This window comes from Melitaea cinxia, chromosome 15 (genome assembly GCF_905220565.1).
Source record: "Melitaea cinxia chromosome 15, ilMelCinx1.1, whole genome shotgun sequence".
Lineage (NCBI taxonomy): Eukaryota > Metazoa > Arthropoda > Insecta > Lepidoptera > Nymphalidae > Melitaea > Melitaea cinxia.
In genome coordinates this window covers 7,076,895-7,148,983 of record NC_059408.1, presented here as the reverse complement: position 1 = coordinate 7,148,983, position 72,089 = coordinate 7,076,895, and the positions used below count along the sequence as shown (strand labels likewise).

The 72,089-nt window shown below is 32.4% G+C and overlaps 1 protein-coding gene across 2 annotated transcripts; it reads right to left on the bottom strand.

Moving 5' to 3' along the window:
- Positions 1 to 38,488: 38,488 nt before the first annotated feature.
- Positions 38,489 to 66,303, bottom strand: LOC123660604 (long-chain-fatty-acid--CoA ligase 5). 2 transcript variants are annotated; one of them, XM_045595659.1, is made up of 14 exons: positions 66,096 to 66,303; positions 62,092 to 62,246; positions 49,780 to 49,903; positions 48,343 to 48,486; positions 47,725 to 47,850; positions 47,438 to 47,637; positions 47,025 to 47,225; positions 45,874 to 46,091; positions 44,737 to 44,887; positions 43,074 to 43,184; positions 42,343 to 42,510; positions 41,655 to 41,798; positions 40,982 to 41,155; positions 38,489 to 40,592 (listed from the first exon to the last, which is right to left on the bottom strand). In XM_045595659.1, exons 1-14 carry the CDS (start codon positions 66,301 to 66,303, stop codon positions 40,455 to 40,457), a joined length of 2,262 nt encoding a protein of 753 aa, XP_045451615.1. In that variant the 3' UTR covers positions 38,489 to 40,454. The 2 variants fall into 2 exon arrangements, with proteins under 2 accessions (XP_045451615.1, XP_045451614.1); XM_045595658.1 differs by lacking the exons at positions 62,092 to 62,246; positions 66,096 to 66,303 and adding an exon at positions 60,704 to 61,143.
- Between the last annotated feature and the right edge of the window lie 5,786 nt (positions 66,304 to 72,089).

The window sequence follows — 72,089 nt, the reverse complement described above, 5'->3', positions numbered from 1 at the left end:
AACAATTTATTATTTTCTTTTTTCCCTACTTTTTGTTAAACGTGAAGAAAAATGTCATAGAAATCATAACCCAATCTACCATTCACATCAATCTATTATCGTATTTAAAGCAATTAAACGTGTTATAAAAGATTACATAATAAAGGTACGTCATAACTAGAACTAAGTTTCTAAGTTGCCGTAGATATCCCGTTTATTTTCCATGCGATGTGAGAGTATAGTCCACACCCCAAAATTCATAAAGATGGAGAACAAGAATTCAAACAAGATTTCGGCCGAACCGGTTTTATAGGTGCGGGACATTGCTCTGTTACTGATAACGTAACATTAATTATCATATCTACTATTGATAGGGCATTAATAAAAAAAAAAAACAATTCATAATAAAAAAAATATTAATTATCAAGTAATACGAGCTTATAGATTTAAATTTTTGATAAATAATTAATTGTGATTCTTGTGATTTCTTAATGACGCAATCTTTTCCTACCATAACTAGTAGTAGTATTTGTATTGGACCACAAACTTTCACGTATATTATTTAAAATATCGCACTTATTAAGCTCTTAACAATATGCAGCTAAATAAGTTTTTTAATGTTACAAGTTACAAATTTCTTTGAAATATTTCTTTAGTAATATTATTTTGCGATGTTTCTATTGGTGAATGATTGTGCACGTGAATGTCATTCGACATAGCGAAGACGAATCAAATGCTTACATACTTATTTTTTTCCAATCATAAGCAATGTTAAATACACGCGCATTTTGTATATAAAATGACTGATAAAATGTTTCTTTAATTTCCAATAGTAGGTCGTAAAACGAATAAACAATTTGGGAGTATTATTGCTTCAACGTTACCTAAAACAACATTTGATTATAAAAAAAAACGACACATATTTCAACTAAACAATAAAGAAATATTAGAATTTTGACCTCTCGATTCCAATTTTCGTGAGGCGCTAAAATGAGAATTTTACACTTAAGCTCTGTTTTACGGCAAAAAAAAGTGATAAAAAGTTTGTTTTATTTTTGAAATTTATGCACATTTCTTGAAGTTTGAACATAAAAATTGTAAAAATATAACTTTAAAATCTTTTGTTGTCTCTTGTAAAATACTCCGTATGTCATAAGGTTAATTAGAATATTAAAAAAAAAATACATTTTTGTATCCGTTTGAAATTCTTGCTTTGAAATTTCAAAGGATTATAACGGTTTACATATTGTTTATGTATAAATGTGATACATAAATTTTTAATCTGTATTATTTATAGAATCCGGTTTTAAACCGGAAAATGTAGAGACGAAACTATTAATAACAAATGTAATGTATAAATTCTTTAACGATTCGATTTATAAATTAATCTATTTTATGTTTAAATATATCTGGAAATATCTCTTTTAGAGATAAGCTCGTCTTTGCCAACCTCCTTTGTAACCAAAATTTGTGAAATTATTAAGTGCAACAACTAATATATATCCGTTAGATGTTTTTTGTGTAGCTTACAGCGATAGTTTGCATACAATCCATACGTGGCGTGACGTCGATGTTATTGTTGGTGATCTATTTCTGGATACAATATCTCTCGACCCGTAAACATATGGCCTGAACTTGTGACACAAAATGACGGTTGTCACGCTAATGACATATTCGTTGTCAGCTCGTGTTCGGTACGTGTGTCGACGTCAGTACGTGACACATCTTTCGAAAATTTGTTCTATAATTCAAAATGTAATTCGAAATTGAAATAAAAAATAATTCAGAATATTTCGAATTCGAATAGTAAATATTATTTCATAATTAATGTAGGTAATATTGGCAAAATGAAATAACAGTTGCTACTATGCTTACTATAAATAGTCACGTAATGTATTCTTGCATTTTTAACAACATCTGAAATCAGATTGAGCTGTAGGCATAAAAAGAAGCATACAGTTGAGGTATAAAAAGAAATATGTGCAACATACAAATGGTATATTACAATTAAAATTTGTGAAAATAAAAAATAAATAATCAATCCGAAGCACTAAATTAACCTATGAGAGACTAATATACAGTATAAAATTGAAATCGTTGGCACAATAACACGAGACTTAGCTCTGACATTATCTCGAATTTATGTATTTAAATCTATTTACATAAAAGAAACTGGATTCATTGCAGAGTTCATAAATTTTAATGCTTCTCTCGATAATTTTCATTACTTAACGAGTTTATATATAAAATGTATCTACTAGTTATATGGATGCTAAAACATGACTAAGATAAGAATCCTTTTAAGATTAAAGAAGGACGAAATAAGGACCTAGAACAGGCGCTAAAAAGAGAGCATTTTTTTATTTATAAAATGTGCACGGTACGTAGTTTATGCTATTTACAGACTAGAACATTTTTATAACTTTATAATGGTCCACATTTACAAATACATACAGATAGATAAGATTTTGACATGGAAAAATTGTTTTGCATTTCTATCACTATTACTATTATTATTTTGTTATCTAAATATAGTAATTGTGTTTCGTTTGTAAGTATTCGTAGACTAGTTCAGTTTAGATAACTTCGATACTCGTAATTTCTCTGAAAATGTCCAATTGCACCAACGATGAAACATGAAGTGACATGTACGTTTGTTATGAGTTTACACTCAGTAAATGGAACTGCTAACCGACAAGTAGCATAGGATCATTGACATGGGCTAAGTATTCACAATCATTGGACCCAATGTCCGAGATCCTATTATTTTAAACAATATTTTTAAATAATCTTTCAGATATGTAATATTGTTAGCATGTTTACTAAATTTTATTAATTACTTATAATGCAACATTTTTAATGCCTAAGATATATCGTTACAACCAAAGTGGAAGTTTGCTGGAAGTTCCAAATGAAAAACGATAACTAATGAGAAGTTATTGAAAACTATTATGTTTTTTAATCTGGATCCAGATAGCCCAAATAAAAACAGATAAAAATTGTATGAAATTTTTTGGATCCTTGTCAACTTCCCATCAATCATCGTTATTTGGAACTTTCAGCAGGGATTAAACGTTGCCTTTGTCTAGATAGTCAAAAATCCTACTACGATATTTGTGAAATAAATAAGAATAAAGTACATAAATAAATAAGTATTTCTTGGTTTAAAAAATCTCATTTGATAACGTGCAATATTATAGTTATATTATTATTAATGTTTATTAATCATTGTAAGCGTACATACAACGTGTCTAAACGGCACCATATTATGACAAACCGAATCTAAAAATAGACTACCAGGGATGGTCAATGCGATAACTGGTTCAACATTCAACTGGTTATATTTATAACATGGTCTATATATAGACGAGGACAAAAATAACATCCAGAGATTGTTCACACGTCCGTTATTATAATCTGTTGTGTTTATGTATTGTACCTAACGTTTTATAATCATAAAACATTATACAAGGAATTGGATTAATTTAGCGATATTTATAAAATGTGTTTTTAAAAATATGATATTTTTTAACGGAATTATTTTAAATACAAAAAAATATTAATATAAATGTAAATATTTGTACAAATGAATAAAATTTTAGCTAGTCTTTGAATTACAATAATTTTTCACATTCACTTTTATTTTATGATAGTTTTTTATTTATTTATTTCCATGCACAGTTTTGTGCTTTTTACATGAACCCTTTAATTGTGTTGTCAGTATTTTTCGTTAGTTTATCGGAAGACGATGGCCGAGAGCTCTTTTGATAACCAGAGCAAGAAGCCTACAAAAGTCTACTCTAATTTTAATTATTTATGGAATAAATTATTACAAGGCATTGCAAAGTCTTTGATTTTACCACAATTCAGGAGAAGGAGGAGATCTAAAGCTCACAAAAGTGCGTTAAATTGTTATTAATTTATGTGTTTGATATTTTATTATTTTAGGTAAGAGTTAAAAAAGTGATAAAAATTAATTTGCAATTACTACACCGTTAAATTAGTTTTTATTGTTAGTTCTGGTACAGTTTTTTTTTTGTACTTTTAGAGTAAATTCAGATGAGTTAGCGAACGTCCTTAACGTTTTTGTTTTGATAAAAATATCATTGCTTGATTTCTCAATTTAAATCATTTTCTCAAAATTCTACTTTATATCTTTGAATTGATGTTCGCAAATGTAATGTTTTTATTTTTTTGAATAAGAAAGATGTACGTACGATTGTGTCACAACATATTTAACAATATTTGAACAATAAATATTTAACAATGTCTTAACAATAAATGATAACAATAATAAATATGAGAAATAATGATAAAATTGTAACTTCGAGTTTACGAATACTCAAAGTAAACGTATCTTTTCAAGGTTATGATATTTGCATATACAACGCAATCCCACAAACAATTTTACAATTGCCAGAAGGTAATTTCCAATTTATATTAAGAATTAAATAGCAAAATGAAATTATTCAGTTCGAGATTATATTAATTACAAAGATATGTGAGTTCAGTAGCGCTATGTTTTGATGTAAGAAATCATTAAAATTGTATCAAAAGATTGTTTCGTTTTTTTTTTAAGTGTAGCTACGGAGTTTCTTGCCGAATGTTCTCTGCATAATCTACTTTCCTAATCATTGATTGATCTTTACTGTGACTGACTTCGTTTTCTGTAAATACATACATAGTGTGAATGTTATCTGTACACGATTCAAGTACTTGTGAGACTTCCTGAATAAAGTAATATTAGTTTGATTAAAAATATATCTACATAAATCCCGCGTATGATAATAAGCATAGACCTTAGAACCTCGCCGAACTAATTATTTGTGTGTTCACGTACAAGAATTTTTTAAATCTTGTTTTTGCTCTCCTGTAAAATGACGATTTTCGACTGGTATCACTTGTCCCCCCCCCTTCCCGTGGGTGTCGTAAGAGGCGACTAAGGGATAAGCGACAAGGTTCCACAACCACCTTGGAACTTAAGAAGCCGACTGATGGCGGGATAACCATCCAACTGCTGGCTTTGAAATACACAGGCCGAAGACGGGCAGCAGCGTGTTCGGTGCGACAAAGCCAGTACTGCGGTCACCAACCCGCCTGCCCAGCGTGGTGACTATGGGCAAAACAAATGAGTTCACGTTGTTTTTGGCGTAAACTTGTGGAGGCCTATGTCCAGCAGTGGAGTGTATAGGCTGTAATGATGATCACTTGTCAGAGGTGGCACAGAATTCAAGTAATGATAGTGTTTCAAATAAAGTCACAACATCCGGGTGACAAATATTTGTATATGATATGACCATTTGGTGACATTATCAACCAATGGACATTTGCGGTCCACTTAGGAACTAAGTACGAAGACATTGGACTTGGTCCTCTTTTAAACAGCAATACGTTATGATATAACAAGGAGGTATTTAGCATACTGCACTCGTACTTTACAGCGAAATGAGGGGCTCAGTCTATGCAGTAGAGGTGATTAATCTATCGCACTTCTGAATATGGGTGTTTTAAAATTTTACCTACTAGCCAAGTGCTCGTAATTAAGCTCTAATTTAAGCTCATAGCCGTCCCTTTATATACCTATTACTCCATCTTTGGGTCACCTAGACTACTGCATGATAAATAAAACTTTTATTTATATTTTTATCACGTAATATGAAGACATCAGAATGCAACTTAGTTATTCATATGTAATCTAGACCTAACAAACTACGTAACGTACTTTACTTAAAACGCTAAATGGCTGGGTAATGGCTAAAATCTGGTAAAAAAGGTAAGCTAATTTAAAATATGACATTTAAATTCTCTACCTCAGTGCGTACAGCCGCGACTACGACGCTTGTAATTGTGTTGAAATATCTGAAACTCAAAATGTAGGATCCTATTTCATATTTAATCCATAGTGTAGTGACCACGAAAGTAAAAGAAAGGTACCTATTGAACACAAACCGTATGTTAGTAATAAATAAAAATAAAATACTTTATTGTACATTTATGTAAAGAACAAAATTTACATTACATGCAATTATAGTCGTAGTAAAAAGCAATCTTTTCACGACAACCCTATAATGAGAGGAATATTGCTTTTCAGATGGGGAAGTGGTATATAAAAAAGTTAAGAGATTTGTTTTGAATTAAAAATTTTATATTCCATCCACTTGTGACAGATTAGAGACAGAATCGAGAGCTCATTGAACTGAGACATCGTCTATTACATCGAAAGCCAACACGAGATAAAAAATCATATGGAGCGTTCGTGTTCTGAAGGCTGAAAGAACGAAAACAACATTATCTGTTACGAAGATAATGACGAGATGAAGAAAGTAATACATTATCTATGAATGATAAAATTGATAGAATTAAATATATTTTCACAGCCATTTTTTTCTGTTAATAATGTCTTTTTTCTGTTAATAATGTCACATAAAAAGGGTTTTTATTATATTTTACGTTATGATATCTTATTTATATACTAAATGTAGCGGATACAGGATTGACGGAATATATTAACTGAATTAAACTTGCGATTCAAATGAATGCTCACTTTGGTATGAAATATAAAAGAAATAAAAATTATCTGTAGAATAAATACTATATACATAAATTTTAGTTTTTTTTTTGTCATGCAGCGAATCACAAAGAAGCGATTTTTCGACATTCTCAGTAATGATGTGCATTAAATAATATTTCATCGAGTAATTTCCTATTGGTAAAAATTGTAACATACAAATGTGTACATTTCTCATTAAGTGGGCTTTTAGGGAAATTTTGTAGTCACACGTTTAGTCTGTACCTGAACACCTACTTATTTATTTAAACAGTTCCCATTTTTTTACTGTAGATAGCTTCAGAAAGCGTATATATGACGAATACAAAACCAAACTTCTTATTCAGTTAACGAAGATACGACGAATGAGGGGAGGACTTATTACGTTTTGTAATTGGCTACAAATTATTTCTATTTTCATCTGTAATAAAGCACCACTGATGGATGAGAGAACGTAAACTAAAAGTTTACACATTGTTCTCTTTTACAACTATTTTGTAACACTAATAATTGTGTTTGCTGGCAAATGAAAAAAAACCGACTTCAATTACATCGACAAGTAATACAATGTAGGTAAGTAGACGAAAAAATAGTCAAGTAAATACGCATTATCAAAGATTGTAATATATACGCATTATCCAAAAGTTGTAATCAGATCTCTATGAAATTTAAATGTGACCACGTGATAAAAATCTGCTTTCGATTAAGTTAAAACCATCAAATTTGGTACACCTAGTAAAAAGTTATGCGGATTTCGAGGGTTTCCCGCGATATCTCTGGGATCTCATCATCAGATCCTGGTTGCTTTATCATGGTACCACATTTAGGATATCTCGTTTCCAACAAAAAAAGAAATATCAAAATCGGTTCATAAACGACGGAGGTATCCCCGAACATACATAAATATATATATCGAATCGGTCGAATTGAGTAAACTCCTTCTTTTTTGAAGTCGGTTAAAAAAAATCTACATGAATAAAAATGAATGTTGCTAAGCGCGTAACTTCAGAATGGCTTGACCAATTCGGTTTATTTATATTTTTGTATGTTCCTAAGGCCTATGGAAGGTTTTAACACTAAAACAAATAATTAAAAAAAAATTGCCATGTAAGTACGTAACATCTACTGTATTTTAATTTTTTTTTTACATTATTTATTTGTCTTAATATATTGTATATGTTTAGATAAAACTTTACACCTAAAGCATCTACATATATACCATTTCCTTTGTCCAAAGGTTGCCTGGAAGAGATCGCTGATTAATTAGCAGTAAGGCCGCCTTTTGTACTTATCTCCTGTTGTTATTTTTGTAATTTTGCTGACTTTTGGTGTACAATAAACAGATTTTAATATTTTTATATTATTATTTTTACTATTAACTTGTGACAGAACGAAGTCTGTCCGGCAGCTAGTCAATAATAAATACAACATAATTTACGATAATGTTCACGTATGTAAGGTACGCGAAATTTTGAAAAAGATTTAAATTTAACTGTATTTATGTTTTGTCGCTTCTGCTATGAAGGTATTACGTCAAGAGTCAGGCCAGTGCATACTATCAAGGTCGATGCAAACGTAATCTGCTTACAGTCTCCGATATATCTATTGCATTCGTATATGCTTAAGAAATGAATAAATGTGTTTGCGCGCTAACAAAAAACGACTTCAATTACATCGACCAGATACAACGTTGATCGACGAAAAAATATTCAAGTAGTTACGTATTATTAAACATAACTCAATAATTGTGTTTGCTCGCAAACGAAAAAAAACCGACTTCAATTACATCGACGAGTAATACTCGTACGACGTAGATCGACGAAAAAATTGTCAAGTAACTACGCGTTATCAAAGATTACTCAAAAAGTAGTGATCAGATCTCAATAAAATTTATATGTGACCACATGACAAACATCAGCTTTCGATTAAATTCAAAATTATCAAAATCGGTACACCCAGTAAAAAGTTATTGCGGATTTTCAAGAGTTTCCCTCGATTTCTCTGGGATTCCATCATCAGATCCTGGTTTCCTTATCATGGTACTAAACTAGGGATATCTTCTTTCCAACAAAAAAAGAATTATCAAAATCGGTACACCCAGTAAAAAGTTATTACGAATTTTCGAGAGTTTCCCTCGATTTCTCTGAGATTTCATCATCAGATCCTGGTTTCCTTATCATGGTACCGAACTAGGGATATCTCCTTTCCAACAAAAAAAAGAATTATCAAAATCGGTACATCCAGTAGAAAGTTATGCGGTATAATACAACGTAGGTCGACGAAAAAAGCGTCAAGTAAAAACGCATTATTAGATATAACTCGAAAAGTAGTTGTTAGGTCTCAAATAAATTTAAATGGGACCAATTGGCACACACCACCTTTCGATTATAAAAACATTTGTCGAAATCGGTCCACACGGTCAAAAGTTCTGATGTAACATAAATAAATAAAAAACTATATATACAGTCGAATTGAGAACCTCCTCCTTTTTTTGGAAGTCGGTTAAAAAGTACTCATCAGACCTCAATTTAATTTAAATAGAATTATGTGACAAGCACCACCTTTCGATTAAAAAAAGAACCATCGAAATCGGCCCACCCAGTAAAAAGTTCTGAGATAACATATACATAAAGAAAAAAATTAAAGTCGAACTGATAACCTCCTCTTTTTTAAGAAGGTCAAGAATAATCTATATATTTTTATATGCATATAAAAATCTTATGTCACGATGTTTCTTCGAGCCAATCTCCGAAACTACTTGACCAATTTTAAGAAAATTTTGCATAAATATGTAACTTTATCCAACTTAAAATATAGGCTATATTTTATTACGATTTTGTATACAATTTTGTGTAAAAAATAAAGCAGTACGAATTTCGCCAGGTCAGCTAGTATAATATAAAGTCTGATTTTGTTTAAAAAAAAATTACCGTTCGCTAATAAAGAATTTTTAGATAGTTATTGAATACATAACAGTATCAACAAGACGAACGTTTGTGACGGTTTTTTTTTATTTCATAATTAAACCCGCTACTGTCACTTTGTGACAAAAAAAACCCTTTCACAACCTCTAAGCGCTTACTAATAAATATACTTAAAGAATTTATTCTTAAGAAATATAACATTTATATTAATTAAGTATTCTTATGAAAAAAAAGCGATTTAAATTTCCCTGTTACTTACACAATTGTTGTACATTTATCGGTTAAAACACACCCATCTGTACTCCTAACGGAACCCTCGGCCTTAGAGCGTTTTAAATCAATTAACCACTTAGTCCTTAGGAAGACGAATAATAAAAGTAAGATTAATATAGATCTACACAACAATTTTATGCAGCTGTGAATGTTATAATTAAATGTATTTCTATTGTTTTACGTTATTTGTATCTAAATGTTTAGTGATACTTAAGTATGTTGTATCGTTTCTATTAACAAGTAAAACTTAAGATGAGGGGATCTGTATAAGAATTCTATTGAAATACTTTACTTATCATTTGAAAGAATAAATAAAATCTATACAAATAAATAAAATTGGAGTCTGTAATATAAACGTAGCCGCTTTTTACTAAAAGCATATAGATTCGCGAACTGAGCAATGACTTTTTTGTTAAATTCCAAGCAGATGAAGTTGCGGGCACAGCTAGTATAGTATAAAAGTGACCAGCAACTTATCATGTGTCACGGCGATTTGACAAGAATTGAGTTAACAAAGCGTATCAATAGATTATGATATTAAAACAATCATTTTGATTAGCTTATGAAGGCATGTAAATATAGTTAGTCGATTGTACAGGATAAATGTTACTTATGCATTAAATAATAAAATATTTTAGGTAATTAGTGTCCAAATTACGCTGAGCCGGTTTTGTTTTTCTTTTAAAATAAGCCTTGAAATTATGTTGGGCTATTCATTATGTTACATACAGCTTTAACTACGTACAAGATCGGAAGAAACTAGAAACGCTTTTACAAAAGATTCTAAGCAAGTGTAGTCTAGTTAGTCTCTAAGTCTTGTATTCTTGATGCAAGCGCTTTTTAGCTGAGATAATAAATTAGTAACGAGAACTCTTTCTGGGCAGTTTTTGGTCAAGGAATCCCAAAAGAACTCTCTGTAAACTAAATGACCACTCAACATCCGATGTACCAAGCTTTACGGTATGTTTAATACAACCATTTTTTATTACCTAAATTTTTCGAGGTTTTCGCTATTAACGGAACGGTACTAATATTAAACATCAGAGGAACATAAGATAAACAAATACTCGTGCGTACACGTAAAAGATCACTCAGACGAAATACGTTTTAAGATCAAACAGTATTAGAAACATATGGTGAAATAATGTGATAAATACGAATACCATTAATAATGTAAAATTATGTTGAAATGTTCTGTTATGATATTATATTATATTTTCTCAATAATAAATGTACATTGTACATACTCATATAATCAATCAATTTATCGCATGTGGCTCAAGAGGAGGCTCTGGAAACTCTTGAACACGTGATTTATAAAGCAAAATAAAACAACCAACAAACACCCTGCAACCTTATGCTTATTTTCTAAAATTTAATCAGATTATACCTGTATTTAAAGTCAAAGTTTTCCAAAGACCATTGGGGAGAAGCCTTCTTGCGAAGCTTAAAACAGCAGATGGCAGAACCGTCTGCTCTCGCCCTCAGGTCCGAGAAGAGGTTGAGAAATTTTATGGACAGCTGTACTCGTCGAGCGCACGCAAGCCTGCGACTTGGGATACCGAAGATCCACGGGCACCATTGTCGCGCCATTATTCGGAGTGTATCCCGGACTTCGAAGAGGATGAGATTGGTGCAGCGCTCGGGCAGCTTAAAAACGGGAGGGCCCCGGGGGATGACGGAGTTACCACTGAACTCCTTAAAGCCGCAGGGCGACCTGTCCTGAAAGCCTTGGCAAGACTATTTAACGCCGTAATCGTGGTGGTGCTGTTCTTTAAGAGAGGCGATAAGTCTCTGTTAAAGAATTACAGACCGATCTCACTTCTGAGCCACGTCTATAAGCTGTTTTCGAGGGTTGTTACGAATCGTCTCGCCAGAAGACTCGACGAATTCCAACCACCAGAGCAGGCTGGGTTTCGAAATGGCTACAGCACCGTGGACCACATCCATACTGTTCGGCAGATTATCCAAAAGACGGAAGAATATAATCAACCGCTGTGTATGGCATTTGTGGACTACGAGAAAGCCTTCGACTCTGTCAAGACCTGGGCTGTCCTGGACTCTCTGCAGAGATGTCATATCGACTGGCGATATATCGAGGTACTAAAATCTATGTACGACGCGGCGACGATGACCGTTCATGTCAATGACCAAAGAACAAGACCTATTTCCCTCCGGCGCGGGGTAAGACAGGGGGATGTAATATCACCGAAACTGTTTACCACTGCGCTAGAGGATGTTTTTAAGACCTTGGATTGGGGGGAACGGGGCATCAACGTCAACGGTGAATTCATCACTCACCTTCGTTTCGCCGACGATATTGTCATCTTTGCGGAGACGCTGGATGAGTTAGGCCAAATGCTGGCCGGCCTAAACGAGTCCTCCCGACGTGTCGGTCTCTGTATGAACTTGGATAAGACGAAAGTTATGTTTAACAACCAAGTCATACCGATACCGGTATCGGTCGATTGTACCCTTCTCGAAGTTGTTCAGGATTATAATTACCTAGGCCATACTATCCAACTAGGCCGCAACAACTTCGAGAAGGAGGCCGATAGGAGGATTCGGTTGGGCCTTTGGCAGACTCCGTCGAGTCTTCACTTCGAAGATTCCGCAATGCTTGAAGACTAAAGTTTTCGAGCAATGCGTCCTGCCTGTGTTAACATACGGAGCCGAGACGTGGACACTGACGAAGGGACTGGTCCACAAGTTTAAAGTCGCTCAACGTGCAATGGAACGGGCTATGCTTGGGGTCTCTCTCAAAGACAGGATTAGAAATGAGACTATCCGCGAGAGAACGAAAGTAACCGACATAGCCCACAGAATTAGCAAGTTGAAGTGGCAGTGGGCTGGTCATCTGTGTCGCAGGACCGATGGCCGTTGGAGTAGACGGGTCCTAGAGTGGAGACCGCGTCTTGGCAAACGCAGTGTGGGACGTCCTCCGGCCCGTTGGACCGACGATCTACGTAAGATTGCCGGTGTAGGCTGGATGAGGATTGCGGAAGACCGGGATGTGTGGCGCGAACTTGGGGAGGCCTATGTCCAGCAGTGGACTGCGATAGGCTGAAGTGTGTGTATACCTGTATTTAAAGATAACATTCTGAAAATTTCAATATACTTATTGGGGGGTAGTCTAAAACTTTATCACACATCACCATGGGGTGTAAGGAGGTTAAAAGTTGCTAAAAATATCTTCTGATTAATGAACGGCCTAAATCGGATTCATACTTAATTTAAAGATAATTCGTCATCCTAGAGATGACGCAGGCACTAGCATTAATAGGTAAGAGCGTTAAATTAAATTTTGAGTACAACAAATTTATTATCATGTATTACTTGCATTGCAATTATATTTATTTTAAGGGTTATAAAACAGAATTAAAATTACCTAATCGCTTTAGCCTGTAATATCCCATACTGGGCATAGGCCTCTTTCCCCACGTAGGAGAAGGATCAGAGCTTAATCCACCACGCTGCTCCAACGCAGGTTGGCGGATATATTCCCTACTATGAGTAACGATCGCTATCAGGTGTACATGATAACAATTGGGACCGATGGTTTAACGACTTTATTCCACTACAAATGCGGTTAAAATATTTTTTTATTTGTAAAATTTTTCACAAAAGCCTTGTAGGACCATCTTGAAATTAAAATAATTGTTTAAATTAGTTTCCAGTTGGAAATCAATAACATACATTACAATTTAACTTGGATTGAGACTTCTTCCTTTTTAAAATAAACTTATTAGCTATAAATAAGTTATTGTCCAAATAATTTTGTTTTCAACACTGTTTATCAAGATATACCTTTTAGAAGATCATCTGACTTTTAATTATGAAAATGTCATCAGATATATTTAAACACTTTGAATATGTAATTGACACACAAAATACCAAAAAGCAATTTATGTCCCGATAGGAACTAAATTTGTCACCTAGCCAAACGAAACATATAATAGCCAACTGGCCAAGTGCCATATTACGTAAAACAGGTATAGGAATTAAAAACAATAAAATACTCGCAAGTAGGAACAAGTTTTTGTATTAATTAAAATTTAAATCACCTTTATTTATAATTAAAAGTGTGATAATGTTATACCTAGTAATTAAATTTATGGCATGACAAAGCATATCTGCTCAATTAACGTTAAAAAGAGGCGTAATCACTTTTGATATAAAACAATCTATACAAATAAATAAAATTGGATTGCCTTGTTGTTCCGGCTAATATCTGAAATTGCTGGACCGATTTTGACGGGAATTTCATTGGCAGATAGCTGTATAATAAGGAGTGACTTAGGTTACTTTTATTTTACAAATTTATTTTATAACTCTGCAATCTGCAAAATAACTTGTTTTGTTAAATTCCAGCATTTCCATTTTCAAAGTCACAGGCACAGTTACTCGTAGTCTGTTATAAATATCTAATGGCATCAATTCTGAGACAATATTGACTTTTCTGTAAGGACCTACCAAAATTTCGGTTTCAGTTTCCACCAGTTTAGTTTGGGTTTCGGTCTGTAAACGGCCGAAATTTCGGCCAAACTAAAACTCAGTTTTTAGGAATAATGTCTTTGACTTAGTGATTAGCGAAGAGATTGTAAAAATTATAGTACATGATTAAGTATCGTACCTGTAATTGAATGTATATTTTTTAAAAGTTTACTTTAAAGAATAAGTCTTTACTTTAACTTCTTTGTTATATATTAGCTGTGACAGACTTAAAGTTATTTTGAAGTTATTATACATTTAACTTCTGCATTTGCATTAACTGAGATAGGGTACAGCAGGAATTTCCTGCTCAAAATCTGGAGCAGCCCGACTGGGGTAGTACCTCGACCTTACAGAAGATCACAGGTAAATAATACTGTTTTCAAGCAGTATTGTGTTCCTGTTGGTGAGTAAGGTGACCAGAGCTCTTGGGAGGGATTGGGGATTGGGTCGGCAACGCGCTTGCGATGCTTCTGGTGTTGCAGGTGTATTATTATGTACGGTAATCGCTTACCATCAGGTGAGCCGTACGCTTGTTTGCCGACCTAGTGATATAAAAAAAATTGCCTAGTCTACAAACTTACTATCTTTCATTGAATTCCTCTTTCTTTCGAGGATATTGTGTGATGTCGGCTTGTACTTTCTATTTACCAAAAAAATAAAAAAAACATGGTATTCACAAAACAACTTCGTTACGATTTCTTTACGTTTATTTATAGAGATAAATTAAATTTTTAGACATCTGGTAAAACATAATCCCATTTTTGTAGCAATCTTAGAATTTGTATCAAAAAAATACAACAAACAGTTTTGACAGTCCTCTTTTGATGTTAACCTAACACTACCAAAGTAATTCTGAAAATCAGGACTGTATGATTACTTTCCAACCAAGCTCTGTCAATTTTCGGTTTGTGGCTAAGAATGGCGTGGTTTGACTTGGTTATAATGAAAGATCACTCTGTATCGGCTCATCAATTCCAGCCGGTTTTTTCAATATTTTGCTGGCTCTTATTAGTCGTTGGCAGTAGAAATCCAAATTTAACTGTATACATATATGTGAAAGCAAATAACTCATGTAACTGTGTAGATACACTAGGTACATTGACCACGTGAGTTTCGGTTTCGGTGAAAAACCGGTTTCGGTCGGACACTACTATTCTGTCAATTGTAACACACTTACTAACATACTTAATGCCATACATTGCGTACCCTTCGAGTTCTAGTATTATTATTGGTATTTTTTTATTTACTTTATCTGGAAGGAAAAGCCAAAGTAACCTGATAAGACTACCCATTGTACTAGACAAGTGTGAGTTAGGCATAAATCTGTCTTACTAAAGCTTGTAGGGGTTCCAAACATACAATTTACGAAGCCAAAAAAATTCTTCGCACGCAATCATATACCTCTTATTACTATCCGTGAAAATTTCAAGTGTTTATCCATAACGTTTCAATTCATATAGCCCAGTGACAGACGAGCGGAAATAAGGAGAACCATGACCCAGCTAGATCCAAGATTTATGATTAATCAAATGAGGCCAAAAGACAAAGTTGTTTCTTTACCATCGAGAGGGGTCTTCTTTGTAAGATTTAACTCAAACCTCATATTATGTTGTGGAAGCATCAGATCTCTCTATTTACGCTTTGGTTTAAGATTGTCGAATGTAATAAAAAATAAAATAGCTTTTCTTCCTTTTTCCTACTCTAGTATTTAAAAAGAAAAATATATATAAAAAAAATATATAAATACTACTACGGCAACAAATTTATAATAAAAAGAATTGTTATTTAAAACAGTATGTAATAAAATTACGCCTGGTTTTACTACCAGATTCCGTAAAAAAGTAAAGCACCTGCTAAATATGAGTTGAACTCGAACATTAACCAAATAATATTAAAAACTGGGGGAACATTTTAGACGAGCTGGAAGCGCCTAAACAGGTTTCTTGTATGAGGATCCGCTTTATTGTTTAACTATAATTTATATGAATTACAACAATATATATATATTGTCAGGATTCACCGTAACCAATTTAATACATGAACCAGATTAGAACTAGTTCAGATGCTTGCCTCTAATTCGCTATCGACGTTCATGATAACTGGAGGTCGATCCGATTTCTACCGTGTTCCAATTTATTACATTTATCAATTCGTCACGATTTGTGCCACGAAGAAATCATACGTTTCTAAATTTAGATCTAACCATCAGTAGTCGATCGTTGTCTGTGGTCATCACATGTAATATTCAGTTATACTTTACGTCGTACTTTACATACCCAAGTTTTGTTTCATCACAATTCCATTAAATACGAGTATTATTAGTATTTTAAACAGAATCTAGGGGTAGATTCAAGTTATTAACCCGTTCCTAACCACACGAAGCTATCGTGGTCTACCTACCACTTACCTATTATTAACCAATACAGTTTCAATAAGAACCGGTAAAACAGTAGTATAGTGCTAAAAAAATAAACAGTTTCTGAATATCAATTCAAATGTCAAAGTTTTGGTAGTCGCATACCCAAAGTAAACTCTAAGGTTTGTGATACGTCACAAAACCAAGATAAGTCTTTGCCATTAATCTTCTCTGTGGGTTCTCCATTCTACGTGACATTGGCGAAATTATCTGTGTTAATTTAGCAATATTGGATGCTATTAATCTGAATGAATGAATGAATTAGTCTCTGTCGACACTGCAGATAATATTACATATAATAAAAAAATCTGTAAGTGATTATAAAATTTGCGATGATTAATACATATAATTAATTATTACGAGTTTATATTCTACAAAAAGTTCCAATAGAACTCAATTGCATTGTCATTATTCGCGATTACCGTCGACACAAATACTTAATGTGCACTTAGATTTCATTCACTGTAGTATTTAATTCATGAATTGTAAAGTTCATAATTGCACGAACTATGCTAATTGTAAGTTTGTCGATTGTACAAGAGAAGGTTCATTTATATTTATGAAGGTTTTTCACTGCTATAGGGTACATAATAATATCGAGTTTTGCGAATTCAACGATTGAATGTAAATTACAATCCGTAACAAAGTTGGCATGGTCCAATGATTTACCTTGCGTAACATCACAGGACGCGATTCTAATCGTTGTTGGAAATTGAATATTGATAAGGTCTGTTACTAGGCGCTTGATTATAGTCATAGTACAGGTAATTGTAGCGTTCGTTTGGTATTGTTCAACTTTGTGAAACTTGAATTGGGGATTTTGGTGTTACAGGTGTCTATAAGCTGCGGTAATCGTTCACCATCAGGTGCTTGTTTGACGACCTAGTTTAGTAAAAAAAAGAATTAAATTATTTTAATTTAATTTTTGTTACAAACATTATGTCGCTCAATAATATATTGGTACACTTCTCAATTTTCAATCCAACGTATCAATGAAATAAAATCGTACAAGAGAAATTTAAAAATAGCCACGTCATTTATACGAGTAATTTATCAATAGCAAATATTTTCAGTACCTACTAAGAAAAAATAATCTACACAAATAAATAACATTGGAGTGTCTGTATGTAATATTAAAATAACCGCTTTTTACTAAATGCATATGGATGTACACGGTACATATACCAAAATAACAGTTTTTACAATTTTTGTCTGTCTGTCTGACTGTCTGTCGGTTTGTTCCGCCTAATCTCTGAAACTGCTAGACCGATTTTGACGGGATGTTACTTTTATTTTAGAAATTTTTTTATTTCGTAACTCTGCGAACTTAACAATAACTTTTTATTACATTACACGCGGACGAAGTCGCGTGCACTGCTAGTTATAAATAATATTAAAAACATAGTACAAAAAGACAGTTCATATTTTTTAATCGTTTAAGTAGCATGCTATATTGTTGTTCTCAACACATTACATATTGATATATTTGTGTGTAAGCTTTGCTCCGTTGAGGACTAAATCGTATTGAAATCATGATCCTAAGAGAATTTGGGAAATTGTTTTAGACTTATGAAAGACGATTATATAGATAGCTGACCCCGCAAACGTTGTCTTGCCGCTAAATGCTATTTAAAAATAGGGGTTGATCGTAGAGTGTTGTATGTATTTTTTAATGTTGTAACATAAAAAAAAAAAAAAAATTATCTAAAATCATTAGGGGTGGACTACCCTTAACATTTAGGGGGATCAAAAATAGATGTTGTTCGATTCTCAGACCTACCCAATATGCACACAAAATTTCATGAGAATCAGTCAAGCCGTTTCGGAGGAGTTTAACTACAAACACCGAGACACGAGAATTTTATATATTATATTATGGTTACTGTACTGTTTCAGTCAGTCAGTCAGTCAGTTCAGCCTATTGCAATCCACTGCTAGACAAACCCTCCCCAAGTTCACGCCGAGTCCCGGTTTTCTGCAATCCTCATCCAGCTTATACGGGCAATCTCACGTGGATCATCGCTCCTGCGTTTGCCAACACGCGGTCTCTACTCCAGGATACGTCTGCTCCAGGCCACAGATCCTGTGACCAGTCCACTGTCACTTCAACTTGCTAAGTCGGTGGGCTATGTCGGTTTACTTTCGTTCTCTCGCGGATAGTCTCATTTCCTAGCTTTGAGAAAAATCCCAAGCATATTCCGTAAAACTGCATCTTCAGCGACTTTAAACTTGTGGACCAGTCCCTTCTTCAGTGTCCACATCTCAGCTCCGTATGTCAACAGAGGCAAGACGCATTGCTCAAAGACTTTTGTTTTCACGCATTGCGGAATCTTCTTAGTGTAGACTTACATCTCGAAGTTATTTCGGTCAAAATGCATATTACTTATAGGTATGCCGAGTCGGCTAATTGCAATGCATAACGCAATCCAAGGACTCAAAAGTTAATTTACAAATACTACAACGATATCTTAGAAGAACGTTTTGAAATTTGAAATGGCCCCAGAAAGTTAATGTCACTTGATTTAATTGATATTAAGACTCGTTTAAAATATTCTGAAATAAATAAATATAATCCAGTATGCAAATATGGTCAGAAAACCAAAATCCTCAAATAATGTAGTCAAATACTAAGTATTAGAATTAATTAGTTTCATTTTTCGAATATCTACTACATATTAGGTGTTCAAGTTACTCCAGTCACACTAATGGGGCACATTACTTTTGAATATGTTAATAGAGTGAACCATCCTTTAAACACGACATTTTTAATGGATGTCCTACTTTTATTTAAAAATGTGTTAAGTAACCTTCAACGACTTTTTTAAATTTCGTGACACAAACATTTTATTTTTTTTATATTTCTACTTTAAAAAATAGAATGTTAGATTTTATGGATTTGCTAGGATCGGTTCGAATTGATTATTGATAGCCAAAGATGTTATTTTCCTTTTAAATTATTTTATTTGTTAATAATATCTACTAGAACAGTACCAATTTAGCAGCGTAGCTTTTACAATTTAATAATTATTTGGGATCAATAGTGAAATAGACATTCCTTTTTCGTCTGTGTCAATATTATTTTTTTAAAAATTAGGTTAAAACGGGCTGCTGTCAACTTTTAAAACATTCTGAAAAATTTAGCTTTTCAAAAGACTCAATTTTGTCAATGTACTAATTATAGAAGCTGGAGCTGGCCGTGAAATCATCAAACTTCGTGATAATCGCTGCGTGTTCATTTGTTACAAGGACCATTTCCCGATATCATTAAGATAATCAGTCTTTTGTTTTCTTTAGTTTTTTTTTTCATTGTTTAGTCAAAGTTAAGTTTTATTTCTGTCACTTATGGTAATTTTATTTCGTCAATAAGTGATATTTTGATTTTTGCAGCCTATAACATATCCTATTGAATATCAGTATTCCAAAAATATTTTTCGTAATCGAATCGAAAGATTCGGAATCGAATTGAAGAAGCGTTGAAACAAATTTCTACTTTATTTAATGTACCTATATGCAAAAAATAAGTGTTATTTAGTTCAGGACAGAAGTTAGGAAATTGTACATGATCATACAAATACTAACCACGACGTTAAAAGACGAAAGTCTACTACGATGCAACATCAATTCAATATGTCAATGTTATTGAGTGGTTAGAATATTGTTTTACAGACAGGAGGACCTTTATAAAACTTACTAATTGATTTGAAATCTTCCTGTGCCTTGCTTTGTGCCCCATAGCAACTTTGATTCCCACGCAGCGATCGGGTGTAATAAATATTTATTTATATATGTACTATTTATTACATAAAAATAGATATCATTCTGCTTTTATCTAAGACATAAGTATTAAGGTACTCTTTTTATAAAAAGAAGAGTTAATAAGAAGTATGTTAAATATATTTATATTATATTTATACAGTTAAAATTTTATAACAAAGAAATCTTCATAACGTTAAATACAAGTGTTACTGCATACATCTTTAATGATATTTATTTTAGGATGTTGATAGTGTTAACTATATACACACTATCAAGTACCTACATTAAAAAAAGATTGCAGAGTGTACAATAAAGATTTTTATTGCATTTATCTTATCAGTAAAATCTTCTCAAACTGCTTCCTTCAAGTGACACGTGTTTAAGATTTTTAAGTATAAAAATCTTACTTACATAGGTACTACTTGATCTCATTTTATAAAATACCAGATTCTTTATAAATTAAATTATAATCGGTCAATTAAATAACAGCCTCTACAAGATCTTTGTTTGTAATCATCCCACTTTAAAAACCTTGAATGACATTGAAATTGTCATTTGCATATTTTGATAAATAAAATAAAAATAAAGTAATGATAATACGTATAAAAATAGCAAGCGATATTTATTGTTTATCTAAATATTAAATTATAAACGATAACATATAAAATATAACGAACCGTCGAAGATGGGTTGCACCTGATTATAGAATATATATATAATAATCTTTCTTAAGTTACGAGGACATCTGTGAATAGTTGACTGCAGGGTTAAGTTATAATGTTATTTATCTTCAGCTGTTCTACTACCTGATAGGACTTGTCAACAAAAATTACATAAAATTACTGATTTAACAATCTTATCTTTAGGTGCTAATTTATTTGCGATTGATACGAATTATAATCAAAGTTTATTGTTATGTATTCATAATAATATAATCAAAGGGTTTACCATTTATTATGTTAGTGTTGCATAAAATGATTAAACTCGATTTCCGGAAGTTTTCAAGAGATTTATTTAGAATATTATTTAACATAGGCCGTACTGTGGTTCGTACGTCAATCTTATCTGATAAATATTTATTATATCACATTATTTATGTTTAAAAAAATGAAATAATATTTTAAAAACATACCTAATCATATTCCTCTATTTCTTTAATCAAAATTGATAAAATAATTACTTATGTTTGTATGATTATTTTTACTCAATACAAGGTTTTGTTGAAAGTAAAATATTGGCTACATAAACAAACATATAGACAAAAATGATTTCGTTGATTGTTCTAGCGTACGCTAGTTGGCTCGAAACATCTCGTCCAATATTCTATAATTTTCAATGAAATAAATAACTTGATAGAGCTCAAAATCAAAAACAAAGAAAATATATTTATTTCGCATTTAACAACTGAGACTTTGTTTCCGCGAATACAATTATGTCTTTAATTGTATTCGCGAATTCCGCCGATTCTGTACTCCACCTTTATTGGACAATTATATTTAACGATTAATTGAAATGATCGATTAAATTAATGACTAATATATATATTTAGGGAAAAAGCCGTCAGATTTGCATATAATTAAACCATCGTTACAAGGCTTTCAGTCTCGTTCTTATCACATTCAACGATGAATGTTCATAAAGTTTTAATAATTATGTAAGTATTTTCTTACAAATACGTTTCTTTGGTATACAACCAGAAAATTATTACTCATAGGAGAACATCTAAATAATTGTGTTTGCTAGCAAACGAAAAAAAAAACCGACTTCAATTACATCGACAAGTAATACAACGCAGGTAAACGAAAAAATTTAACAAACGCACTAGTCGCCACTACGATTTCCGAAGGTTCCCCTTGATTGTTTTCTGATGCCATCATTAGATCCTGGTTTTTTATATCTCCTTTCCAACAAAAAAAGAATCATCAAAATCGGTACATAAAGGACGAAGTTATCCGCGAACATATATAAAAAATATTTATACGGTCGAATTGAGTAAACTCCTCCTTTTTTGAAATCGGTTAAAAATCAGTACGAAGGTAACTAACGTCCACTGTTGTACCACTTTTTTCACAATTTAGTACCAAACATCTTACAAATGTAACAAGCTAATGCTTCTTGACAGCACTATCGCCATTATAACTCCACCTGCTAGGTATACAAAACATATGTTCATTGTGTATTTAAATTTAACTCACACTAGTGTTTTGCAATATTACATTGAATCAGGACGATAGAAGGTCGTGTATTTTACGCTTCGTAATGGATACAAATTGAGAAATTGCAGGTACGTGATCCTTTGATACGAAATAATAACGATACATTTATAACGGCCTGGATTATACAAAAACACGATCTATCTAATCATCATCATTACAGCAGCCTTTCGCAGTCCACTACTGGACATTGGCCTCCACAAGTTCACGCCAAAAATGGCGTAAACTCGTGTGTTTTGCCCATAGTCACCACGCTGGGCAGGCGGGTTGGTGACCGATCTATCTAATAGTTAATCATATTTATGTTTTCCTACTGACAACCGCTCAGGTGTAGTGTCACGTCTGCCGAGTAGGCACCTAAACACCGGCGGTTTGCGGTTTCGATTCCTACTAAAGATGGATTTGTACAAATATTTGTTTCCAGTTTGGATGTTAGTCAGTCCTTATGAGACTCCTTACCGTACCTCGGAGAGCAATTTTAGCTGTGGGTCCCGGTTGTTAAGATAAACCTGATAGCGATCGTTACTCATAGTATGGTATATATCCCTCCAACCGGCAGTAGAGTAGCGTGATGGATGAAGCTTCGATCCTTCTCCTATATGGAGAAAAATACCTTTGTTCAGTAGTGGGATTTTACAGGCTAAATCGTGTAATCGTTTTCGTACTAGTAACCATTTAAATGTTTTTTTTTTCTCACAGTAATTTACATAGGCCTTTTTTGCATCATCCTCCACTTAAAATAGACTACTCATATTGTATTCTTGGCAGGTCCATTTTATAAATATGTAATCGAAGGTAATGAAATTTTTAATCATTTTAAGCAACAAATTTAACAACGTATATCCAAAAGAAGAGATCGTCTTTCTAATATGAATACTAATTCTCTATTGAAAAAATTAACATTTGCCAAATTTGTTAAGCCATTATTGCCCAGAACTGAAACAGTTTTATAACGCCCCGCTACCCGATCTCAGAGAAAGGTTGGAGAAAAGAGAGAATAATAATCAGGTTTTTTTTTTAAATAACAACTGGCTTTATTGGGCCGATATATATGTTAAAGAGACATATATGTCCTAATTTGGCTTAAACGCAGGAGAATTCAATTCATATAACATTCGCCATTTCCTAATCGTCATTATAATAAATTTATATAATATACAATTCTCTTGTTTATCATTCAATACGCACTGGTACCTCGAACAACTGATATTTTAATCGGATCACGTGTGCTGTTACATACATTTTTTGCATAGTTGCATTATTCATGCCGACGAATCTGAAGCTATTGATTGGATACAATTAGGTTATTTGAAAAAGGAACCCATAGTGAAAAGTGAGCGGAATTATTTTTTTACTATTTTTTTTTTTTATAATAAAATCTTAACAGACTAAAGGTATAATGAGAAAAAAATTAAAAGCTGTAATTTTTTTAACGGGAAAAATTGAGTTTATGTATATTATTAAAGATTAATTAATATCAGTTAGCAACATGGCCCGTTAGCACGATTGAGACCTACTGCACGATTGCTCCAAGGTTTGATTCCTTCCTCAAGTTTCGGTGCAGTAGAGACTGCCCTGTATATGACTGCCAGCCCTGTATATGAGTCAGTTGTTGCCTAGAACAAAGGTATAAAGTTGTCTACTTTCGGAACAGACGACCGTGTGTATGTATATGTTTTGTTTGATATGTTAATAAAGTATATTAATGCGTGGTGGAATGACGGATAAACAATAGTCTTAGCAATATAATTCATTAGCTATGTTGGTCATATAGCTAATTTGGTTACTAAATGTAAAAAAAATATAGAGTAAGTGGAATTTTCTAGTACCTCTTAAAATAATCAAAAGTATTCAGATAATATAGATAAAAAACCTGTAAGTACCGGAACACATAAAATATCTTCAAAGTTAAGCAATAAATCAGGCGTTACAATAAAATTGAAATAGAGGCACGCATTAACGCCATTCGAAAAACATTTTTGTTAAGCTATTTTTTTAACAACCTTGAGTGTAATCTAGTTTTATCTTTCAACAGGGAACGTTAAAATTTTGAAATGAATGTATTACGTATAGCTGCTGGAACTAGCTTTTTAGTGTTTTTTATGTATAATTCAAGGTTTGTAGAAAAAAGTTTATCTTAAAACATAACAGTTTAAAAACATAAGTTTTAATGAAAACAGTTTTACAGAAGCCTGCAATTTCATTTAGAAAACTCGTTCAATTTATAGATTCATTTAGTTTTGAATGAATGTGTACTAGAATAGAAAAAAAATATACAATTTCAATTCAGTTCATCACTTAACCTACATTCATCACTCATCATCATCATCATCACTTCAGCCTATGGCAGTCCACTGCTGAACATAGGCCTCCCCAAGTTAGCGCCAGACATCCCGGTTTTCCGTAATCCTCATACAGCCTACACCGGCAATCTTACGTAGATCGTCGGTCCAACGGGCCGGAGGACGTCCCACACTGCGTTTGCCAAGACGCGGTCTCCACTCCAGGATCCGTCTACTCCAACGGCCATCGGTCCTGCGATACAGATGACCAGCCCACTGCCACTTCAACTTGCTAATTCTGTGGGCTATGTCGTTTACTTTCTTTTTCTCGCGGATAGTCTCATTTCTATCTTTGAGAGAAACCCCAAGCATAGCCCGTTCCATTGCACGTTGAGCGACTTTAAACTTGTGGACCAGCTCCTTCGTCAGTGTTCGCGTCTCGGCTCCGTTTGTTAACACAGGCAGGACGCATTGCTCGAAGACTTTTGTCTTCAAGCATTGCGGAAACCATTAACCTACATTAATGATATCAAATTAACAGATTTAATAAAATTAAGATATTAACGTTGGCATTTGGGAATATTTTGTCTTATTATTGAAATGTTTCAATTAAACAAATCATTAAAATGTCGGATCGTATTTTTTAAAAATTTTAGTGTCTTTTTTATTTACTTATTTATTAAACAATGTATGTACAGTAGGATAGCAATATGAAATAGCTTTTACACACAACTTACTACTTACTTACTTTTACCTACTTGTACCTACACAACTTATTATTACATAGTTAGTTAGTGTAAGGTTCTATTGCTGACCTCTTTTTTGTATTTGAGTCAGACTGCTTATAATTTATTAAATGTAAATAAAATAATAAAACTTAAATATATAATAAAAATTAATCTTCAGACTAAAACAACTGAAGCGATTACGTTTTCACCGATTGCGATGACTGTGATGATTGTGATGAGCTAATGAGTAAATCTGTAAATCCTAATTGCCAAATAGGCTATATTTAGCCAAGAGTTCCCATGGGAAAATAATAAAAATAGAAAGAAAAGTATAAAGCGGATAAAACCGTCACGTAGGTAGCTAGTGGATATATAAATATTTGTAACGATACCGCCTTGAAATAGATAGAAAAAGAGATGCATAGATGTGTTTGACCTGAGATAATACGAATAAATGGAGCATAAACAATTTTAATGGTTGTTAACGCTCAGTATGAATATATAAATAGGAAAAACGTTAAATGCTATTTTGTACTAGAAATATACTCGAATAACGAAAAAATAATAAAAGAAATAGAAATAATAAACGAAACTTGGAAATTGTCCATGTACTAAATTCAGTGTAAACTATATATAAATCTAATACTATTAAACGAGCATTTCTTGTATATACTCTTATATAAGACCACCGTTCAAATCCCATGACTCCAGATCGATTATTTTTTCCTTTTTTTTCTAATTGCACTCGTGATTTTTTATTTAAATAAACAGTTCATATTTTTTATTATTATGTCGGTAAAATTGAAAAATATTATTCATATAATATCAATATGTAATTAGTATTTAAATATGATTTTCAAGAAACACAATTGACTAAAAACACCTAGCCAAGCTCGGGTCACCCAGGTACTAATAATACTTAAACAGAATATTTTAGCTCGTAATGATAACTTATAACTGCAAGTGCGTTACCAATATCCTTCATTTTTTTGTTTATTCAAACTAGTAGGTTGGAATCGAATGATCGTTTTAATAAATACCTATTTGACATTCAGGTTTAAGTTTTTATTCGCTTTTTTTATTACGACTGAAAAGCTAAACTTGTTGCACCCGACCTCTAAAATATACGTATATAATTTTATGAAATAATTAATTACAATGAATATTATATAAAAAAAAACACTATACACACATTTTTCTGCATGATTTGATACGTAAGTACCATTAACAAAGACGGTTTCGTGGCCAATTCTCGCTCGGGGGAACTTATGGTCTTTACAGCCTTTTTTTTTTCTAAAACAATGTTTATTCTTATGGGTCTCCCTACAGGAGATAAAGTAAAGCCGCATCCACAGCAGCAGCTAGATTTCCGCTATATTTATGACATATTTCTCTTCACAAATACCAATCTAAAAGTAATAATTTATTAGTTGAGGAAAAACAGGTACTAATGGCCCATTTTACTTCCTGCTGTAAGTCTATTCGTAACTTATGTGCTGGATAAACTTTATCCAAAACTGGTGAAACCGGCCCTAACTGTTCATAACTTTTACAATCAAATCATCACTACAGCCTATACAGTCCACTGCTGGACATAGGCCTCCACAAGTTTACGCCAAAAATAACGTGAACTCATGTGTTTTGCCCATAGTCACCACGCTGGGCAGGGGGGTTGGTGACCGCAGTACTGGCTTTGTCACACCGAAGACGCTGCTGCCCGTCTTCGGCCTGTGTATTTCAAAGCCAGCAGTTGGATGGTTATCCCGCCATCGGTCGGCTTCTTAAGTTCCAAGGTGGTTGTGGAACCTTGTTATCCCTTAGTCGTCTCTTACGACACCCATGGGAAGAGAGGGGGTGGCTAAATTCTTTAGTGCCGTAGCCACACAGCACTGACAACTTACAATCAAATACATTATATTAATATATTCATCATTTTTTACTGTTAAGTTTTAAGCGGTAAATAATTCACACGAGTATGAATAGAAGAAATATAAGTCTTAATCTTGATTATAATTAATAAAAATGTATTTAAAACTAAGAGCGTTATAAAAATCAAATAAAATTAATGATAGCAAATTATTTATTACCTATCGCGCAGATCGATACGCCAATGGTTTTATCTTTACGTCATAGAAATATTCGGCGCTTCTGAAACGTCCACGAGATTATTATATTTTATTTCAGTAATGCATTGTTTGTGTGCAATATTAATTTGCTTCGTCATATTATCTATAAAGTATATAAATAAATCGCTCAATGCGTTGCTACGCCAAAAACTCGGGAACGACTGGACTGTTTAAGATCGTTATTTTAATAAAAATAGTATTACAAACAAGTACCTATACGTTATAAGTTGTCAAAGATCAAATTGTGGAAACGTGTACTTAGCTACTTTTAAAAATTAACTCCTACTATTGAAGAATAAGAGTATTTTAATTTTTTTCACACTATTCTACATAATTCCATAGATATGTAATAGTAAAATGTGTAATTATTTGAAACGGGCTATTTACCATGTTTTTTATTTTCATTTTGCGGAGCTCTATATTTTAATAGAGTCTACGAATGTCTTGTTCAAGAAACCGTTTAAATAAATTAAATAATATATAATTATTAAATTTTAGTAATGAAAATAATTATGTTACATTAAAATCTAATATAACTATAATATAACTGTGATCCACGGTAAGAATGATCTTTAATATTGGATTTTTTTTAAGAAAAATATGTTACATTGTACATTCTTCTGGATTTCTAAAAAATAAATTAATCATAATTGTGTTTGGTCGCAAGCAAAAAAAAACCGCCTTCAATTACATCGATAAGTAATACAACGTTAACTGATATAGGGACACAGCAGGTTTCCTGCTCAAAATATGGAGCAGCCCGACTTAGGACCTCGAGTACCTCGACCTTACAGAAGATCACAGCTAAATAATACTGTTTTCAAGCAGTGTTGTGTTCCTATTGGTGAGTAAGGTAACCAGAGCCCCTGGGGGGAATTGGGGATAGGGTCGGCAACGCGCTTGCAATGCTACTGGTGTTGCAGACGTCTATAATGCTACTTTAACTTAAACAAGAAATAATAAAATCAGTATATCTAGTGAACAGTTATGTGGTATACACAACGTAGGTCGACGAAAAAAGAATCAAGTAAATACGCATTATTAGATATAACTTGAAAAGTACTTGTTAGATCTCAATTATATTTGAATGGGACCACATGACACGCACCACCTTTCGATAAAAAAAATCAGTCAACCCAGTAAAAAGTTCTGAGATAACGTACATAAAAAAATATCGAATGAGAACTTTCTCCTTTTTGGAAGTCAGTTAAAATAAATTATATACAAAAAGTATTTAAAAACTACAGTAAGTAGATGTGATAATAAATGTTTCGTCAAATAAACATTACAATGTCAATATGTACAGGAACAATATACCAAACTCGTATATATCGTATCGTCGTATATAATCGTATATATATTAGACTGTGTAATATACTTGACTATTTCGTCGTCGTAATACATTGTATTATACCGCATAACTTTTCACTGGATGTACCGATTTTGATGATGTTTTAATCGAAAGCTAATGCTTGTCTTGTAGTCCCATTTGAATGTGATTGATATCAAATGACTATTTTTAGAAAAAAATTCTTTGATAACGCATTTTTTGCTTCACTATTTTTTCGTCTACCTACGTTTCATTATTTGTCGATCAATAAATGGTCCCAGCCGTAGATAGGGTTTGATGGTAGTCTTAAAAATGTGTATTCAAATGTGAGACTTTAAATAAATACTTAAAATAAGTTTTACTATTAACAACAAGTAGGTATTCAATGTAAATTAAGTAATTCAAGGTTGAATACTTTTATAGTCGCCGATTTGCTTTAAGTTTTGTAAAAACGAAATCACATCAGCATGTTTGGAATTTATATGATTTATTTTTTTATTACTAGTTTTTGACCTGACTTTGTATGATTTAACATAAGGATTCGAATTATGTTTTACACTCATAACATAAATAACATTTTCTGACTCACCGAGTTAGTCTGTCTCATCATTGTGTCAATCTAAAGTATTAAAAGGTTTGCAATTTTGTCAAAATAGTTATTTACCCTTAGGGAGTGAAATATTAGGAAAATGGAAAATTGAATGTTGTTTTTCTAATTTTTGAAGTAAGAAGCATGAAGATTTACTTTCAGCTTCGACTTGATTAAAACTAACTCAATTTAAATATTTTGAAAAAAATTACGTAATAAGTGGTGAAATAAGAGACATCATTTTCTATGGGGGCCTTGTTATTTTAAAGCCTAAATGTACGAAACTTTTTTGTCTCTCTTTAAATGTTGTAAATAATTACGAAGATGCTAGAATAAAAAAAAATTTTTTTTCAACTTTTCACTATAAATATAAAATGCCAGCTAACTCTGTCAAAATTTTCACCATTTAGATAGAACATGAAATTTTCTAGTTTTAATTTTTTAAATGAATAAAACTGTGTCGTTACGGCAGTAAATAATATAGCCAACCCGTCTCTTCCCGTGGGTGTCGTAAGAGGCAACTAAGGGATAACACAATTGCACTACCACCTTGGAACTTAAAAAGCCGATCGATAGCGGAATAACCATCCAACTACTGGCATTGAAATGCACAGGCAGAAGACGGGCAGCAGCGTCTTCGGTGCAACGAAGCCAGCCCTGCAGTCACCAACCCGCCTGCCCAGCGTGGTGACTATGAGCAAAACACATGAGTTCGCGCCATTTTTGGCACGAACTTGTGGAGGCCTATGTCTAGCAGTGGACTACGATTAGGCTGAAATGATGAAGATGATGATGATGATGATGAAATGAATAAAAAAATACCAGTTAATTTATAAGGGTTTGAATAAAAATAATAAAATATTTTTTACATTATTTTTAATATTTTGCTTTCAGAAGTGGAAATAAAAAGGACATTTTTTAATAATTTAACAAAAATAACACTAATTCAACGGCATGGGGTTTTATTACTGATATTATTTAGCTTGAAAAAATATCTAATATAGGTAATTGTAAATTGACGACATTTTTAACCGACTTCAAAAAGGAGGGAGTTTCTCAATTCGACCGTATATACATTTTTTGTGTGTTCTCGGATAACTTCGTCGTTTATGAACCGATTTTGCTGATTCTTTTTTTGTTGGCACGGAGATATCCCAAAGGTGGTTGGTACATTAATAAGGAAAACAGGATCGGATGATGGCATCCCAGAGAAATCGAGGGGAACCTTCGAAAATCGTAGTGGCGACTAGTGCGTTTGTTAATTTTTCGGCTACTTACGTTGTATTACTTATCGATGTAATTGAAGTCGTTTTTTTCTTTTGCTAGCAAACACAATTATAATAACCCAACGCTAATTGTACAATTATAAATAAATACCTAAAATATTTATAATGCATCAGTAGCATTAGGTAGCGATTATAAATACGAAATAAATATGTGTAAAAAATCTACTATTAGTCAAAACACCTTGAAGTGAATTAAGAAATGTATTTAATTGACACTAATATTTAAAAAGTATATACAAATGTGTGATTCGTTAGTCGTAAATCTCTATATAAATAAAATACTCGTGTCACAATGTTAGTTGACACTACTCCTCTGAATCGGCTTGACCGATTTTTATAAAATTTTGTGTGCACATCGGGTATGTCTGAGAATCGGACAACATCTATTTTTCACACCCCTAAGTTATATATTAGGGTGGAGGGATTAAGGGGGTTAATACATTTATGGCAAAAGAACGTTTCCGGAGTCAGCTAGTATAATATAGAAACGTATCTGTCACGTTAGATATGACAAATTAATGAGGCTAGACGTAAAAACATGTATATTTTAGTCTTAATTTTGAAATCAAAGTCGATTCCAACAAAATAAATTAAAGGCTAATTTCTAAGTAATTACGAGTATTAAGAAAAAAAACTCATGATAAGGATTCAATTAGAATATTATGAGAAGAATAATATCGGACAACGATACACATTTGTCACGCTGCGCCGTAACTAAAAACGAACGATAATGAGAGTAGATTTCTAAAAACAATTTTTTAATTATGTAGTTATACTGAGGACATAGCCAACTATAAAGGCAAAACAAATTATAGAGTGACTAAAAAACAAAACATATGTGTCAAAATAACTCCACGCAGTTAACTTAAGCCGCAGATATTTTTTGTTTCATGTCTAATTTATTCAAATTGTATTTGCAATTTCTAAGATTAGTTGGTAAACATTTGCTTTAAAATACGCATATTGATATAGAAAAATATTATATCATAGACTGATAAATAGTAACAAATATGCTTAGATTTATTTTACAATTTTTTAATCTGATAATTTGCAAAACGTTCCAATACAAGCTGATGACAATTAAGTTAATATAAGTTATTAAATTAATATTATGACTAATATGTAAAAAGGATCGACTATAACAACAACATAAAATTGGTTCACGATAGTCATTATTCTAGTAAGACCATTAACGTACACAGTAAATAAAGCGTACCTATCTCGAACACTACAGTAAAAGGGAACTAACTTAAGTAAAACGCTGATTAACGTAACCGCCGCGCCATTGCTGTGCGAGTTATTTTTAGATTCCGTACAGAGATCGCTGCTTTGTCTGCCTTAATGTAAATGAGTAGACTGCAGTGTATCCACTATCCAGTGTGAAGCCGGCTGACGAAACACTACATGTATGATATAAATGACATAACCTTAAACTTTAAGACCGGTTGATAGTAAGAATTAGAAAGTAAATCTCACCGGGACAGCGTCGATACGGCTTCCTCATTTTCCAAGTATTCATTTTCAGATCGAAAATAATAAAACACAATTGAGAGGTTATGTTCGTATGTCACATCATTTTGACAAGCGCGATTAAGCCGCCACCTGTATGTATTCGTTGTTTCCCGTTTAGGTATAGTTTTGTCAGTGTTAACTTAAAGTACTAGGGATGGGATGATGTCGCGACTCGTCTTGGCATCGCGGCCATTGAACAGCGTACTGCGGAGTCAAGGTCACAGAGTCGGCGGCACACGACACCGCCGGCGGGCGATCCGACGCGACTAGCTACCTTGCAGCCCGTATGGTAACTAAACAGAGTGTATAAGCCCGGCATGATGCTCCGATAAGCGGTATAAGGTATAAATAAAAACGCCGCGTTGTGAATATGAATGAATGCGCAACAAATTTACGTCATTTAATACTCATTTTATACGGGTTAATTTGGGAAAAGTTTCTGGATGACTCAATCGATTTTAAGTAGTTTAAACGTTATAAAAGGACAGCAGCTAAATGTAAGATAAATGTTATTTATTTATTAATTTTTAGAACAGTGCATTCCAATCCATATTTCTTGCCTATTCAGGTATAGGTATATCTAAACTATTTACAAGTTTTCTATTGAAGATCCTAATTCTTCAACCAACAAATTACAAATTGTGGGTAATATATTATTTATATTCTTTTAAAAGTAAATTAGAAATTAACGAATTGTGTTTGTTTTACTAAATAAACTTAGGTACCTATTTTAGGTACTTTTATTACTTTATTTTTGGTATGTTAACATCACTAACTACCAACTAAAGGCTAGTTAGAAATTGAAAGTTAAGTTTCATGTAAAAATATTAAACTATTTAAAAGCACCTAAAACTATAATAAATAAGTATATCACTATTTATTTTTTATTACTTAGACCTCAACTTTTAAATTGCGCGACATCGATTACTCAATAAACTTAACGTAGTTTTGCCACTGCATGCGAGATGTCGCTAGCAGTTTAAGATAATTAATCGGAATATTCTTTTTAAATATCGATAGTTGTACAGACTTTAAATTATATAATTATTATTTTTTATACATAGTGACAAATAAATGATAAAACATCAATAAATAATTACAATAACCAAACTTACAATATTTGTTTTGTTGGTCTAAAATTCTAAGCGTTTGGTGTCTCTTCTCTACATATTAACTCTACATAATATCTTTACAACAGTTTATCTCAACAGGATCTTTATAATGCTTCATTTAATATCCCTTTCCATTTTAATAGCTTTGAGTTCGATATATATTTTCATTGTTAAAATCCTGTAATTCATAGAATTATATTTATTATTTGTCTTATAATTTGCATAGAAATTGCAGTAAGCAATAGTTTCAGAGTTCATACATTACAAGAGTATAAAAAATAGTCACGTATATTATTTTGCAATATTCATAGAAACTCCAACCCAAAGAGAGATTTTTCTTGTTTAATAAATAATTTATTTTTATTAATAAATTTTTATTTCACTAAATCGAAATGTATTCCTAGTCTATATAAATAAAAATGAATGTTGCTAAGCGCATAACTCGAGAATGGTTCGACCAATTCGGCTTATTTATTTTTTTGTATGTTTCATAACGCTCATCGAAGGTTTTAATACTTAAAAAAATCTATTTTTACTATTAACTTTTGACAGAACGAAGTCTGTCCGGGCAGCTAGTAATGGTATATTTCAATTTTTATTTATAGTACAAATTACAATACTTTACCACATTAAATTTTTTAATATAATGATAATAATATTCAAACATTAAAAATTTTTGTGTTAATAACATAAGATGAAAATGATGACACTAAATATCCAAGATTCAGACAATTTTAACATGTGGGCTGTTTATATAATTAGATTAACCGAGGGCTTTTTATGAATTCTAATTTTAACTTCCGTTAGAATATCGAATAACCTGTGCGTTTCACTGACTTCTATCAAAAATGTTTTAATAAAATTACCGTCGCAATTGTATAGTAACGATTGTTTTATATTTATTTTCTATGATCGTAAAATCGTGAAGGAAGGCAAAGGGTCGTCCATTAATCACGATGTATTTTAAGCAGTTATTTGGTTAAATATACGGCAAATAACGCAATCCCCTTATTAGGTTCTCCTGCCAACCTCATTAAATAATATTACCAAAACCCTTTGATGAATTGTAATGAGGGTTTATCAGAGTCCCCCTACCTAGAGTACTACTACCTAGAGTCCTACCTAAAAATATCGTGTATTTTATTGTGTATCGCATTCAGCCTGTAACAACCTACTATTTTACACAGGCCTCTTTCTCCATGGAGGAGAAGGATTGGAGCTTAATGCTCCACGCTGCTCCACTGCGGGTTTTTTTTATGTCACTAGATCGGCAAATAAGCATACGGCTCACCTGATGGTAAGCGATTACCGTAGCTTATAGGCGCCTGCAACACCAGAAGCATCGAAAGCGCGTTGCCGACCCAATCCCCAATTCCCTCCATAAGCTCTGGTTACCTTACTCACCAACAGGAACACAAAACTGCTTGAAAACAGTGTTATTTAGCTGTGATCAGTTGGTCAGTTGGGCTGCTCCATATTTTGAGCAGGAAATTTCCTGCTGTATCCTACCTCAGTAAATTGGCGTTGAGTTGGCGGATATGTTTCCGACTATGAGTAACGGTCGCTATCAGGTATTTATGATAACAACCGGGACCGACGGTTTAACGTAACGCTTAACTGAGCTACAGCTAGATAAAAACGGCCAGGGGTTTTCATTCAAATTACTAGTAAATAAGCTTCACGTTATGAGCTATGCTATTTTTTAGTTGTCTAGAAGAAATTACTATACTTTTATTTACAGGCAATTTGACTAAAACTGTTCTGTGTTTCAAAATTTTTTGTAAGAAATTATAAATATTTTTTGTCAGTAAAGCTCTTCAGCTCGTTAGCCAAAGATCTAATAAATCTAATCATGAATAACACAGCTAACTGTCGAAATACAAGTAGTCCTAGCAGTAGCGGATTTACCTGTAGAATGAGTAGGGTTGGAGCTAAGGGCGCAAATTTTAGGGTGCGGCTAAAACCAGACCAAAGAAAGACCAGTCTTATTTTTATATTTGCTACTATGAGTAACGATCGCTATCAGGTGTACATGATAACAACCGGGATCGACGGCTTAACGTGCTCTCCGAGCCACGGTGGGCAGACCCAAACAAGGACTGCACAATCACCCAGACCACGGCAAACATTTGTATGGCCAATACAAATGTTTGCCATGTGCAGGGATCGAACCCGCAACAACCAGCGCAACAGCCACAAACCAGTGCTGTGACCGCTGCACCAACGCGTCGTCATTTTTTTTTCTTACAGAAATAATAAAAACATTACATACGAATAAATATTATAATAGAAATTATTATTATTACACGCTCTATAAAATATAGGTACTTTAGAGACGATGAATTTTAAAAACAATTTAATAGCGTTTTAATACTTCTTTGACGTGCTTAGAGAGAGAAAGAGAGAGATTAATTAGGAGCTGAAAAAAGTTTCTCTCCTTTATTCGGAATTAGAAAAATTGGGCATAAATATTAAAGGCTGTCGATGACAGTCATAAAATAATAAACACCAAGCACCTTTCGCTGTCATTGTGTCTTGTTGTGCTCATTAATGAATTTAGTTGCAACTGCAGCTGCTGAACCATGTACAGAAGCTTGTCGACTCATCATGGAATACAGGAAATTACGTTTTTCTTTGTTAAGCTCGACGCAATGCTGGCATAAATTAATGAGTGAATTCGGGAAATGAAAAAACATTAAGACAGTAAATCTGATACGTTTATCAGCTAAAAAAGTCACATGTAAGAGTTAAAGAGATTCTTGTTTCCAATTTCTTAAGACTTTGGAACCGATCAAAGCTGATTATTTAAGTTTGTAAAGCGACGAGAAGCAGCTGGAATACATTTGAATTAAGGAAAATTAGAAACGGTGGTAATGGTTATAGTGTAGAATGAATTTTTAACCGACTTCCAAAAAAGGAGGAGGTTTTCAGTTCGTCTGTATTTTTTTTTTGTATGTTACTTCTGAACTTTTAATGGGTGGACCGATTTCGATTATTTTTTTTAATCGAAAGCTGGTGTGTCATTTAGTCCCATTTAAATTTATTTGAGATCTAACTACTACTTTTCGAGTTATATCTTATAATGCGTTTTTTCTTGACTATTTTTTCGTCGACCTACGTTGTATTATGCCGCATAACTTCTTACTGGGTGTAACGATTTTGATGATTTTTAATTTAATCGAAAACTGATGTTTATCATGTGGTTACATTTAAATTTCATCGATAACTGATTACAACTTTTTGAGTAATCTTTGATAACGCGTATTTACTTGACTATTTTTTCGTCTACCTACGTTGTATTACTGAAGTCGATATAATTGAAGTATTTTTTTTACGTTAGCGAGCAAATACAATTATTTAAAATACAAATAAAGTGAACGTTCAAATTGAGGCTTCCTGATGGTAGATTTGTCCGCTGTAGCCAATATTTACGACTCACTCCGTAAGGGTTTTATAACTAAACTAGCTGTGCCCGCGACTTCATCCGCGTGGAACTTAACAAAAATGTTATTTTTCAGATCGCAAAGTTATGAAATATATATATTTCTATTAGCTTCAGTTACTCTTTATTACAACAGCTATCTGCCAGTGAAAGTCCCGTCAAAATCGGTCAAGCCGTTTCAGATATTAGCTAGAACAAACACACAGGCAGACATACAGACAGACAGACCAAAATTTAAAAAAAAAGTTATTTTGGTATATGCACCGTGTATACATCCATAAACATTTAGTAAAAAGCGGTTATTTTAATATTACAAACAGACACTCCAATTTTATTTATTTCAATAGACTATCGACTAGAGAATTTCAAGTATTTTGAAGCAAAAAGCGATAGTATCAAGTGTATCGAAGCAATATAAAACAGAAGATAAAAAAGACTTGACATCAGACTTACTTCAGGTTAATGTACATTTTAAATTCTAATTTTCAGAAAACAGAGTGTGGATCGTTAAAAAATACATATCAATAGAATAATACAAATCATAGCAATATACGTTCCAGTGAAAAGAAAATTTGGGTAACATTTAACCAAACTTAGATATATACTTATATATAGGTCTATGCACACAAGCGACCAATGTCTCGGATAAGGGCTTTTTTTTGCTTAAATCGGGAATAAACTATTTATGATCTACTTAAAGTCAAGAAAAGCTAAGCGCTAAACGCAACGCCAAATTAATAGAGATATTGTTTGTATTTTGAAACAGTAGATAAGTGCAGTAAAACGTATTTAACTAATTTAACCAAAAGAACATTATTTTGCGCAAGCTATCGAGTTTAAGAGGTCAGTAGGAGCGTCGCAAATTAAATTGCCTGCTGGAGGCAAATTTGTAAGTAGAGATTTTTAATATTTTTAATAACAAAAATTTCGACGGCGCTGAATTTTAATAGAGACTAGACATCCCAGTAGGAAAAAGAAACGTGCCAATAGTCACCATAAATTCCATCTGTGCTGAACAAGGTATTCAAGGCCAACGGGTTTTTCTCGAAAACGGTAGATAATCTTAATTAGAAATAGCCCAGATAAAATTTGTAAAAGAAAATTAAATAATGGGGCGGCAAATTTTCAGTGGGTCCCGGGCGGCAAAAACCGACGATACACCATTGACTTTACAGAAACATAAAAAGTCACAATTATGCGTTACACTTTTAAAAGTAAATGTACATACACACGAACAATCAGCCCTAATCAAAAATTCGTCTTTTTAAAACATGGTAATATAGTTCTTCTTTTAGGTCTTCGTGGCAGTAATTGTTTATTTTATTATATTAATTATTGGAAACTATTAAAAATATTCAGTTTATTATATTAAAGTTTAACTTCATAGTTTTAATCGTTTCTGATCTTAACTATGTAATCTTACTATGATGATATGAAATAGTTCACCTGTATGTCAAAATAATAAATAACGATAATAGTTTTTACAAGTTTTATTTAAAAATAAATTATGTATCGTAGTACAACTTGCACCAATAACAACAAAATTTTGGTTTGAACAATATGAAACCGCAACGTTTGCTCAAAGCATATACCTTAGTAATAATACAGAATACAAAATTATCTACACGGTGCGATCGTTACCTACATTATAACTAAGCGTACTCTCCACTGACAGTAGTTAACTTACTATAATGTAATTTACTTTATTTATGAAAGATTAAAAATTCCAGCTCTTAGTGTAGCCATATTTCAGTGGACAGTAGACTTATCACGCCATGTGTTGTGAAAACCTTATTTCAATCACACAACCCATAGAAGAGATTCGTTCTCTAACATACAACCTAACACGATACACACAAAGAAAAAAAATTATCTAAAAATTTACTTAATTGAATTAAAGTATAAAAATTTTGTAAGGTGATAGCAAAAACGTTTGCTATATTGCTTAGCAAAATTACTTGTATACGTAGATGGTGTTACCGTTTAATTATAAAGACTTGTTTGCATTGGGCTAGTCATTTAGTCGAGTAGAAAGTAACTTTTAGTGCTTAAAATTTTTATTACTGGCTGGAGACACTACTTGCCCAAAACATATAATTAAATAGACAGATTCGGTGTTCTAGACATGTTGAGTCACTAAAGTACTCGCTTATAAAAACTAAATTACTAATAGAATGCAATCAAACTCTGAGACAGTATAATTTTCAAAGCCAAGGTAGCGTAGTATAGAGAGCATTTAAAAACCCCTCTTGTTCTTAACAAAAGGGCGTTTTAGGATCATGCTAGGTTAATATGAATAGCTTTATTGCTTGATTCTAACAAAGGAATTTCTTTGTGGAGAAAATTAAGTAGATATATATGCTGGCGACCTTCAGAGACTGCTCTCAACTTTCAGTTCTTGCATTATAACTATGAGGTTTATACTCGTAACAATAACAAAACTCGTATATTATAACTTATTAATAAAACATATCTTTAACAGTATTGCTTTAATGTTCTATAATAATTTGTTTAAGATGTTATTATTTTCTAATAAAATTTAACTACTTCATTGACCTAAAGAAACTTAGCTATAGCGTTAAAACTCTTTTACTAAAATAGCCTTTCACTCACGTTACTAATTCATAAAGTTATAGTTTACAATTTAATATAATGAAATTATCTTACCACTCTAAATGATAACAAGCTTTTGAGTATTTTATTTCTTAAAAGGTCGCCGAACATCTTTTTTTTTTAAATAAAAATGTTTTAACTTATTTCCATTAACGTCAAGCTAAATTTTAGTAATACATAAATAACTCAAAGTAATCTATACATAATTGAAATAATTCATAATATTTGTATTTAAAGTCAGATTATTATAACACGACCTAATAATAATTGTTTAAAAATTGAATAATTGACTGTATGTATAAGAAACCTTTGTTTCTTTAATTATTGCCATTGTAAAAATATTACAGAAAGGTCTACTGCCTATAGTTACATAGATCGTGTTACTAATGAAAATTTGTTTATAGACTTACAATTACTTTATATTATAATAGAATTTTATACTTTTATCAAAGAAAACAATTTTGGCGGGACTGTACTTTATTAACATTTTAAGCATCGTAAGCTTTTATAGAAAAGTGACTTAGACATTACTAGCTTAACGTAGTTACTTAAAGAAATACTTTCGACTAATGTTATCATAGTTATTCTTTGTAAATAATTACACAATCATCACTCAGATGTTCTCGAATTTATTTAAGAATTTTCCCGTATCTAATAGCAATGTAAATATGATAAAACAAAACCCTAGGGTTCAAAAGTTTTTCACGAATCTTAAAAATCTTCAAAGCGGCTTTTTTTGTTTAAACTCAAACACTACGAGATTATTATCACTTTTGGATCGTTTATCTTTGAAATTTTATCGTTTAAATTAAGATTTTTGTATAAGTTATTGTTATTCAAGTTTATGGTACATGTCGTCGATTTGTGGTTTGAAGTAGTTTCTGATTTCCGGTCGCTTCGCCTTCATCGTCGGAGTTAGAAGACCGTTCTGCACGGAGAACGGATCGGGATGTAGGTATATGTCTTTTACCTGTTGAAATATTTTAATAAATATTTAACAACTTATTTTTCAGACACGTTAGTATAAATAGTTCTTTTCTGAATATAGTAATAATTTAATATAAGATATGTTTTTTTTTAATAATGTGTAGTAATTATCATAAAAATAGATGATTTATTCGTTCCTTCATAGTACATAAACATAAAAAATACTACAGATTTTAATTATTCTTCACATATAAGTATTATGTACGTTACAAAAATTCATAATGTAGTAACATCACAATTTTAAATCCATTGAAAAGGATACTCTATTCATAAAATGAAAAAGTAAACAATATTCAAAATAATACAGAATGGAACTCAAGCATTTTTTCTTGTCATATCTCGTCCAAATTATCAATTTATATACATAAGTACCTGTTCGAAAGTCTTCAGTCCCGCATTCCGTCCCCACTGCAGCATATCTTCGAGTATCATTTTCTTGACTCTTTCATCTTCGCAGAGCTGCGAGAACGTGCCCTTGATCCCGTTCTCGAGCGCCCAACACTTGACCACGTCCACGTCAGGCACGATGATCGCGACCACGCATGACTGTAAGCATCATTGAAATTTTGTTTAGAGCAATTATTTAAGCGAGCGAAATTGCTGCTAAAAGTTTTTAATACAATCAGTTTAAATAAACAGCTACAATATTTGAAAATCTTGAAGTCTAGGAGTTATAACTATAATTTCTGTTTTCTAACTAAACTTCTGTTGTCTAAACGAGCGTTATTGCTATCTAATTTTATACAAGCAGTAATCATATATAATTTTCGTAATCGTATCTAAATTCGACAGAACCAAAAACTCAATATTGTTTCGTTAAAGAGTTCAAATTCAAATTCTTTGCGTTTTTGAAGAAAAAATTACCGGGAAGAATACATATTTACTTATTTAAGTAATGGAGAGGTGTTGTAAATTAATCGTCAATACTTCTTAATAGCAAAGAATAAATTTTGTACAGCAATTGGAAACTTATTGGTTTGTAGAGTATAGCAGTGTGAAGTAGTTGAGTTTCAACTCTTCTTTTGTCAAAAATGCTTGCATTTACCTTTAATGATTCACCGTGGACGAAAACTTGTTCAACGTACTGACTTCTAATATAAATGTTTTCTATTTTTTCAGGAACTATGTATTCGCCTTGCGACAGCTTGAAAATGTGTTTTCTTCTGTCAATTATTTTTAATGTGCCGTTCTGCAAAAAAACAAATTATAGAATTAGATAAAAAGAGTAAATAAATTATGGTATGGACGTGGTCCCATTATATTTTATTGCAACTACCCTTATTGCAGTGTGATAGCTATAGCTTAAGTCATTCACCGATAAGGAGGTTTTCTAGCACAAATATAAAAAAAAACAATCCTGTAACACAGATCCTGAGATAAGTGTTCCATACAAACTAACCTTTTGCTTTGCAATTTTTATATATAAGTAGAGATTGCCCGCCAGGGGAAGTACCTCAATCTCGCAGAAGACACAGCTAAATAACATAGCTTTTAAGCTGTGTTGTGTTCCTGAGGTGAGTAAGGTGGCCAGAGCTCTTGAGGAGGTTCGGTGGTAAGGTCGGCAACACGCATGCGATGTTTCAGATGTTGCAAGCGGCTATAGGCTATGGTTGCCGCTTACCGTCAGGTGGAGCGTTCGATTGTTTGCCACCCTAGTCGTATAAAAATGACTTAGAAAAAGCTAAGCATAAAAAGTTTCTATTAAAATAAAATCTATCAATATATATACTTACAGGTAGCCACTTCCCTACGTCGCCGGTGTGGTGCCAGCCGTCCTGGTCGATGACCTGGCGCGTCTTCTCGGGCTCCTTGAAGTAGCCCTTGAACACGTTGGCGCCCTGCACGCACACCTCGCCCTGTCCCTGCGCCGCGTAGTACTCCATCTCGGGGACGTCCACTAGCTGGAAACCAAGAAACAGACAAAAGTTTAATAAGCCCTCGTTATCCTTTTTATTTTATTTTTAAATTTCCCATTAGCTGGTTTGGATGTTTAACTGGTTTGTAATAGAAAAGAAATTTCAAAATCGGACGTGTAGAAACTTAGTGCCGATCATAACAAGAGCAACATTCACGTATTAGTTACGCATATTTTAGTGAATAAAGATAATGTAAAATAAATAAACTACACATCTTCTTTGAAATATAAACAAACAATGTGCCAATATAATTTATAGATTGTTTATATTCCTGAACACGTATTTTTACACTAAAAATATATCGTTTTATTTTTTTGAGTAAGTAAAAAAAAAAACAATTTGCTAGTCGTTTCTTGTTTTGGTGCGTTGTATACTAATCAACTATGAAATTTTACAAAATATTTTGGTAATAAATCATAAAATTACTCTGCAGACTATTTTGGTCAGTTTTACCTGTACCGATCAATATTTATAAGTAAAGTTTCTTTGTTGTTTATAATATATACTCGTATAATATAAGCAAATTTAGCAGAAGTAAGTTACAGTACCTTCACTTTACAACAAGCAACGGGAGGCCCAACGTGTTCAGGAACATGGTCGCCCTGAACAGTAAGAGTCACCGGCGCAGTGCACTCCGTCTGCCCGTAGCCTTCTACGATCTGAAATAAATTAAAATAATACACTTTATTGTACCTCTACGACCAAAAAACATAACAGATTATCATAACGTACAATATCATTATCGCTAAAAAGCGATCTCTTCCAGCCAACCTTGGGGTGGAGGAATTGATCTATTGTCAGCATAGGTGTACAAGTTACAATTAATAACGTTTATTGTTCGTGTACGTAAACTATTATATACAGGACAAATAACTTACTAGAAAGAGTTTTAGTCTATCCAGAATAGATATTTTATCCATAAAACTTTGTATTCAGTAATGAACCGCTTATTCCGTTTGATCAACGTTATTTAATATTTATAGGTACATCTAAACGGAAAATTATTTTAGTCAGTTATCGTAAATCAAATTTTCTTTACCGTATTATATTTTGGATTAAGTAAATATATAGTCGATTTGGTGAATCTTATGAATCGCGTATCAGTCCAAGATAAATACGAATCAGGCGCAAAGCTGAATATTTTTAAGAATAACAACCCAATAGAAATATGAGATTATTCAAGGAATTACATTTATTTAGTAAGTAACCTTGAATATGAATATAATATAAAAATCAAACAAATAGATATAATATCAATAATGGAAGAAAATATATTCAGTATAGCTGTATAAGACTATAAAGAGAAGAATAATGATTGTTTTGGTATTGGATGTAATAAAATTATTATACTAAAGGAATTCTATTTCCTATTTTAGTTAGACACTGAGTCCATAAATCATTTTAATTTAATTTTACTTAACCTCTTCGCTCTGTGATGGTCTACATTTTCAGATATAAGCTAAAATCATTATTGAACATCGTTTCTAAGGTTGGTAAATATTTAAGCATCTCAGCTTACGCCTTAATTTAATTTTGAATTATAATTTCAATAAAGCCTTTCGACTGTATTAGTAACAATCATTGGTAGATATAATACTGGCAAATTATTATATTATATAAATAATATAAACATGTTATTTGAGCGTAAGACTGTGAGAAAGACAGCCATTGCCAATAAATAATGCTGTTATGACTAGCAGTTGCATTCCCTCTCATATTTACATCGTATGACCAACTCATCCCATTACTAGTGACCATGAGCATTTCCTGTCCATATGGATTCCTGTATACTATTTCGTCAGTCATTGAAATATTATATACTCAACTATTTTCTTTGCATTATTTTTTTTATCGTGACATTGATTTTAAAATACTAAAAGCTGTGTAAAATTAGGCAAAGTTAGACTTAAGATTTCGTTAAGGAACATAGATTTTACTATCGTGTAATGCTTTAACATTTTGTACGCATATTGCTATTTCTGACACGTCTTCAATCAACTGAATTGCCAGGTGATTTATGCACTTGTGTAGACAAGACAAATTATATTTATTGGTCAAACAATTGGTAGTTCTTAAATTAATGCTTACTTTCTGAATGTTTCCCATTCGTTCCCCAAAAGGAAGACAGACAGAGTGGCGCTGTAGCGCGTTAGGTAACGAAGCAGTTTACCCGCCCATAAAAAGTTATCACTTCAATGGGAGAACACTCACCAGACAGCCGAGAGCGCAGCGCGCGAAGGTGAGCACGTTGCCGGCGAGCGGCGCCGAGCCGACCACCACGATGCGCAGGCGCCCGCCCATGCCCTCGCGCACCTTGCGGAACACCAGCTTGTCCCACATCGAGTCCGCGCGGACTATACCCCTGCGGACGAACCAAAACTTAAAATAATCAGTAGGCATTTTTAATTAGCCGATGAAACAGGCGTGTCCTGGAGTGAAGACCGCGTCTTGGCAAATGCAGTGTGGGACACCCACCGGCCCGTTGGATCGACGGTGTAGGCTAGATGAGGATTACGGAAAACCGGGATGGCTAGTGCGAACTTGGGAAGGCTTAAACAGCAGTGAACTACAAGAAGCTGAACCGACTGACTGACATTTTTAATGCTTTTTGACAATGCGTTAGCGCAACGGTCACAGTCATGGCTTACGGTCGTTGCGCTGGCGGTTGTGGGTTGATTTGAGATTATTCGGGCATACAGATATTTGTTGTGGTCGAAGCCTTTGTGCTTTTATATTGCGTATTTCCGGAACCCCAACACAGGAAAAGAACTTAGTGGGAGCCGTTGAGTGTGAGACTTTTATAAGTAGGTAAACATGTTTTTTATCACAGGTCCGGATGACGGCCCAGTGGTTAAAATGCGTAATCTTACATTATTAGACGTTGAACACCAGATCGACAAGCTTTCCATTGCAAAATTTATAGTAAAAAATTCTAATTACAATGAAAAGGGTAGTAAAAAAAAACATCTCAAAAATCTAAAATAAAATTGTTGCGGCTTAATCTACAACCACCCTTTATCGTAATGGTAGAAGCCTTTACTACTTAGATTGTCTGTTATGACATTCTTACCAATATAATATCATCTAATAATTTTGATGCTATTTCATTTTGTACAAGAAATACATAAAATTTATTAATTACTTGATTATTTAATTAATTAATTATTATTAAATAGACAATGTTTTAATGCGTCATGCTCCACCTTTTGCTATAACGTAAAATATGGTTTACAAATCTTATTTAACCACGATAATCATTTTTACTATCGGTAACTACGTGTTTGAGGTTTTCAAATTTCCGGTAGTTTTTATCTCCTAAGGATTCTAGTGACAATTTATGACACATACCTCTTTAATTCAGATTCTTTTGCAGATAATGCCATGTTAAATAGCAATTTCTTGATCTTTGAATTTGATATTTCATTTTGAGCCTTATCATATAATCTGTTAAGAAGCCTGGGTACAGCTGGCATCATTGTTGGTTTAAGGGCACTCAGATCATCACCTAGTCTTCTGATATCGCCATTGTAAAATCCGACGGCTCCTCCTACCATATAGAGAGCATTCTGAAAATACCAAAAAGGTATATCATTAATAAAAGAAAAAAAAGCATAAAATGAAAGTTAAATCATTTTAAAACCCAAATGTTTTGCCCTATTCTTGTTAAGAAATATATCTATAAATTTTTTCTTCTTTAGATTCCGTTAGGCTTATTAAATATAATGTCAAATCTTTCTTTTCAACTAAACTGTATAAAAAAGATAGATATTCGTTAATGTTTAAAACAACGTAACGCCTATATTTGATAAACTAAGCTTAAAACGTTTCCGCCTTACATACGTTAATACTGATATATCAGTGTTTAAGAATTTAACTACATCAGAAATAAATATTTACTTCATGTGAGCGATTAAAACATTACACAATTTTAAAAATTCGTTTTTCGCGGGTCAAACACTACTATAAGTCAAATATATCTTCGAGTATATTTCATCTATATTGATCTTCAAAACAATTAAGTAATTCTTCTAGAAAATAATACTTTCAGAGATGTTAGTATAGTAGTACAGTAAAGATATTACTGTATTTTTACTATGTATAGAAATAGTTTTGTTACATTTACAACTTATAACATTCCTTACCGAAGGAAAATTGTATTTAACGGAGTTTTTTTAAATTTACGCTAAAACGTAGACTAGCTTAAATTTTTTAATGTGACTCCTTTTACGATACGTAAATTATTTTTTTATGATCAGTTACCAATTATTATAACGTCGAGAATTCCAAAAAAATTGGTAAACTCTACTATGAAATAGAGAATATTTCTCACAACGAATTATATTAAAAAAAAATCCTTAAAATATAGTAAAATAGCTTCAAGAACTGTAAAATTAGAACATTTAATTTCGTACTCTCCATATTTACTTTAACTTTGTATGAGATACACACATACGTTAAAAAAATATTTTAGTCTAACTAAGAACCATAAATGTACATACCTCACAACACCGCTCAAGCATATGTGCGAGTGGTAGGAAAGATATCATCACATCGTGTTTTGTAGGACGATGTTCTCCGAGTTGCATGGTTACGCTGCACATAGAAGCAACTACGTTCTCATGCGTCAGCATAACACCCTTTGGCATACCTGTTGTACCTGACGTATAGCATATTGTGCAAAGATTGTCTGGTTGCGGTGGCTGAAAGTAGAATACGGTATGTTTGTGTTATTTTAATTTGCAATGAGTTATCATTTTTGAAAAATAATTTTTATTTACGACTGCTAATAATTAGCAGATAATTTTTAAAATGTATTAAATCAATAGTAAAATAACAATGACAAATTTTGACCCATTTAACTATTATTTTTATAGGACGTAATTCGTATATAATTTCCTATTTAGGTACTTACCATACAAGGATGATCTTTTTGAGCTCCCTGAATCTCAACATCGCTGAACTTAACGATTTCTACACCACGGCTTTTGGCCCTTTGTAGTGTCGACGGTGAGACTTCCTTTATCGTGATCAGCTTACGCAAGCATCGCGGTGATTGGTCGAGTAGGAGATTTGCTTTCTTGTCGTCTTCACATACAACTACTGACATTTCCGCTAAAATGTAAAGAATTTCATTAAAAGCTTTGTCCGTACGTAATACAAAAATTATTGCATAATTTTACCATATGTACTAAAACTTACTTTGATTAATAATGAAGGCACATGCGTTAGCTCCTAAGGTATCATATAAAGGTACTATAACCATTGAATAACAGTATGCAGCTTGTTCGGTCATTATCCATTCTGGACAATTTTGGGCATATATACCTAGAAAATCATCATCATTAGTAATAGCATAAATAAATATCGCAATCTACGTCCTTCGTAGGTTCGTCTCTTTTAACAATACGTCTCAATTACGTTGAATATGCCAGAAAGTTTATCGATCTGTAATTAAAACCAAAATCCTCAAGAAATTAGAAATGAACTTACGACGAAAAAAGCCATAAGAACTGTTAAAATTATTTACCAAAGATCTGTCATTTTCAACGTATTTATCAAAATTGTTTTTCATATAATAAAAAATCCTTAAGTTATGACCACTTCAAATAAATCAGAAACCAAAACAATTAATTCAGAGCGAAACGGTTATCCAGTTTGACGACAGCCAGCCCATAAAATAATTTGTACTTGGCCGAAGCAGGGTGAGTCGCTAGTAATAAATTATTTCATCTGTTCGATCATTTCAAAGATTATTTGCATTTAATCGAGTCACTGCTCTTATAGATAATCATCTGTAATTATTGCTATGTCACTCACCCACAAAGGTGCCTTGGCCCGGGGTAAGACCTTGGCATATAAGGCCCGAACCGAAGTTTTTAGCTCGCAGCAGGGTCTCATTGTAAGTTTGCCACACATAAGGCTTATTTGGTCCCTCACGCCAACCAAGACAGTTGCCATTATCTGATGAGAAATAGTTTTAAAGTAAAAAAATTATTAATTTGTACAGTCACGTCATGACCATGAAGATTAAAAATAATATCAGTACAATGCAAAAACAGCATAAATGCATTCTACGTTGATGTTGGAATATTCCACGTATTAATAAAACCTTTTTTGCTTGCACTTTTTTACATATTTTACGGGTACTTTTCAACCGAGTAGTGACAGCCGTCCCGACGACTTTGCTAGTGCAAATAATATTTAACAGTACCTTATGTGTGACACAAACCAGTTTGTAAATAATGTTAACATTATTCTGTAATGTGTAGATTATCGCATTTCTCACTAACGAGTCGAAACGTAAAGGGAAATGAGGTAGGATCTAGAACTATGCCTTGAGGCACTCCCAAGACACTTTTATGAATAGTTAAATCAATATGAACTACTTCAATTGTGTGTTGTTTGAACAACACACTGCATACAATAAGGACAATGTCGTGATTAATAAATGATTTTTAATAACAACAGAAGTAATTTTAAAATAATAACGTTACAAAATATTATCGTAGTGAAACTAAAAAACACTGATCTAGCGCATTTAACGTCGCGACATGACGCTCTAAATATTATTGGTGGCAGCTTTGATATATTTATTTAATTGTGTTTACTCATTGTAATTAAACTTTGTATATTTGAAGACGTGTTAGCGCAACGGTCACAGCGCTGGGTTGCGGATGTTGCGCTGGCAGGTTGCGGGTTCGATGCCCCGCGCATGTTATACATTTTTATTGACCATACAAATGTTTGCCGTTTACTTTTGTCTATTTTGTGTTGTTCTCGATCTGCAGCTCAGGAGTGTCAGTGAAATCCTAGTGGCGGCCGTTGAGTGTGAGGCGTTTATTTATTTATATTCGTAGATTATGTTAAGGGTGCCACAAAAAACTTTTTTTCATGTTAATAATAAATGTATGGTCGATGTATAGGCGATAGAATTAACCATACTTATTTCTTCAAAACCAATTAAAAGAGCAATAAAATATAACGAATATAAGTGAAAGTCAAGTTATTATTGTTTTGTAATTAGAAAATAACTGATATGAGATATGTTACTAAGTAATTAAACATGTGAGAAACTGAAAGATAAAATTATTTTTATAATTTTACATACATAGTTATTTCAAACGATTTTATGGCGGTTGCCTTTCATCTAACACAACCACCGGATTGACTTAATTAGGCATCTCTTAAATTTCTGCGTTCTTTTTTTTAAATTAATAATGTTCTTTCCACATAATTAGAAAATGTATTACTTACTTGATTCTTTTACACCTCTACGAAATGTTTCATAAAGTGTGCGTGTGTCCTCGTGTAGATATCGCAGAAATCGACCATTCTTTGCTTCTTTGTAGAATTTTGATACACGGACCATTTCAGGACCCTAAGGATGAAAATTTCAATCTTAGTTCAGCTTATATTTAGTGGCAGTATAAAACATTTAATAGAAAAGTAGGCTAGTGAGTTAAATAACACAGTTCATTGCTCTGAATCCTTGCAACGGGTAACTGGTCGACAATCGCTTGTAATCTTTTTAACGTTATGTTGTAAAGATTATACGCGTTTTACGATATATTAAAATAACATGAAGACCAATTACTATCGTTATTGCAGTCCTTTTTATGACGCCGTTTGCTATACTAAACAAGCAACATTCTATTAGCATAATGACGCATTTGGCCCACAAATTATGTTTTTTGAGTGTAAGTTGTTTAGTTCACTTCCATGTTGCGGTTTTACGGTATGTTATTGTCATAGATAGTGATAATGGAACGAAGAACAGGTCAAAGTCATTTCGTAACAAAAAATGTAAACTCAAACAATATTATGCTTTTAAAGTTAACATTAAAACTAACACAGACCTACCTAGTTTCCATTTACGGTACATTATGCATTTTGAAATAGTTTCATTTACACTGATTTTCATAAAATCTAAAACAAGTAACATACGAGTCTTGGCTTTTTTATGTTCGTAGGCTGTTGAGTCGTTCAGTACAGGCAAGCGTATTGTAATTTTAGATTAAAACATCTGATGTTGACAGATGGTGAAAGCTTTGATGAGAATGAATTAGCGAAAACATAGATGCAATGTTTCTATTCACTTGCACGATTAAAACATTTCCACTTGTTTACGTGTGATAGCTTAGCTTGTTCAATTATCGTTCTAAATGGGCTTAACTTTTATTACTAAAACTTAATTGAGACAGTATTAAAACAGATACTATGAAACGCAGGAGCAACAAATACGTATAAACTTGTATTTTAGTAATTCATAGACGGATCTTGAAACAAGGCAAGGTTAAAAGTAAATTCTTGTAAAACTGAAGAGCGGCGACAGTTGCGCGGTTGGCTGACCGAGTATATATTTATAACAGCTTGGTGACATAATACACATGCTGCCCATTATATTTTTGGATGTGCTACTATTGGAAATACGAGTTATTTGCAGACATTCGTATAACTATTAACAATGAAATTTATATCGTCGATATTTTTCAAACAATTAACGATAAATATGAACCATTTTATCTTCCTTTTCTTAGAGAAAAATACGAGGAAGTACAAAAGTATTAGTGTGAGTAAGCAACACAAACGTTTTACAATTTTTCGGGTAAACTAGATCTTCAGGCTTTAGTAAGATTAACAGGGAAATATCGATTTTATCGTAAGATTTGAAAACATGAAATGAAATTAGACTTGGCTTCCGCGAAGATGCTGCTGAGAGCAATACATAGACTGTTTCAGATTCGGTCATTGATATTAGTGAGGCAGTGCGTAGTGTAACCCTTATTTTTAATTTTTATTATGTTCCAGTCCGAGAACTACCTAGATAGACTAGAAATAAAATAACTTGACCACGTTAAGATCACAAAAGTCAAAATTGCTTTGTTTATTAGAATTATAAGTAGAGACAAATGAAGATGAATACGGTGAATATATTTTTCAGATGTTTTCATTAGTGAAAAAAGTGTTTTGAGGTCAAGTCTGGATGTGACAAGTTTCATACGCCTGAAATTTATTTATTTTTAAATGTTTGACATTGTAAGACAGGATTGGCGTACGATATGTTTCCGCATAACGTCCGCCAAAGTCATCACATAAACATAACTATTCAAATGAAATAACATGAACCATACATATGGCGTCAATGGACAGGCAGCTGTCGTCTGAAAAAACATTTTTTTACTACTGTAATATCCCACTACTAGGCATAGGCCTCTTTCCCCATGTAGGAAAAGGATCAGAGCTTAATCCACCACGCTGCTCCAATGCGGGTTGGCGGATATATTCCCTACTATGAGTAACGATCGCTATCAGGTGTACATGATAATAACTGGGACCGACGGCTTAAAGTGCTCTCCAAGGCACGGTGGGGAGACCCACAAGGACTGCACAAACACCCAGACCACGGCAAACACCTGAATGGCCAATACAAATGTTTGCCATGTGCGGGGATCGAACCCGCAACCGCCAGCGCAACAGGTTGTAACCGCAACAACCATGGCTGTAACCGTTGCGCCAACGCGGCGTCAAGACATATAGCGTAGACGTATAGCTTTATAAAATTTAGCTATTAATATTAGCGTCAATTATTTTAAGCCCTTTTTTATTAGTATATCAAAAATGTATAATTTTTAGGTAAATACAAGTATAAATTACGTAATGAAACATTTTGTTTATTTTTTAACCGACTTCAAAAAAAGTAGGAGGTTACTCAATTCGACCGTATATATATTTTTTAAATGTAACACGTGGTTCAATAAGTCCCGAGACTAAGTACTAAAAAAAGGTCTTTTTTATAAAATTAATTTTTATTCATCAACATAGTCTCCTCCAAGAGCGATACAGTCCCTCCAACGCTTTTCTAACTTTTCTATCCCATGTGTGTAGAACGATTTGTCTTTGGCTTCAAAATAAGCCTCCGTTGCTGCGATAACTTCACTATTTGAGTCAAATTTCTTACCCTGAAGCATTTTTTTGAGGTCTGCAAACAGCTAGTAATCGCTGGGGGCCAAGTCTGGCGAATAAGGGGGATGAGGAAGCAATTCGAAGCCCAATTCGTTAATTTTGGCCATCGTTCTCACGGACTAGTGACAAGGCGCGTTGTCCTGGTGAAACACCACTTTCTTTTTGTTCATGTGAGGCCGTTTATACGCAATTCCGTACTTCAATCGCTCCAATAAGCACATGTAATAGTCACTATTTATATTTTGCCCCTTTTCAAGGTAGTCGATGAAAAGTATTCCATGCGCATCCCAAAATATAGACGCCATAACCTTACCGGCCGATTTCTGAGTCTTTGGACCCTTCGGGCGGCTTTCACCAGCCGCTCTCCACTCCGCTGCCTGCCGATTGGATTCCGGAGTGAAATGGTATATCCAGGTTTCATCCATTGTTACATACCGATGTAAAAAATCCTTTTTATTATGATTCATCAGCGCCAAACATCGCTCTGAATCATTGATACGTTGTTCCTTTTGATTAGTTGTAAGCAAACGCGGCACCCACTTAGAAAAAAGCTTTTTCATGGCCAAATTTTTATGTCAAATAGTGAAAACACTACCAGCTGAAATCTTCACTATCTCGGCTATCTCTCGCACTTTTACCTTCCGATCTTCCAATACTATTTTGAGGACTTGGTTAATATTTTGTTGAGTCACTGCTTCATTTGGACAACCTGAGCGTTCCCCATCATTGGTGTCCATGCGACCGCGTTTGAAGTCGGCATACCACCGACAAATGGTTGCTTTAGAGGGAGCTGATCCTGCATAACATTTTATAAGCCATTGCTGTGCTTCAACGGTATTTTTTCCTATTAAAAAACAATATTTTATCAACACGCGAAACTCGTTTTTTTCCATTGTATCGAAATTACAACCGTAGCGTCACTTAAATGTTTCAAAATCAATAATTTTATTGTTCCATTTTTTAAAATTTGACACATATTCTTGTATTGATAGCCAGTACTTTTTAAAAATCAAAAGAGTTTTTAATATATGCGCCATTTTCCAGGTTAGTCTCGGGACTTATTGAACGACTAAGTATGTTCGGGGATAACTCCGTCGTTTATAAACCGATTTTGATACTTATTTTTTTGTTGGAAAGTAGATATCCCTAGTTTGGTACCATGATAAGGAAACCAGGCTCTGATGATGATGGGATCCCAGAGAAATCGAGGTAAACTCTCGAAAATCCGCATAACTTTTTACTGGGTGTACCGATTTTAATGATTTTTGATTTAATCGAAAGCCGATGTTTATCATGTGGTCACATCTAAATTTCATCACGATTTGATTACAACTTTTGGAGTAATCTTTGATAATGCGTATTTACTTGACAATTTTTTTGTCTACCTTCGTTGTATTACTTGTCAATATAATTGAAGTCGGTTTTTTTTTTCGTTTGCCTACAAACACAATTATTAAAGATTTCGTTTTAAATGGCTTTATTTAAATACTTGGCAAACGAAATAGTAGGGAAGTACGCGAATGTAATGATTAATGAGCTTAAGTCAACAATAAATTAAGTTTAACAAGTATATTAAAATAATTTAAAGTCCAACTGCAATTCTAAGGCAATTAATTTCAAGAAAATTAAATTAAGCGAACTATTAGTTTAGATATTTGCTGTTTACGATATACGTACGTCACGAGGCAAAAAATTCTATTGAATTTTCGCGATATTGCTTCCCAAGGATAAATATTTTCTATTAATCTATTAATGAGCTGATTCTTAATCATTACGAATACAGATATAACTACTATAGAGCAAAGGCTTTTTATTTTATAGTGGAGACAAGTTGGAGCTTGATTTGATACCATCGCAGATTGGTGGTTTATTTCTTAACTGAACACAAACGGTTTAAAGATTTTATTTTATTTTATTAAAAGTAATTTTTCACGATACATATAAGAACATGTATACGTACAGCAGTAATTACACAACTGATACAAAACTTGGCTTATAACCAAATATGTCACCGTATTACACTTTTGTTTACATAAATAACGCGTGTACATTTTACGTGTTAAATTTATTAGAAAAGATTTTAATCTATACACAGTCTTCTATTTTTATTGACCAATATATAATTTGTTAATTGTCCGCTAAAGAGTATAATGGCTTGATAAATAATATTTTGTTTTTGTAACGTAATAATAATCAACTTTCTGTAATTTACCACTAGGATGATAAAATAGTTTTAGAGAAATACCAATATCTCTATATTATAAGAATTATAAAAACGTACCTACCTACTGCTTTTATAAGATTCGATTCTCGCTAGAGAATAATTGTTGTGTAATTTTATATATAGACAGAAACATATTATCATCATATTGATTTATTTATTATTATATACTTTATTGCACTCAAAAATCATTGATCGTAATCATTACTAATAATTATAACAATTATTTAAATTAAGAGTATCAAGAAAAAAAAAGAGAAAGAAAAGAATATATTTATTAAAAAAAAATATTTTTTTTAACCTTCAAAGAATGTGTGTTACTAAGGCACAAAAGTATTCGAACATTGTAACATTTATTTTAAAAGCTAATTATTTTAAAAAATAGTGGCAGGTTATTGACGTAGCGCCGACACTAATATATTCATCTATAGTATGTCAGAATAGTAAAAACTAATAAAAATTGAGTCAGCGTCGATACATTTTAAAAAAGTACGTTTCAAAGTCTGAAATTATACTAATCTCCTGACTCGTCCCGTGACTCGTCTGGATTGTTTGCCAAAAATTAAAAAAATAACATTCAAATTTAAAGACATCATGCTATCATTGAATTGACACGTGTTATTTTAGTCAGTATCTAAGCCATTTAACGATTTCCTGATAGTTTAAAAAAAATGTTTTATTCCGTTATGATTAGTTATAAAATGTTTCTTTGAGCATTATTCACGTTTTCTCTAATCTCTTTTATTTTATTTATTTATTTATTAAGATACAATTTAGAACCATTAGATATAAAAAAGTATGCAAAGGCGGCCTTATCGCTTATAGCAATCTCCTTCAGGCAACCTTTAATTATAACAGTTTAGGAAAAAGTGCCGGGAAGCAGTGCAACAATGCAAACTTACTACAGACTTACTACTTATACAGAAATCAACTTAAAATACTAAAAATTCATGTATCGCATGATACATATATACACATAAACATAGATACAAACATACACATAGAAACAATATACCAATAGATCACAATCTGTATATTGTTCTGATCAATATAAACTTTTATAAATTTAATTAGCTTATTAGTTACCTAAGTTAGATCAAAAGTTCTACCAGTCTTTCGAATACACTATAAATATATTGGATAAAAATAATAATCACCAATTAAAAAAATATGTAATCTTATTATCTACATTTCAGTCAAATAAAAATCAAACATTTGTTTATTCCGTAAAAAATTGATATTCGCCTAAATGATATCCATACCTTTCTAAATTTATATAAGACTGAATAAAATGTTATAGAGTAACGTTGAAATTTTAAATTATTTTAGGCTTAATTTGGAGGTGGTTGTGTTTTTTAATGCCTAATATGTTGTTCGTGTATCTAAAGCTAAGCGTCCACAATTCCGCATCCTGTGTTTTAAGTATGGTCGGCCAGGAAAGTGCTGTACCAGTTTTGATTTAGTTTCCTGTTCATCGAAAATTACAACAAGGTTCGTTATTAAACGATATTACTGAAAGAGACATATAATAATGACGTAAACTTAATTGATACGTATTCATACGTCTTATTATACAAGACATTTTAAACTCTATTAGGTATATATATAATATCGTTATCAATAATCAGATAGACGGCAATAGAAGTTTTCGGATCGATCTGCAAGCGAAACTAATCTTTATCGCCTATGAATCTGCAAGCGGCATTCAACCTTAGGGTGGTACACCACTTTATTGGCCGGCGGTACATTGCATATAACGGAGTTTAATAGCATTTGTCTATTTGTATAGAAAGTTTCATATAACAGCATTCAATGATTCGCATAATTCAAATTGCACGCATCGTACCGTCTCGCTTCGGAAACGCTAATGGAGAGAAAAGTTTTCGATTCGATAATGACCATTGATTGTCCGATAAATATCCTACAGATCTAGCTGCATTTGCTCATTGTAGTGTATGGGTCAAACACAAAAACGTTAAAAAAAGTGTTCAGGCTACATAAACTATAGATATTAATTGTTTTATCGTGCAGGCATTTTTTAAATTCAAGGTAAAACTTTGGACGATTTGATTTCTAAAGTTTTTCAGATCTGATGACTAAAATATTAATTTAAGGATCTCTTTAGAGCGAAAATGTCCCCTTCTGTGGACTGTTCGGATAAGACGTCCTTCAGTTTGACAGTGATTTAAAAATATTTAAGGATCGATTAGTATCTTATTTGAATTAAAGAAACATTTGGAAACTAAGCAATAATTTAAATATGTGTTCTTTAAAAAATCATCGTTCCTAAATTACGAATAAAAACATATAAACATTTGTTCTGATATTTATAGTCTTCTTCTGTAGACACGTAAAATAGACAATGTTTTAAAAATTTGGAACCCATCCGATATTTATTTTTTTATCGTATTGGCATTACTGTCTTCTCCAGTATTCATTTCTTCGTAACTCTGATAAACGATTTTGGTATCGATGAAGAATATTTATTTAAGGAGTTACACAGGATTTTGGTCATGTTTGGTGAGTCTTTCCTGTACTGCATGTATGTTAGTAAGTAGACTCTTTAAAAATAAACTAGACCTAAGCTTCTATGCATATTAAGTAACTGATTGCAAAATCTAAATTGTTTTTATTCTAACTTCAATATGTAACACGCCATCTTTAATATATTTACAATTTTCTTTCCTGTAGACATATTTCCTGTAGATAAATTTTGCACATTTTAAGCGATGGTCCCTTAACTCCGCAACAAGTCTATGTTTTTTTTAACTTGCTACATTATTAAGTAAAGAGTTTTCCGTTACAACTATTAATTGTCATTTTACTAAGCGAGGTCATGGAAAAGGTGCACGTGATGGTGTTGGTGGGTGTATCAAGCGCATTTGTGACAGTCACGTTGCAAAGAGAAATGACGTATCGAATTTAGATGATTTGATGGCATGTTTAAGCTTAAATTGTAGAGGTATAGAAACTTATAAGATCGACGAGTCGAAGTTTCCTGAAATCGATTAGGTTTTGTATGAGATTGCTTACACGTCCTTTTAAAGGCACGCTCGAAATACATCAAACTTTGTGCAGCAGAACTCAAATATTATCCGTGCTAGATGACTAAGCTGTTTAAACTGCACAGCCCATGAAGAATGTTCGCATTACGAACTAGGATAAATTCAAATACAGTTTAAAGTCCCAAATTCCCTTACCAATTCTGTGTTATCTGAGCCTCATTTGGCCAATTTTTCGCCTGTTTCTTCTCAAGCAGGACCCTGAATCATCACGATAGTCCTGCTGGAGCTCACTCTATTCAGTATTCTGGTAGCCCAGGAACTAGTGAAGCTACTACTGAGTCAATAACACCCGGTTACTTTGAAAGATTAACACCTGATAACTTAATTCAAAACTTAAATTTACCAAGCCAAAGACCCCTAAATAGAGTACGTCGCTTCGTTTCAGAGACTTCCAATTCTTCCGTAGAAATAAAACCAAAGAAACGACGCCAGCCTATCATATCAGACGATTCTGACGATAAAAATATATATTTTTTTCTTTAATTTTTACCGGAATTTGTCCTTTGTGATGACATGACATGTGATGATTATTCATTATTTTCTAATATATACCAATTTTATAATATTATTTTCTTTACTATGGGCAATGACTTTATTTTGAACATTTGTTTTCAAGCGCACGATAACATTATTATTATGAAACGTTTATTTTTAGAAAATTAGATTTTTCTGTATAATTTCGACAGGAAAGGACAGGTCCCTTCTGTGGTTAACTTTTGATTATTTTTTAATATCTAAAATACACGTATTATCAAATGTTAACTATTTAGTGATGATAGCAAATATTGTTTTGAGCACATTTAATAAGACTTTTCAAATGAATCGTAATAATGTAAGTGCTTAAATAAGGTTTATGTTATCAACTGTAGACAAGTAAGTCTTTTCTGTGGACAGATAAAAATAAAAACTGTGATTCTTAGCGAAAGTGTGTAAGACTGATCTGTATCCATATTATTAACAATGATCAAAGAGTACAATGTAAATAAGGGCTGATTTTCAAAACGAAATTCGATGTTTTAATTTTAGGAAATTATGGACTACGCAATTTGTGTTTGACCCGTATCCATAATCTGTAACTATATTAAAACTATGTTTAATGTGTTTTATGCATTTGTAGTTTACAATAAAGTATAAGTAAATGCGTGCCTATAAGTAAATGATACCATACAGAACGCAAATCCGTGGACGCATAATGTGTGCCTATTTTCCGTGTCAGCTATTTGCTATTTTCGCGATTGGTGCAAGCATAGTGCTTTAATCTTCTGCTAATAAACAAATAATCTAAACAAACTTTTCTTCATCACTTAGCAAATAAACTCGTACACAATTATAGGAATACTCTACTGGCTTATTACTTACTCGATTCCAGACAGTTGCTTTGAAATTTCTATTACTGCGAATAAAATTGAACTACTAACTGATCTGTTTAATGCGATCCGTACGAAGTGTACTAGTTCAAATGTGAACTATTATTTTTACTGTATATTATTTTTTATTTAAATCTTTGAATAACTAAGCAATAATGTTAAAAATTTATTACATATTTTTTAACATCTGTGTGGGATGCAGAGATAGATCAGCGTGAAATAAAAAATTAAAAAAAAAAATGTCACTCCTGGTTAAGTTTTCGGTTTCGTTTTTTAAAAATCGAATGTGATATGTAATTATGCATGCTTCCTGTTATATATGATAAGTACATAGTGTTGTCAGATAAAAAGTTTATAGTTACCTCAGTATTCATAAAAACCTAAAACAGATTACAAATTTGTTCCTATAAATCAATTTGCTACAGTTTCGCACTTATAATAAACATCTATCGTTTTATTACTAAAGGAATTGCTCATTTTCTATGTTTTACAGTCGTGACACATAATATGTGTTTACATGACTTTAGACGTGGCACACCGCGGTACTTGTGTAGAATAAACATCTACATACGTATGTGTTAATGTCATTTTTTTTTCACTGATGGGTTTTAATATACATTTTGTAAAGATGTAAATCATTGTGAATGCGTTAAACGAACATAAAACAGATTTAAAAAGTAGTGCGTTAACTAGAATAAAACGTACTCCTAGTTCGTTAAGATTGGAATGGTTTAGTCGTTTTCTGTCAATCAAAATTTACGTCAAAAAATATTTTTTAATCAAATATCGTAATTAAATAAATTGCATAGATAAAAAAAAATATCCAACTTAAATCACGAATACCGCGATATAGCTATCATAAATAACTAGCTGTATACCGCGGTTCCACCTATTTTCGGCAAATTCAAAGAGATGAGTCCAGTCCAGAATTACCTATATACCAAAGTTCATTACGAATGATTCGACAGCGATCAATGGGCTGGTGTTTGTAACTCGACTCTACTCGGAATGATGGATGTGCATTCTCGGAAACTTCTGTATTTTAATAGGTGAGTGTAGTTTCATAATATTATATAATTCTAACACAAAAAAAGTTATTGAGTCTTATTTAAAATACGATAGTATACATATAAATCTTATTTAGGTACTGTAGCCTTATTTAATTACAAAAAAAAAATTATTATAAGTATTTCGTTATTATTAAGATAATTATCTAGAAATCAATTAAACTTTAATTCATTTATTTGTTTATCATCGAGGCCTACGATCTGAAGCAAGATAATACGGAGCACTGCCAACAACTGCAAATCGACTAACATTGTCTCCTACACGACGGATTATAATAATTATTTTTATTACATATAATTTACCACCTACTAACTTCTTTAAAACTATTTTCTGTCATGTGACCTCGAATGTAATCATTAGAAATGTTTTATTTCAACAATTTTATGTCGAAAATGTTAAAATAAACTTAAATTAATTAATATAATATAGGAAAACAGTTTTATAAAAAACTACAATGTTTTTTTTTTTCTTATTTTGTACTAGTGTTCGCTTACTTTGATAGAATCTGATTGATCATTTAGGGAGATGGGAGGTCGAATCGGGGCAACCCCGATGCAGCAATCGCAGCACGACATCGTTATAAATCTTCTATCACTTATGCACAATTTATTTCAATCACTCATTCGACATTCATTGCGCAATCAGCGCCATTCTATGATATCACAACTCTATCTGACAGTTTTGTACGGCAAACGTTCACTTAAAAATCACTAACACCTTAAATCTTCACGCGTATAGGTTACGCAGGATTAAAATTAAATTAAAACTTGAGGTTTCTATCGCCCTCGTCACTTTCGCTAGAGAGTTCTGAATACTGACATGAGAGTAGCAGGCTGGGCAGCTCTTGGTACAATGAGTTAAAAATATCGCTCAAAGATGCGCTCTGCCAAATCAAACGTTTGGGTTTAGGACATCTTGAACTTTGATACACAGATATAAGAAACTCCTACAGGATGTTCGTGTATGTTACTAATATCATATGCAAAATATATATCTTAAGGGTAAAATAATTTTATACCTATTGCTTATAAGAGTAAGCCGATCATTGACCTTTTGTTTGACATTTAGAATAATTTTAATATTCTTTCGAGATTTGCATTCAAGGTCAATAAAGACAGTTTACGTATTTAAAGCAAATTTACAGTACTAACAGAAAATATATATAAAAAAAATACGCTTAACTTCTCATATTTCAATAAGAATGTTTACAATTCATTTTAAAAAAATGTAGCGCAATAATTAGAATTCAGCTTATAAATAAATATTACAGCAGACTTTACGAAATTTTATATTGTTATCGATCATTAAACCCTCGGTAGACTATCACATAAAGTGTTGATTGTTTATCGGTTATAACCTCTTATAATCGTATAATACCTATCGTAAGGTAGGCCGCCTAAATATGTACATAATGTAATTACTCAACACTATATTATTTATCTAAATGTCCAAACATGATTTGTGTACATGACAACATATCGTAAAATTAATAAGTAGTTGCTAAACTACTTATTAATTTCACTTCCTTATTTCGTGGCGCTAAAGCATTTAAGATCACCTTTTTGAAGTATTAAAGATAAGTTGAACCAAGTTGCATATCAGTATAGTCAATTACGGTTGTTATTTTGTACCTCGGAACCAATTTACAAATCTGGAATTTTTAATGTCATTTTATATATTTTCTTTATTAACTCTTAAAAAGTACAATAAAAATATTTTAAAATCATGATTAACGCAATTACATAGTAAATTACTTGCAGGTTGATTTTTGCTAGCGTCACAAGATGTTTTTTACTATCAGGCATCAATGTTGTATGATGATGCAAACTATTTATAAAACTATACATTCAGTATAATGCATTGTATTATTGAAAATATTTACCGGTTCAAGCAAGCTCTGTTCATGTAATGTGACCAGAGGCTTTTCTGGTTTTGGTCGCGTACTGAGATAGAAGGCTGAAGCGGCTGCGACGCCCGTGAGCGCCAGAGCGCCCGCTGATCCTCCAACCATCCATAGGTACTGGTCTATTTCGCTCACTGCAATAAAAAAAAAAGTAATTCGTAACGAAATTTCACAGTTAACTCGAATATATAGGAAGTCCTCAATATCACACGATAAACTGTTCTTAATACGCCATTGCTACTTACAATTAGTGCTTTCGTTAAAATAACAATAGAGGTTTTCACTACAGCCTGTAATATTCTACTGCTGGGCATAGCCCACTTAATTCTTTATGTAGAAGAAGGATTAGAGCTTAATCCACCACGATGCTCCAATACGGGTTGGCAGATATTTTCTCTACTAGTAACGATTGCTATCAGGCTTCAGTCATTGCTATCACATGATAACAACCGGCTTAACGTGCACTCCAAGGCACGGTGGGGAGACCTAAAAGGACTGCACAAGCACCCAGACCACGGCAAACACCTGTATGGCCAATACAACATGTTTATCGTATGCGGGGATCGAACCCGCACCTACCAGCGCAACAGCCATAAACCAGTACCGTGACTGTTGCCGAGAGTTTTTAACTTTACTAATTATTAATTTGATTTAAGGCAATAATTGTTCATAACGTAAATTCTTAGGTATGGCTGTCGACCAGACTAAGCGTTCTGTCGATTCATCATAACATCGCTTAATATTAATGAACATAATTCATTAGCAATAAGTTGAGTCTTTAGAAGGATATGGATGATTTTAACTAAAACCGTATAATGTGGGAAACATTAAAACATAATAAGTCCGCTATATTAATTCAAATAATAAATTAAATCGTTTCGTATAACCATTTATAAAAGAGATACAAATAAAGAATTACATTCTTCAGTATAATAATACTGACGTAAACATTTTACAGGCAAAAAAAGTCTTACGTTGTTTCAAGTTTATTAATAAAAATACTGCATTTAAATTATTATTACCTTAATATGAAGTTATACCACAATACTTTATTGCATTCTTCAATTATAATGTATTTTAAGACTTTAATTACCTACATGTATTTTTTATTAATATTCACAGATAAATAATTTCATAAATTAAACAAAACAATAAATTAACATCATATATCATGCACAGCAATAGTTGTTTACGACATATAAAATCATGAATCAACCATCCAGTTGACATGCTGTCAGGTCCAAAAAGGGAGATACGATAATGGCAGTTCTCGTTAAGAATTACTGAAAGACTTACTCTGGACGTGTACACTCGATAATGATCGTCTCGTCAACCTTTCCTGTCAATCGCGAAATTGCTAATGAAGATACACTGAAATCTTGAAAACAAATTCGATTTTACCGTTTTAAAAACGTAAGCCCTTTTTAAGTACCGTCAGATTAATAAAAATAAAAAAGTTGTGATAAACGAGTTGCCTTCACACACGGTGAATTCCGTACCAACGTACAATATTGAACACTGCACATTTCTTAAGATCGAATCATTTACACATGCACGTCCATTTGGCAAAGAGATTACGGAACCCTGAAAGTCATGAGATGAGGTCATACAAATGACGTTAACTGCATCACGGAAGAAGAAATAATGACAGCATATTTTTATTGACACCACATTTTAATATTATTTGTATAGCAATATAATTAATTACTAATTATAGGCAATTATAAAATGGTTGATAATCTCACACATTCACTGTTGCTTTAAATACATAAATGTATAGTTATTTTCACTTTCAAATCTGCTGATATTATGAATATTTTTTATTACACGTAAATATTGAATTGTTTTGTTAAGAAGTCTGATTTTTTATTTAATTTTTATTGTTATACAATCTGAATAAAACGTAAGTATATATTTTGATGTTTCTTTTAATGTTCCATCGACTAAGAGGTACCTAAGTCATAAAATCAAAACAAACTGTCGTAAATTTTAAAATAGTGGTTTAATTCACTACTTTCAGCGGTAACCAAGACACACTTCAATCTTGTTCATAAAATGGACTATTTTAACGAGTCGCTGATACATAAACGTCAACACTTAAACAACTAGCGCTTAAGTGTAAAAGGAACTCAGGCGAGAGGTTTAAAGAACCTTACACAATGTATAGACGATATGCTAGAGGACGTGTAAACTGTTTATCTTTCGCGCCTAGCGTATCCACTGAATAGTGTTTGTGCACACGTATAATGCAACACGTGCAATCAAACGCTAAGCTTACTAATGATCTCAAGCACTAGGAAATGTCTAAGACAACTTTCATGCTGTCTAGACTAGTTCCTGGACCATAAACCGAGAGATTAGCTAGTTTAGAAAGTGGGCACTGGGGTGCAAGCGCCGGCGTCGTGCTAGCGAGTCGATTTCATGGGATCGTGCGCGCTTTCCCCTGACACACTTTTACGTTTCTTATAGTTAATTCGATGACTTAAAATTACCTAAACCTGAATTATGATACATATATAGTTTCTTTTATTATACTTGCAATGTAGTAATGTTCGAAATTTAAGAATACGTTAAAGTAATTAGTGCGGTTCTTTAGTAATCTTAGTAATAAAATCAAATTAGTAGTTCATTAAATTTATTTATAAGAAAGGCAACTTAAAATTGAAAAAATAATAATTTTAGCAAATTAAAAAAAATGTTTCATAAACTATTTAATAGTATTATCTATACTAAATTACTAGTATTATAAAACTGAAGAGTTTGTTTGTTTGAACGCGCTAATCTTAGGAACAACTGGTTTGAATTGAAAAATTCTTTTTATATGTTTTTTCCTTAATTCGTTTTTTTTCCCTCAAATTAACGCGATTGAAACCGCGAGGGAGTTTAATGATGTTAAATGAAAACAGTTAAAAAATGATTTTCTACTGAATACGAGAAATTATGTTAAGAAAAAACGAAAATATTATTTTGAATTTTTCCTGTTTATGAGTGTGCACCATTTGACAACCACGTTTGGAAGCAACGTAGCTAATAAATTCAAATAATATTTTATTTACGATTGGAGTATACTTAAATTTACAACGAGTAAGTAATAAATTAAGAAGGTAACGTATTAATTACTATTGGCCATGCTCTGCGTAGTGCCTGTACAATCTTCATAGAAAAGTTAGGGCTACACCATACGAAAAAGTCAATGTTGAAATTCATGTGGGCATTAGAAGGGTCCACATATAATTTGAAGGCGACGTTTAAGGTCGCATCGCTGACCTCGATTATTTATCGTTGAATAACTGGTGGTACTTGGTTGATTTCAAAAGTTAGAACCTTGGTGCTCTAATTTCCCTTCATTGTGTATTCAAAGAGCGTAACGAGACGGCCCTTCAAGGGCCAGTTACTCTTGCAATGATACAAACAAGTAACCTTTTCTTTTAATCGAATAAATGAATTAAGCCGCTAGCATTGAGCGGAGACCTCGATCATGATTGAGCTTAGCCATCTAAGGAGGATCTACGCAAATTATTAAGATAATAAATATCGTAATAACCACTTCATAAAAACGGTAAAACCATATCTCTTGACGGGAATATCCACTTTTATTTTAAACCGATGTTAGGAGTTAAGTTTATTGAAGTTATGGATTGATTTTATCGCAAGTCTCTTAAGAGCAGTTACATAATTCATAGCAAATGAGCTTCGTTTATTACAATATAGCACTATCCTTTAGAAATTGTACTTTATTACGAGATTGAGGCTTTAAACATTTATAATAAGAATCCATGCAGAAGATACTAAATTTAAAATCTTAGTCTGTCATACACATAACTAATAATATTTGTATATTTTTTATACCGATAAAATAATATCATTTAAGCCATTGATTTTTTTTAGGTAAACGTAAAGTGCAATTCGTTTTAACTTTTTTTTTGCGTAAATTTTAATTCAGATTAATAATAGTTTCATCTAAATGTGATAGTTTTACTCACAACTGCTACACTGATTCCACCAAATCGTCTTTTCCTTCGTGTTAGGTTCAGTCTTCTTTTTATCAGTCTTCTTTAGTTTCTTCTGCAACTTGCGACACGTTTCCTTAACACTAAACTCAGTCTTGCTAGCCTCTGTCGAGTTCACTTTGTCCACCTTAACATTGAGTCCACACTTCCCGCTCCCCATTTTATTATTGTTATTACACATATTTACTTATTTATCACTTCGCGAGCCGTGTAAGCATTTTTGTGTACTATCGTTCACATGTCTCGCTTCGTCTATTATTGGAAAATAAAATTTTATTAACTTTATTTTTAACGCGTTTGCGCTCGATTGTCGTAAAGATATGCAATATCGATTATTTTGTTGGCGAATGAAACGGAATCTATAAAACTAAAAGGCTTTATAGATTCATTTTGAGGGGGCCTTTGGCCTTGTGAGGGTCATTAACATTGCGAGTCGATATCTGAAACTAATCTAGCTTCTGATTTCATTGGCTTGACGCTTATCTACCGTATTGTGTTTTGTAATCGTATTAATGAGTAAATCTTGAACGGAAAGTTATGAATCACTTTAAATAAACAAGTAATGCCGTTTGTTTAGGAATATTTTATTGAATCGTTTATTACGTTGCGTTTCGAACGAATGAAATTAAAACTTAAGGGCTAATTTACACGCAAATTCAACAATTAGCCATACTTGTGACTTCGCGTGTCACTTATGATATAGTCTAATTATAATATTTATTAATGAGGTTTTCTACATATAGGTATAATAGTATTTTTGAGCCTCTATTACTGAAATCGTTTGATAGTAGTGAGGACTATAATGTCTTTAACTATTGTTCCTTTTCGATAAAAAAATATAAAATATCATAGACATACTTTACAATTGTACACTTATAGGTTGATTCAATTATAAAATGTATAAATAAAAAATTTAAGTTACAAAATCTCGCCATCATTATTAGTAACTAAAGCTAAATAAAAGTACAAAAGCAACCTTCGACGGTAATGACGGACACTGCAATTATATAGTAAACACAAATGATATATTACCAGATAGTATTTAAATGTTTATGATCGTTTAAATTAGCTCACAATAACTTGAAGAAAATTAAATTACTTTAATGTAGTACGAAGGATAATTTATGGGAACGATTTTAATACCGTAATTATATCGTGAAAACAATGAAAAAAATAATGTAACATTTTTTTAACTCTGTTAATTAAATGAATAAAGAGAAATTTAACGAATGTACTTAAAATATAATAATATCACGGAATTTAAAACATCTTTTAAATCGAGGCAATATAACTACATATACCGTCGTCATTAGATAAAAAAAAAAAAAAAATTAAAAATTAAAAATCCAAGTATGAAAAAAATTGAATTCAAAGTTAGATTTCTTTGAACTAAATAAATTGTGATAATGGTAATAAAATTGGTTTAACGATATATTTTACAGCTCTAATCACGAAATACCTGTTATGTTTTCAAAATTAATAAAAAGCAGTAAATGAAGTTTACTGGTTTCTTCCTAAGCACGACGGTATCGACGTTGATTTATACCAAAGAAAAGCTATTGCAACGAAACAATGGATTACAATCCTCAAACCATGTACGCTGTTCCGCCGTGACCCAATAATACGAAAGTACCGTAGTGGGTGTAAGCAAACATTTCTGATTGAGTACCAAACACATTGACTATATTAATCTTTGATTCAAACGACGTCCGGCCATACTAACACACTAAACAAATCATAATATAACTTTTGAACCCAACTGTTTAGAACAATCAAGTTTTGCCACGTAACGTGATTTATCACCCGACAAAAGGAATCAAACTAGCATAGCAGATCGTTTGGAAAATATCAATATTGACGTTAGACCAATGAAAACTCATTGTCAGATTTAGGTCAATGTTTATACATCAGAGGTTTAAATAATGATTATGTTAGTAGTGAGACACTTGAAGCATATTAAAAATTCAACAAATAAATACATAACACACTATTTTAATAAGTATTCGTTAAAATTCTTGTTCGTGTAGTTGAGTCAGTAGGGTAATGAAAAAGCTGATATTGTTAGCGATAATGAATGAAACCTGCAACTAAATTCTAACAGTCGTTTCCGCTATTGGAACGTTCACACTTAACGGTGGTTCTGTTACACCGATCTGGTTCATGAAACAATAAATGAATAAAATAATATAGATTATTTCGCGGGAACCCGTTCTACCGTGACGTTAATGTCATCACCTTTACGTAAAATTGTATAATCTTTTTAGTCTTTTTCAACAGATAATATATAAACTATAATTTAAAGAAATATATACATTTTTATTTCATTTAAAAGATATAAAATTATTAATATAATGTTTCGCCAAGGTTTTTTTTTTGAACTAAACAAAGCTTTTTTGAAGTACATTTCTTTCTATAATTACCAAATCATCCACAAATTGCACTAAAGGTAAATCATAAACTCAATTTGGAACCCGTATTACAGTGTTTACCTACTACGAAAACGAATGCAAAAATTTTGACACAGTTTCCGAACGGCTAGTTGTTATGAGGTCGACGAACTGAGCCGTGTTTTGATTTAACCGTCAATTCAACATCTGCCATTTTTTACGTTAAAGTACCACAGCCACAGTTAAAATAGCCACGAGATTTTCGCGGACCGTTTTAATTACTTCGTAGTCACGTTTTTCGTAGTAATATTTACCGTTAATGGAAAGTGATATAACGAAAGATTTGATAAAGACTCGATATATCTGCGATTGTAAATAGGCAATTTGTTTTATATTCATGGTTTTATCTATGCATATCAAATATTGTAAATTTTTGAGTTCATTAGCCTTTAATTAAATATTTTTCGAATAAAATATGATTATTATATGAAAGATAAGTCAGGTTATGAGTTGAATAAGTACTGTTATGTTTTTAGTCTACTTTCAGACGATTTGTTTTTATGTTTATTAGTTTCCAATATTCAGAAGCTAATTAATATCGATCGCGTATTTTCCTAATTGGAAACTCTATTAATGATTAGATGTATAAAACGATTACTATTAAAACTATTACGATTGCATAACGTTGCGTCCTCTCGAAGGTGAGACAGTACTTCACTCCGGAACAGCTTCTGAATTTATATCAAGCACAAGTTCGATCATGCATGGAGTACTGCTCTCATCTTTGGGATGGCTCAGCCAAGTACCAGCTGGAGCTTCTTGAATCAATTGAGAGACGAGCCAGGAGGCTCATCGGTGACGATGCACTGGTCGCCACAAAGCTGCAAAGCTTACATCGTCGGCGTAGGGTGGCCGGCCTGTCGGTTTTTTATCGGATACACTTCGGAGAGTGTGCGCAAGAACTCCATGACCTGATTCCCCCCTCCCCCTTCCATCATCGTACAACCAGACGCTCTGCGTTACGTCACCCTTATATGGTTGACATTCCCCCTATACGCACTAAGCGATTCGCTAGTACATTCTTGATCCGTACGGCCAAAGAATGGAACTCTCTACCAGCGTCTGTGTTTCCTGAAAGCTATGACCTGGGGATCTTTAAGTCGCGAGTGAATAGGTTACTTCTAGGTAAGCGTGCTCCATCTTAGACCGCATTTTCACTTATCATCAGGTGAAATAGCGGTCAAACGCCAGCCTATCTATGTATAAAAAAAAAAAAAAAAAAAAAAAAAAAAAACGTTGTAACATATTTTAATTTTAACATCGAAATTTAATTATAAAAATAGGCCTAATCAATTAAATTACAAAAAAGTTGCAATGACGTGCTATGTAACATGTAAGTTTGAACCCTTCCTTTCAAATTAATAAGCTGATGTGTGTAATTATACCTATATTAATATTAATATGTGATTTATTATTTCAGTATTATTTGACGATCAATATACTATATACACTAACATTATAGTCAAAAGTTAATCTTTATTGACAAGTGACAAGGATCTGTTACTGTGAGTCTTCATTATAATTTTTTTTTTACATGCAAAATTACATTAAATAACCAGAAATACAAATATATGTACTCGACAAATATAAACCTTGAAAACTGAATATTACTCGTTGTATTTTATTAAAAAATATTCTTTATGCTTATAAAATCTCGTGTTAAGAATCGGTTAGTGCCTAAATGAATTTTGATATGACGTAAAGATTACCGTAAAAAGTGCTTACACTTAACGATAACTTAAAAACAGCTTAAAGGAAACATATAATTATTTATAAAAATATATTTAAGTAATAACGTAAAATGAATAAACTTTGAAATCGAAAGTATAGGTAAAGGGATTTTATGTAAAACAAGTTAATATAATTTCGTGCACGGTTTTCCGCAAGCGTTGTTATTACATGAATGCACTTCCTAGGCATTGCGCTTGCGCATACGAAATGAGGCACCCACGGTACTGAGTCACGTCCGCAAACGACACTACTCGCTTTGTGCACTCTTAACGTTATATAAAATTACTTTTACAGCCTGATTCGATTTCATACCTAATCGATATTAAGTATTTTTTAAGAAGTAAGTATAACTATGTAAATAATTCCTATATCCTATATGTAATCCTTACTTTGTACGACGTAAATAAGATATTAATATTATTTCAATAATACTGTTTGTTCGAGATGAATGTAATCTTAGACGCGAATTCCTTAACTAATTACTAAAATCAAATTTATGTATTTTTTTATTCTAAATTATGTATTTTTTTGATATACAGTTTCATTACATATGTTTTTTTTTCAAGTTTAAATATCTTTATTTAGCCCTTCACATATTTTATAAAAAGTCAGGCTTCTTACATCTATGATAAGTCTTAAAATTATCATAATACCACAGTGTAATATGTTTCATAAGCTGTGATAATACTAACAAGGTAATAATGATAATTATTTACAGCACAATATTACAATACCAAGTATTGTCAGTTTTGTTGTGACTGGACGAGTCTAAACATCTGTAGGACATCCTTAGCGTTTCATAGGAATTGCTTACAGAAGTGATTTATGAGATAAAACTTCTATTAGATACAGTATTGGTAATAAAATACTACATATTAATTTATTAAGCTATGTTTGATGCAAGTAACAACACTAGGAACCCTAACTATAACACATGTATGTTTTTAATTAATTTAGTACTAACTCGTATTAGACTAGATAATATTAATATCTCTTTTACCAAAAAATAATCTAATATGTAGTTATCTTATAATTAAATCATTTTAATTTTATTTGATAGTACAGGAATTCTTAGTTTGACTTTAAAATAATCTCATTACTAAGCAGCGTGAATTGACTAATTGAATAACCTCTTGTTACATGAAAATCTACTTCATCCATCAAAACTGATAAATTTATAATCACAAAGTTAGTAAAGTATTTCCAAGGTTAAACTTTTTTATCATTCCAAGTCGCCAGGCTTGAAGCGATAGGACAGGATTATACGCAGGATGTCTTTACGGCTTCGCAGAAAGTACTGCCCAGAGTGAATTTATTTGCGATGGATGGCAATTCCCCTTAGAAGTATTTTTAGTACTCGACTTTTATGACATCGGCCTGTATAACAAGTGAGGTTTATTAAAATAAAAATTTTACCAACTATTTCTCTACTCGCCGCTACGTGTTTGCGCTTTTAAGTTTAATACCTTGTGGTCTATTGAAATACATGTTTGAACATTCAATTTGCGTTCGTTTAATGTTTGGTAAGGCTTTATAATATTAATTAATATACCGTAAAATTTATGACTAAATTATTGACAAAAATATCGTTTTATAGTTAGTTAATCTTATATATTGAAAATAGTGCATAGGGATCTATTTTCAGAGAGAATTATTATTTATTATTTGGGGATATATAAGGAAGGTCCAAGGGACCTAGTAAGGTTTTACATTAACTTTGTCGAAGATACAAGATCAATTAATATGTTTTATTTATCATCGACAGTTATCGCTATTTCTATTAACACAT

What these genes read in the sequence shown, in the direction of transcription:
- LOC123660604 (XM_045595659.1), bottom strand. Translation starts at nt 66,303, where the DNA reads ATGTGTAATAACAATAATAAAATGGGGAGCGGGAAGTGTGGACTCAAT. An exon ending in AAAGAATCTGAATTAAAGAG is followed by an intron (nt 44,888 to 45,873) that starts GTATGTGTCATA and finishes GTTCGTCCGCAG; the next exon opens with GGGTATAGTCCGCGCGGACT. An exon ending in TTGCTTGTTGTAAAGTGAAG is followed by an intron (nt 42,511 to 43,073) that starts GTACTGTAACTT and finishes CTTGGTTTCCAG; the next exon opens with CTAGTGGACGTCCCCGAGAT.